Genomic DNA, 72089 nt, shown 5'->3' on the forward strand with positions numbered 1-72089 from the left:
TCAATGAAAGCCACTTGGCTCAATGTGACTGCTCAAGGAAGAAAAATCACACTTTGGTACAATTGTCCAGAGACTTAAATATGATGACATTTCAAATTATTATCCAAGTAGTGAAAGGTTTTCCTTCTCAACTACCCTCCAAGACAGTGTGTTGTAGACAGCCTTCACCATCCATGTGAATTTTCGTACAGGATTCTCCCCTTTAATCTTTTGCCTTTCACCTTGAAATTATGCCATCTTAGTAAGCCTTCAACTAGCGAGAACCGATGATTTCCATCCATCGTACCGAAGTTCTTCTTCGTGTTATATACGTCAACCAGGCACCCTCTCAGTTTTCTCTGCTCCAAAGAAAGCAACATGAGCTAATTTAGGCTCTCTTCATAACTAACACTCTCCATCTCCGCCATCATTCTCTCTAACCTGAGTTTGTGCAACCATATCATTTCTACGGTGTGGTAACCAGGACTGTACACAATTGGCTGCCTGGTGACTCAGTAGCTGGCACTGCTGCATCAAAGCGACGGGGTACCAGGTTCGATTCCAGCCTCAGGTGACTTTCTGTGTCGAGTTTGCACATTCTCCCCGTGTCTGCCTGTGTTTCCTCCAGTTGCTGTGGTTTCCTCACACAATCCAAAGATGTGCAGGTAAGGTGAATTGACAATTCGAAATTATCCATAGTGTTCAGGGATGTGTAGGTGACGCATGAATGTGGATCATTCGTGTAGGGTGTGGATCGGATACCCTTCAAAGTGTGACTGTGGATATGCTGGGTTGAAGGCCTGTTTCTTTTAACTAAATAAGTGGTTAAAGGGTTGTGGAGGCAGACAGGAAAGTGAAGTTGAAGATCAGGCCTAGGTGAGATCAGCTAGCTGATTGTAACAAATGGTGGAAGAGATTTGAGGAGGCTAGCTGACTTGCCTATTCTTGCTCTGTTTCTCATGCCCTTACATCTGCAGCTGTGAAGGTACATCAGTTGATGAAAAATCAACCTGTGTGCTGACTATGTTACTGCTATTTCTTACGATACTGTTGGTGGTGGTACGGATTGGCTTTGTGATCCTGAGCAGAGGTAGAATATGCATCTGCCTTAAATACTGAAATAGCAAGGTGAAAAATTACAAATAAGTATGTCGCTGGAAACGTGACTTTCTGAATAGATGGAGAGCATTCCACCAAATTTTCAATCTCCCAACCAGCAGCGCACATACTCTTTGAAGAAAGTCATAATTTCAGCAGTTTTCTGTCGATATGTCTGACTGGAGCTATGCATTATCACATGTCAAAACTGTTGCTCATCATCAAGTGTATTCAAATGCATTTATTCACTGGGCTGTCGCCTCACTGGCATTGACGAATGGCTACAGTTGACGAAACAGCTTGCTGGAAAATGCAGGATTGTGCCCTGAAAAAAAATAATCTATCAATTCAGCAATGGACCACCCGAATATAAACTTTCTTGGAAGTTCCTATTGCGTTTAGTCTGCCTCAAACAGTCTGCAAACATTTGAACCAGAACTATGCTTCATTATTCACACAGGGTCTCAACAGATTGGACGTTCCTTTTCTCCCCCCAGCTCTTGTTGCTCCTGCTATTTTATCTCAATTTTCTAGCACTTGCACCATTTTGCTTTTCGTCAGATTTGCATTGAGATGGAAATTTTAAAAATGATTTGGACAGATGCTTAGAGAGCAGGTCATGAGACTCATTTGTTCTGATCAGTAAACGATTAATTTCATATTCACTTCTTTGGAGAGTTTCTTGTTAATTCCTTTACTGGAGCCACACTGGGGGGACACGTCGCATGGCACCAGAAATATCATGACCGAAACTGAAAACCAACGCCACCATGTGGCCATGTTTAAAGTACATATGCCATGAATTATCCTTTCAGGAAGTGTACATCTTAATATACTTTGATAAGACTCAGCCTCCTGAAATGTTTGGGTCTGCTGAACACGAAGAGTTTTTAAAAAAATTCTACATTGTACGCGTTTACCAACTATAGTTTGCAGTTTTGAAATGTACGTTATGGAAGTATACCTCTTGCACAATGATCAGGAATGACTCTTCCTCACAGAGCAAAAATATTTGTTTGCTCAGCAGAATTATTCAGCTAAACGCATTGAGCCAAACAGCGGAAGGATAGATAAAAGTTTTAAAGTAAAATGCATTGACAGCATTATCTGAGTAATTGTTTTTCATTGCTCAATCTCTGGACCAGAAGTGGAGACCTGCCTAAATTCTTTTCTATTCTAATTAAGCTTAATTTTCCAATTGCCTATTGTTCAGTGCGTATTTATATCAATTTTGTTGCAGTTCAAACAACTTTGCTGGAGATTTTAGAGCTGATTCTTATCAAAAAATAATTACAGGAAGAGGTGTGATACATCTCTTGCCATCAGCAGGGATTTAAATACAAATTATGAGATGATCAAGAGAACTGAGAAATTTTAAGAGTCGAAATTATTATCTTCCTTGAAATTTATTTTTCATAAGTATGGATGATTTGCTTTCTCAGCAACTCGAATGGACTTGTTCCCAATACTCTCGTAAAAAACATGGATGTGCTTTGCCTGATTTAAAGGAATTAAAGACGATTGATTACTTTCTTCTGCAGCAAAAGAAATCAGAGCTGCCAATTCATTCAGTCGCACGATGACATTTCTTGACATATTGGAATAGGATGCAGGTCCTACACTAGACAGAAGAGAGAACCAACTCTGCATTGTTTACACATTTCCAAGCCAGACCTCATGCTATCGTGCATATAATGTTGGGGAAATACATTCCACTTTACTCATATATACTTTCTGATGTGTAAAACAAACTTTATTTGCAACAGATATTGCCATTTCGATGCGTATAATTAAAATGTGCTTACAATATTACATATAAATCTCTCTACTTGACTCATGATCTGACCAAAGGAGCTTGTAGTTTATTTGCATTTTTGGATGGAATTTATGGAACTATTCATTAAATTGTTACTGTTATTGCTGTCTTATTTTGTCGCACTTGTTCTGTTGCACTGACATAAGTGACGGTACTTAAATGTTTTCTTGAAGGTCATATTGCACAATGCCTGGCAGGTAGTGTTCAGGATGCTATTGATTTAACAGAACCTGTTTCCAATATTCAAAATTGCGCTGGAGACACAGAGTAAGCTGGAAGTAAGCATGAGAACAATAACATTGAATGGAGTTCATGTAATTATGAATGCCACAGAGTATCCAGGTTGACCTCAGTCATCAGCTTGTCTCATAGCATCGCACCCATTCTCCTGTTGCCATGTGTTCTGTTCACATTGATAATGTAATCTATTACGCTACTCTTTCTGTCATTCCCATTCTTGGTGTTGATATGTGATGCTGTTCGTCCATTGATGCTACAGGTGTCACTATATTGATATTTTCTCAAAATATATATGGAAGAGAGTGTCGCATTGTCTATCATGAAGTGCAGTGCAGTTTAGTCATTCGTGCTGATTTGTGTATCTCCTTCACTGCTCGCATCTGAAGGGGCCAGATTAAGGAGAATTGTCTCTCTGGATATTACCTCCTCCTCTCCTTGAATCCTACTACGACCTAATGATCCATTTCTTACCATGCCAGGTTTTGTTTTGATATGTGGCAACTCATCAACAGCAATTGCTGCTTTGTTATAATTTGGTTTCATTACTTTGCCGTTTACTAGACTGGGGGAAACGATGGTTTTATATGAATCAGGTTTACATTCAGCCATGAGAAATGAGAGATATAAAAATGTCATTATTGTAACCGAGGTACAGAAGGCAACTGCAGCAGTACCAGAAGTCACAGTTGGATTTAAGAGGGACTGCACATAATACTGACCGTCTTTGACAACCTGCGCCTGAACAGTATACTGCCAGAAAGGAATGGTTGGAGCCCAGAGGGATAAAGACAGTACCTAAGCAGCTACAATCATCAACTCTGCCATCTAAGCTGCTCTCTTCACTGGGTACATAAATAGAATTGTCACACAGAAGTAGTGGACAAAATGCTTGATAACAAACCTCATGGCAGCGGTGTTACTGACAACATAATCTACAACCAGCCATAAATAACGTACCACTGGACCCAGATGCCAGTATTCATTTAGAATGTAAATGGTGCATAGATTCACAGAGAACACAGCAATGAGCAATTCAGTGCAGGTTACTTTGAAATTAAAGCAGTTGTATTTGTCTGTTTATTTTGAGAAAAACTATGATCAGAATGCTTCCAATAATGGTCACCAAACTTCATGATCCTGTCCTAATCACAATGCAGTGCACTGCAAACGTTTTCCAAGAACATCCTCCCCCAGTACCAGACAAGTCTATTAAATTGCTGAAATATTGATTTGCCTCTGCTGCCATTACTTCACTCTGATGTGTGTTTAGCACTGAGAAGACATAAATGCAGAGAAGAGAAGCCAAGTAATAGGAAACAAAGTATAGATGTGTGGCAGTAACAAAAAAATATTTCCAAATCGAATTTTTACGAGAGAAGGCTTTTAAAAGGTGCTCTTCTAAGTCTTAATATCTTTTCCAGGAAGGATTTGGTTTTGATATGGTATCATCTTGTATATGTGATTCGACAGCGTTCACTACTTGGATCTCACGTTTAGTTGAACGTATTAATGAGTTGTACATAAATATAAGAGAGATATTCAGAGACCTAAGCGGCAACTTTTTCATGAAGGATGTGGTACGTGTATGGAATGAGCTGCCAGAGGATGTGGTGGAGGCTGGTACAATTGCAACATCTGAAAGGCATTTGGATGGGTAGATGAATAGGAAGGGTTTGGAGGGATATGGGCCGGGTGCTGGCAGATGGGACTAGATTGGGTTGGGATATCTGGTCGGCATGGACCGGTTGGACCGAAGGGTCTGTTTCTATGCTGTGCATCTCTATGACTCTGTGACTGGAACATTGACATTTAACAACACTTGATGAACTTTTTTTAATCAGCATGTTGATGTTAATTTTAAAGTCTGTTTATAAAGTTCATTTTCACCTTTACTTCTTATGGTATATGAGTGCCAACTCAAAAGAATTTAACTGGAACCTGGATTAATAATTTACTTGATTAAGCACATTGTCCTGGTCTCCCCCATCCATCCCCATCTGAACGTAGCAATCAATGATGAAACGGCATTGAAACATACATATGTCCACTTTGCACTTTTGTCATCCGAGGTATAAATTAAAAGTGCAGGAAGATGAATCTAGAACTGTATATCTCACTAGTTCTGCAGCAAGTTGCGTAGTATTTCCCATTTTGATCATCTCCTTACAGGAAGTATGTCATGTCAGTAAGGTAAATGCACGGCAAATATGTCAGGGTACTGACAGAACCAAAAGAAAGTTGGTGAATAGAGGCAAGATTAGATGAATTGGGATTTTTCAGTTTGGAAGAGACAGTGATTGCAATGTTTTGATTGAGATGTTGAAAATTCAACATTGAATTAACATCAAGACACAAATCCTTTTGGCACAATTATACAATATCAGAGCACATTTATAAAGTGATTGTTAGAAAGATCACAATGGCTGACTGGTATTCTCTAGTGCATGTCTGAAGACAGAAAAATTGCAAAAATATGATTTAGGAGGAGGAGGAAGCCATTGCGCCAGGCAAAATTGCTCTGCCATTCAATAAGTCCATGGCTGATCCTTGTATCAAGTTTATAAATTCATTGATAAACGTTTACATTTTTCCTTAATTATAATTTATGCATTTTGAAAATACAAAGTATTCAAGTTCTCTAATGCCTCATCAGAAGATGAGTTCCAAATACCCATGTCGCTCGAAGAGAGAACTAAAATCACTTCATGTCTGTATTCAATGAGTGATCCTAATTTTTCAACAAAGATCTTTAGCTAAGGAGTCTTACATAAAACATTGTCTGTGCATCAATCCTGTTAAGAAGCTTCAGGACTTTAATGAAAATGAAAACAAGAAATGATGTAAACGCTCAACAGTTCTGGTCATTTTTGTGAATATTGGAACTGAGACAACGTTTTGAGCCTGAAATATTTTTCTTCAGAACTGAAAATAATTTTAAAAATCTGCTTTTTATACTTTAGACAGAGCGGGGGGTGGGGGGGGGGGGGTGGTGGTGGAGGGACCGCGAGTGCTACAGGATGCAATGTACTGCCTTCCCCCTCGGGACGCATTGGTCCAATGAACTTCCAAGAACTGCCTCATTCATTCATAAGCAATGCTGTACTCCATACTTCAGATGCGGTATGACAAAGCTGCTCCTTGAACAAGGTTACGCAGTCTTTGCCCTTTTTTTTCAGCCATTTTGTGATTGACACTGACTCCGAAAAGTTTTAGGGTTTTAGGGCCAATTTGATAATAATTAACACATACTGCCTCAGGCAGATGCTTTTACTTTTAAAAACGAAATAATTGTACAATGAAAGGGGAATGGCTTCTCCCAGCTCAGAATTTCTGTGGTCTGGTTTAGTTTTAACGGTGTGGAAAAAAACCCTGCTGATCAGAGGTTCAGGCTGGTGCACGTTCTCTCTGTCTTCTTTCGTGTAAGAGCCGGAGTATGATTTTACCTTTTGTGTCAAGAGGTGTTTATGGGGATTGTTTAAAGTATTTGGAACAGCATCATTAAATTGAGATGATCTGTTGGGTTTTCAGATAGCTAAGGTTATTCTGTATTCATTGCTGTGTTTCATTTAGTAATCTTTTAGATAAATTATATTTTGATTAAAATTAACTGGTTTGACCAACTTATTCTTTCCTGGAATATCCACTGCATACCTGCTTAAAACAACTCGTAAAGTTTAGGTGTGCGCTAACGTTTTGAGACAGTTTAAAGACCTGGCCTGTTTCATAACAGATATTACGCCAAGACTTTGTAGAGCGGAAGGTTAATCTCCCAATTTTACATCCCATTCATGTCATCATCAATTGCAACTTTGGTAGCTTCCCCAATTCGTTTTTGGACCTGCAGAGTAACATTGGCCATTCCAACACGAGATACCCAAATGCCACTAAACATCAGAAGTCTGTTGCCAACTTCTCCGCTTTTAGATAATATTCTTCATGTTTTCTTCATGGCAAAATACACAAAGTCAATTTTCCTGATCAGAGGCAGCTTGTCAGAATGGAAATTGTATAGATCCTGCTAAATAATTGGCAAGCATCATGAGCTGGTGCAGTCAGAATAGCAGTGAAGCAGTACTGGAAAAGTGTCGGACCTCAGCACGGCAGGGAAACAGTGTGGAAAATGCGTCGTGCGGTCAGTATGGCATTGAAGCAGCGTGGAAACCACTCTCTGCACTGGGAATCACAGCAAAACAGTCTCAAAATAGTTTCCCATGGTGACTATCGCAGTGAAGGAGTCTCGAGGCAGTTTTCTGCTGTGCTGCTCACATTGATGTATTCTTAAAAGTATGTCAAAAAGTGATACCCTGCAAGGGGAAGCAAATAATTGAGAAAGTAAGGTCGGGTGAGTATTTTTACTGTTTCATTGCTTGCAGGTTGTGAAGTATTTATTTTGAATTTAGTTTGTCAGAACAGTAGTGTGGAGATCTGAAGAAGGAGGACTCGAGAGTAATTGGTACTGTTTGCTTTCCAGGACAAATAAAGGGATAAGTCATGGAAAGTGAGGTCAATACACGAGTATACTCTGTATACGCCATATGGAAATTGGGCATAGTTCAATAGCTGGGTGTCGAAAATTATACAGACCGTATTTTCAGTTGCAGGTCCTCGAAGACCGAGATTCAGAGCTGGGACAGTGTTTGAGGACATTATGGAGCATCGCTGAGTTCTAAAAGTATGTTGGATAGTGCCTTCAGTGAGGTGGCAACTCCGTAAACTAAGACGCCAGGCAGGGTGGGAGGAGAGTCAGGCAGCTCAGGAGTCCCCTGTGGCCGTTCCCTTTCAAAGTCTTGATTTCAGTTTAGTTCAGCAAACTATTTGAGTGCAATGGCTAACGACAAAGGTCTGTGTTACTCTGAGTTGCTCGCTTGTGAGATGATTCTACCATATCATTAATAGGGTGCTTAACCAATAGATTAATTGTGTACTGGTAATGGACTATACTCGAGTAAAAAGTGAAGTCCGCAGATGCTGGGGATCAAAGCTGAAAATGTGTTGCTGGTTAAAGCACAGCAGGTCAGGCAGCATCCAAGGAACAGGAAATTCGACATCAGGATGAAGGGCTCTGGCCTGAAATATCGAATTTCCTGTTTCTTGGATGCTACCTGACCTGCTGTGCTTTAACCAGCAACACATTTTCAGCTAATGGACTATACTGACAATCATGTAATTTGCATTAAATCTTCACCATGGTAGATCGTGGAAAATCAAATCATTTAAATGTTGAACTCACGATGATATCGACGAAATTGCCTTTGATCATTATAAAAGGTATTTGGTTCATGAATATATTTCAAAGAAGGAAATCTGATGTCCTTCGTTCGAGTGCGATCTACTGTGCTGTGTTTAACATCTAAACACCTTCTGAAATTTCATTACAAGTGATTTCATTCAAGAACATTTAGGGTAGGGTAAGAAATGATTACCTTGCCACATGCAGTAAAATAAAATGGATAGTTAGAATATTTGTCATGGGCTACCGGACGTATCAAAAGTGCTTCAGATCCAATTAGCATATTTTAAATGACACATCCTTTGTAAAAGAAAAATAAGCAGCGTGTTTGTGCAGAGCTCACTCCCACACACAAAAAAGTGGTAATGGTCGAGTATCTAATCCTGGCAATTTGATCTTGCCCAAGAAGAAAAATAAATAGCCAGATCTTCATTGACATAATGGCATCAAAACTTTTGCCTCATTATGGGAGGTCAACAAAATCCTCATTTTGCTATATCATCTAAAAGAATTATCCTCAACAGTGTAACTCACTTTTGCGTTGCCCTACCAAATCGGCAGAAATTTCTCTCAACTCAGTTTATACAGCAGTTCATTGCTGCTGTCTCATTCTTACTGGAACAATAGTGCAACAATGCATAAGCATTCACCCTCTTATATTGCACAGTTTTTTTCAGCCCTAACTCCAGGACATACATTATTCTTTCAGAACTTCCCCACAAACAGTGTAACACCCCTGTACTGCTCTTTCTGCTGACGCTCTGACAGTGCAAAATTTCCCCCAATTCTTAAAAGGATGGGCGTAACATGTTCTAACGTGTTGCATTGCGGTTTGCTCACCAACACCAGTTCTTGAGTCAGCAAATGTAAGTTTTGAAACATCTGCTGAAAGATCGGGTAGAGTATAACAAGAAATTATTGGTAGAAAAATTGACAAAATAAATGCATCACTTTTCTTAAATATCGCATTCATAACGAACATGGATAACAAACAGGATTGAATTTATCTGGTTTACCTTAATAACATTGTCTCCACGGTATGACAACATGAGAATGATTATTTTGGGTACTTCCTTTAGTCAGCTGTGAACGAGCTGTGACAAATTTGACATAAATGTTAGTAAAGAGGACTTCACAGGGTTGGTGCACTGTGTGTGCCATTGTATTACGATTGCTTCAGTTGATTTGCGTGTTCTATTCATTTTTTTAACCTTACATCAATCTCGTATTTTGCTAATAAAAGTTGACTGTGTCTGCTATTGCAGAGCGCAGTAAAGAATCAAAGATATTGCTGATTATATGGATTTATGTGCAGGTCAGGCCAGAAATGAACAACTGACTAAATTCTGTAAAATTCTTCAGTGAAACAGGCAGCTTTTTTGTGATAAATGATAATATTTGTTTCAAATTAACTTTTAGATCCAGAATTGCACAAACTTATACGGGATTGCAGGGATTTATTAATGCAAAGAATGTGGGTGCTTTAAGAAAATGCGTGTCAGGATATTTTCTACTATTTGAAAGATAGAAATGCCTCGATGCTTTCTACAACACGATTTATCTTCTTTGTTGTAGATAATTACAATAGACAAATTACTACATTCAGGTGGAGAGGAGCCATTTGACCTCTGAATATCATATGGTTATGGTATGCAGACTTGATATCAGAATTAAATTTGAGTAGACAAAATTGAGGACTGCAGATGCTGGAAACCAGAGTTTAGATTAGAGTGGTGCTGGTAAATCACAGCATGTCAGGCAGCACCCGAGGAGCAGGAAAATCGACGTTTCCCTGGAGGCAGGGAGGTTCCAGAGTAGAGAGATAAATGGGGGTGAGGATGGGGGTTGGGGGCTGGGCAGAATGTAGCAAAGAGTACAATAGGTGAATGGGCATGGGGATTGGGGTGATAGGTTAGAGAAGAGGGTGGAGGAAGTTAGCAAAGAGTACAATGGGTGGGTGGAGGTGGGGATGAAGGCAATAGGTCATAGGGGAGGGTGGAGCAGATTGGTGGGAAGACATATTGGCTGTTAGGACAGGTCATGTGGACAGTGCTGAGCAGGAATATCACCAATAAATTTGAGTGCCTCAGCTGGAATATCATTAACTCTGCAGGCTTTGTTTTTGTTTCATTTGATTTTCAAACTTTTGTATTTATTGCACTGGTTGCAGCTCACCCGTGATTTCTACAGTGTTGTAATAGTTCGGGGCAAGTCTGCAGTGAACGACCATCGACGTTACATTCATGTTTGAGGAGCTGTTGAAAATGTTCTCTTCAGCTTTGATACATGGAACTTTTAAGTATAGAAAAGAAACTTCATTCATTGAATCGAAATCATTTTGTGCATTCAATATTGTTGACTGAAAAAAAAACAATTTGCATGTCTTGCAATGCTAAAAAAACAGCACACACATACAAGAAGACGGCAGACAAGGGCATTAAAGCTCATGTAAAATCTGCTCCATCTATATGAAAAGAAAATATGGTGAAAAGCAGAGATAGCCCTCAAAGTATGTTATCTGAAACCAGGGGATATACCAAAATTTTGCATTCCATCTGTGTATTAACGGTTGAGGAGGAGGTCAACACAACTGGTACTGAAAACACGCTATTTATGAATAGCGGTATAGTTGAAATAAAATTTACATCTGTCAGACCACAGCAATAGAAAACTCAATGGCACTAAAATGTTGCAGATCCCAACATTTTGGATTATTTGACTCAGAGGCATTTAATTATGTCGCTGAGTCCATTTGAGTTGTTAGCCTGAGTTTATAAACGGGTCCTTCCAACTGGAATGCTGTGTTCTCACCAACCTTCGGAAGGATATGGGGTCTTTATCAGGATACAGAGCACATTTACCATAAGACGATCAGAGTTAAGCGAATTAAGATGAAAGGTTATCTTTGGGATAACACAGCTATTCTTGTGAAGAAGTTATGTTTGAGATTAGATTTGATGGAAGTGTAAATGATTATAATATGTCCACTTAAGATATTAATATAGAATGCCTGTTTCCATTAGCTGCTGTTGCAAGGTTTAGGGGACCACCACTTGAAAGCACTGGACAAAGGATGTGGGTAAGTAGGTGGGGGATATTGAAGAGAGGATGATTCTTTTTATGCAGATGAAATGGCCTGGAACTTAATGATTCTGTCTGATACCCGGAGAATCAGAGACACGAATGATTTTAAAAGAATATGCAGTTGAGTGAAATAAACCTGCAGATCTTCAAGAACACAATCTTGCAATATAATTGAGTAGATTTCTCAAATGTCCGCTTATTTGAATGGAACATGAATAACCTTCTTAACGTGCTGCTGAAGGTCTTCAACATTCCAAAAATTCAAAAAAAGTGAGGGACAGAAGTATTTGGTACAAATGTGCTGTCAAGAAACTAATAGCCTAAAACTAAGGTCAGCTTGAATGTAAGTTTAAATTGATCGAATAGGCCAGAAAATATTGTCATAGACAAGTATATTCTCTTTTTTTCTTCTGTGAACAAGCATGTCCTGCATGAACAATGGATTTCCTTCCTGATGTATTGTATTGTAAGTTCGATGGTAGAATGTATAAAAGCGTTTGAAAAACTGGCTTGTACTAGATTAGAAAATACTGAGGTAATGGAATCCAAAGGGCCGGGCAATCACAAAGAAATGCACATGCACTATCGAAAGTTGCTCGCATTACATACCTATGTCAATGACCTTATGACCTTATGTCTATATAGTGATCTGTAAGACATATCGTTCGAAATGGGAGGCCAAGGAGACAGAATTTGATCGATATTAAGAATAAGAAAGATTGTCTCAGTGTGTTTGCTGCAGTGAAGAAAGGGAATAACTTAAGCAGACAAAAAGAATAAAGAAGCATTTTACAGAAATGGCTGGAAAATCTCAGCGCATCTGTCAGCCTCTGTGGAGGGAAATCATCGTAAGATTTTGAGTTCAGTGACCTTCTTACTAACTCATGGGACTTTTCTCATGGTACATTGAAAAGGGGCACAGTTTGAAAATAATAATCACAGAGTGCTATGACACAGAATGAGGGCATTCAATCTATTGTGAATGCCCAAAATCTCAGAGTGAAACTCTATTTAACTAATCACTCAGTGACCTCTTGATAGACTTGATTGAAAATGGCTCCATGTATTTCCGGGTATTGTGTTCGAGGTTCAAGTGCCTGCTTGCGAAACTTTTTTTCTCTCGCTTCCCGTGTGCATCCTTTTGCAAAACGTTTGAAATCAGTAACTTCCTGCACTTAATCCTTTCACGACTGGGAACAACGTGCCGTGGCTACTTTATCCAGCTACTTGGTTATGTTGCAACTTCTACAAAATATGCTCTTGGCCTTTCCTCTCTCCAAGTATTCAAGATAATAAGAATGATGAAAAAGCGAATCTATTTCAGTTGTTTAAGACTCCAGAACTCATTAACATAGACTATAAACTGGAGTCAGAACTTTCAGAGAAAAGCTGCGAAAGTGCTTGTTACGGTAAGTCACTGCGTAGTACGTTTGATGTGGCTACTTACTAAAAAATCTGGCAGACAATCAAATAGTGAAACCATGATTTAAATCTGATTGCACTTGCAGCCAAAGTAAGATCCGTCAAGTTTGCAAGTTTAGCGTCAAAACCCAGCTTCGCTATTAACCAATTCATGATGGAATTTGGCTACAATTCCATGCAAGTTTGTTTGTTTCTACAAATCTCCAAATTTCGATCCTGGTCCAGTATTATTCTTCGAACATCTGCTGCTGAATTTTTCTGGCATTGAAAATTTATACTGATTTTTGTCTTTCAATTTTATGGTGTGATATTATTGAAGATTTTGATATTCATTCATCCAAAATATTGAATACCGTTTCAGAGTTCTTGCTTTTGATTCTGGCATAAATTTGGCTTAGACCCATCATAGCTTATTTTAGACAATTTTATTGCTGCTTCCCTCGTGCGTCACAATTAATCTTTGCTGATGCATTCAGTTCATTCGCAGTTATTAAGTTCTGAATTCCTCAAGATCACAGATTATTGACTGAAGTATGACAGAGTTTGGATGTTGCAAGTAAAAATCATCAATTCATTATTGCAAATTTAACTCTGCTGATTTTTGCCTATTCAGGTACCAGGAAGCGTTTGAAAAAAAATTGCAAAGAGTAAAGCAGCAGATCAGCATTGATTGAAGAGATCTGAGCGACTGATCAACCACTTCCTGTTGCTCTGTTCCCTGTCCTGCCAAGATATTTAAAATGAAAGAAGGAAAGTTTAAGGGAGATGTGTGAAGGAAGTTTTTCATGCAGAGAGTGAGAAGAACCTATAAGAAAATGCCAGATGAGATGATGGAAGGGGGCACGTTGGAGACATTAAGAGGCATCTAGTTGGTTACATGAACAAGGAGGGGTTAGAAGGATATGGACTGAATAAGGAAGGTTTGTTATTTTCGTTTAGTTAGGGCTTGATGATTAGCATAAACAAGGAGGGACGAAGGGGCTGTTCCTGTCTTATATTTCTCTTTGCTAATTTTGCTCTTACGCTAAAAAAAGACTTTGCACTTGTGAACGCAATTTTCTTTCCTCTTTTCCAGCAGGTACTTTCAATTCATTACATTAAAGGTGAAATTTCACTATTTTGGCAAACTCTTTCGAACACTTTTTTCTTTTTAATAGATTCCCACATATTTTGACACGAGGAATAACTCCACAGATGCTGAGAACATGATTAAAAATTATCTGAGTTAAAAAAAAAACATGTTTTGATAACATTGCAATGTTCAGCTAAGCTGTTTATTTTTTGTGCCTGACTAAATCGAGACTTATCTTTGGGAAGAATAAAATTTAAATAAACCATTATAAATTATAAAGCTTAAATTCTTTGATAAAATTGCAAAATATTTACAAAGTGACATTCGTTTTAACAATTGATATAAAGTTCAAGTGTAATTCCAGCATTTTTGATCAGTTTTCCCGTTTCCCAAAAATAGCAAGTTGACCTTTCTGGACGATGAACAATTCCTTTCTGAAAATACTTTGGTTCACAGCATAAATGGCAGTGCTTGTGCAGGAACTCAGAAGCTGCTGCTTGAATCCCACAGCTTTGAAGTTTTCCAAGGAGTTTAACTAAGGATCTGAAATTAAATTAATATTTAAATCGAAAATTTAAGAAATATGCAAATGCCGTTCTGGAGAAAATTGACGTACATTGCAAAAAATAATAAAATGGACCTTCTCCAATTCTTCATTTCAACTTCGTGTTTTTGCCCATTGCTGTTGTAGATCGGCAGCTTCCTTCCGACATGACGAGCCACTAAAATGTACCTGACTGTAAGAATGAACGTAGATTGCTGGTGCCTCTACACAACCCCGTGGTATGTTGTCAATGGTGATATCAGGAATAAAAAAGATGGCCCATGGAATGCTTTTTTATGTGATGATAAACCAAGTATCAGTTTTCTCAGTGCAGTGTTTTATTCTCAGCTTCTGACAGCAAACAGCTACAAAACTACCAAAGGAAAAGGCAACTGTGAACCAAACCAAAATGTCTACATGCTTTCTGATATGCAATATAGACTGTTTTCACAATCAGCATTCACATTTCGATGAATATTTTAATATGTGCTGAAAATATTCCATAGCAAAATCTCTACTTGACTCACATTCTTTCCAAACGAACTTGTAATTTACTTACACTGGTAAATATAACTTATGAAAACGTTGTTTATATTGTGATTTTCCCTAACGTCTTATTTTGTCACACTTATATTCTTTCATTGACATTACAAAGGATTCTTGAACGTTTTCGTAGAAGTCATGTTGCACAATGCGTAGCAGGCAGGGTTTTTAGCCTGGCCTCATCAAATGCGAACAATGAAGGTGCTACTCAAACGAACAGACTTAACTACACTTCACTACTTCAGCGTAAGCAACTTGACTTTCTCTTCAATTGTACTATTGATATAGCACAACCAATATCCAATGTGCCAAGACCAGAAGAATCGCCAGGATGGTCCTAGTTATGTTCTTTTTTCTTAATGCAGCACCTTTCGCGCTTTTATCATATGTTTTGGTCACATTAATAACGTTATCTGTTGTTCTGTTCTCTTTGTCATTCCAATTCCTGATTTGATACCTGATACTGTTCGGACTTTGATACCACAGACATCATTCTTTTCAAATATACTGAAAATATTTAATGAATGTACCTCCTCCTCTATTTGAACCCAACTAACACGTGATATTTCATTACTTATTGTGTCAGATTTCACTTTGAATGGCAACTTATTAGTATTTGCTGTTGTGCTTTTGTTTTCATTACTTTGCCATTCACTAGACTTGGAGAAATACTGCCTTTACGTAATGCAGATTTATTTTTATAATCCTTCATTCGACTTTTGCTTGCTAACTATATGTGCACATACAAAACAGTTAATATGGTAACTGGGGTATCGAAGGCAACTATGACAGTGTCAAAAGTGACAGGTGGATTTGAGAAGAATTGTACATAACACTCACCCTCTTGAACAATCTGTTCCATTGCAATGAAATATCAGAGGTGAATGGCGGGAGCCCAGAGGATAAAAGACCGTACCCAAGCAGCTGCATCCACCATCCCTGCTACCTCAGTTGCTCTATTCGCTTGGTAGGTAATGGGCTTTGTCCCACGAAAGTAGCGGTCAACGCTAATGATAAGGAGGTTCATGGGAGATGTGTTACTGATAACATAATCTACAGCAAGCAATAAATCACATACCACTTGACCCAAGGGCCCGTATCCATTCACAATCTAAATGGTGTATAGATTCATAGAGAACAAAGCAATGATCGAATTGGCAAAGGTTAACCTGAAGATAAAGTATATGTTAGTAGTTCGTAATTGTCTGTTTACTTTCACAGAAACTATGACCAGAAAGTTTCGATCATGATCACCAAACTTCATGATCCTGCCACAATCACAACGCAGACCCCTTAGAACGTTTTGTAATAACACCTTCCTCCATTGCCAGAGAAATCTGCTAGTTTGCTGAGAAATCGATTGGTCCCCGCTGAATTTGGCGTTAGTCTTCTTAAATACGCAATTATCACGTAGAAGGCATGTACAGAGGAGAAAAGCAAAGGCTTAGGAAACAAATTTCAGATATTCTACAGTTTAAAAATAAAACATTTTTACGAATTAAAATTCAGCTACGAACATTTTTTTAAATTGTTCTCATAAGCTTTAAAGATTTCAAGTTTATATAGTGTTATGTTACATGTGTGTTTCCTCAACGTTCAGTATTTGCATCTCACTTTCAGTCATATGTAGTGCTGAGGTGGACCTAAGAGAGATACTCAAGAAACTTTCAGATAAATGGAAAACTGGCATTTTAAGACAAATGATAATAATCCCGTAATCATCATTTTAATTTTAGTTTTATAGATTATATTTAAGAACTTAATTTACGAATTTTCTTTTTGTGTCATAGGAACGCCGACCCAAAGGAAGTTGACCTGACCTCTTGATTACTAATGAAGAGATTTGATCATATCACCCTTGTCTCCCCCCACCTCAATGTGGAAATGAATGTTGAGTAGGAATGAAAGCATGCATATGTGCACTTTGTATTTATTGTCTGAGGTATAAACTACAAGAGCAGGAAGGTTAAGCTGGAATTGTATAGTTCAGTAGTTTTGCCCCACTTTGAGGACCATGTTTATTTCTGATCACCACATTACAGAAATGATGTCATTGCATTAAGGGCAATAAAGTAGATACATAAAAGGTGCACGAGCAGAAACAGAAAAGGCAATGAAAAGATGCAAGCTGATATGCAATGGGATTTCCCTCTTCAGAAAAGAAAAGTGTGTGCAGTGTTTTGATTGAGATGGTGAAAATTTAACTTTGCATTATCAAGGTATCATTTCTTTGTGGAATGATGCATTAAAACATGACATTTAGAATTTAGAGCTTAGAATCCCTATAATGGGGAAACAGGTTCTTATGCCCAGCGCATCCACACCGAGTCTCCAAACAGTAACCCACCCAGACTCACTCCCTCATTTCTCGACATTTCCCCTGACAAATGGACCTAATACTCCGGGCAACTTAGCATAGGCAATTCACTGAACATGGACATCTTTGGATTGTGGGAGGAAAAATAGGGAGAACGTGCAAACAATTGCCTGAGGCTGGGATCTACCCCGGGTCCCTGGTGCTGTGAGGTCACTGAACCACTCTGCCGCCTCATTTATGAAGTAATAGAAATATCACAAAGGCTAATAAGTATTCTCTGGTGCATTTCTTAATGAACTGAAAGATGCTAAAATATGACTTGGGACAAGAGTAGGTTATTCAGCCTATTAAGCCGATTCTGTAATTTATTAATAGAATGGCTAATCCTTTTATAACCTCAGTTCTGGATGCCTGTCTGCCATTGATAAGTTTTCCATCCTTGCTTCACAAGAATAAATGTGCTTTGACATTAAAGGCGTTGAAGTTTTCTGCTCCTACGCCTCATCATGAAATGTGTTTGGGAACGTCACGCCCCTTGCAGAGAAAACTAAAATTACTTCATCTCTGTATTCCATGTGTGATCCATAATTTTTCAACACTGATCTTTAGCTCAGCATTCTTACGTCAAATAAAACAATTCTGTGTACATCTGTCTGTCAGGAACACATAGGAACTTAACTAAAAACAAAATACTGCTGATGCTGTAATTCTGAAACTAAACAAAAACAGAAAGTGCAGGAAAACCTCAACGGTTCTGGCCACAGCTGTGGACATTGAAACAAAGTTATTGTTTTGTGCCCGATATGATTTTTCTTCAGGACTGAATGTAGTTGAAAGTTCTGTTTTCTTCTACTTGTGCCAGGGGTAGAAGAGGTGCAGGTGGGCCACATTGTAAGGGTTCTTACAGCCAAATATAAAACGCGGTTATTCATGATCATCAAGGAAAATGGAGATGCAGAAAGTATGCAAGAAAGGTCTTGCAATGAGTAAATTGGTTCACTGTGTGAAAAGCAAAGTGAAGAAGACACAAGACACATGATTGGGTGCATATGTGAGTTTTTGTGGAAACACAGCAAGAAAAGTTTGCAAAAACAATTACCAATAAGAGAACTAGGCATATGAGAGACAAAGACAGAACAAGTGAAACATCACGCCTGAACAATAGGGAGATCAACTTAGTCAATAGTGATATAGAAAGGGAGATGAAGACTGAGAAACAGAGGAAGCTCAAGCGATATATCTGCGAATAAAGTCCTGCAATTAACATTGCAGTGAAGTCATCTGTGAATACTGTCCTGCAGTCAGCACCACTGGGAAGGAATCAAGGAAAAGCTTCCTGCAGTGTGTATCATCGCAACGTACTCAATGAAGGGTGTTCCGCTGCTAAGCTGTTTCCAAAGGGTACCTCACAGCATTACAGTGAACAATACTGGGAAAAAAAATCTGTAGTCAGTTTCGCTGAAAAGCAGTCACGGAAGTGTGTCCTGCAGTGAGCATCATAGTGAATCAGTCGAGGAACAACTTTCTGCATTGAACATCACACTGTAACAACCGGGGACAACGCCCTGCAGTGAAAGTCACAGCAAAGTGCTCGAAAAAATGTGTGAATAAGTAACGCCATACAAGAAAAAGCAATGTATGGTAGGTTGAGTATTTATGGTATTTTCATCACTTGTAGCTTGCATGATATTTATTCTGAGTTTACAGTTCGTCACAGCAAGAGTGCAGAGATGAAGAGCAAACGATCCCAAGAGTTATTGAAGTTATTTGATTTTAAGGGCAAAGTAAGGTTTTGACCTGAAGAGGCAATAATAGAAGGCCCTGCTCAGCTCCTCCTAATCAATATGGAAAATCAGGCACGGTTCCAGTGATGGGGATTGGACATATGGCCGGAAGTATGTCCAGCTGTAGCTCCTCCTCGCACAACTTTCAGAGCTGGAGCAGCTTTCGAAACAATGTGGCACATTACTGATTTTGAGCATATCGTGGACAGTGCCTGGAGAGAGGTGGTCATTCTGCAGGCTGAAACGCCAGCAGTCTGGGTTGGACATTTGACAGGCAGTACAGACACCCGCTGTGGCTGGTCCGCTGCAAATTCCAAATCTCACAGGCCAGTTCAGCCTTTTAGCCGAATGTAGTGGTCCACAGAAAGACGCTGGAAAATTCTGAGTTGTTTTCTTATGGCGTAATTCTATCATAGTATTGACAGGCCGTCTTACCCCAGTGTAAAATAAAATGGTGAACTGATAATAGATTTGTTTATGAACCTAGGAGTGCCAGACTATAAGGCCATAAGACCATAAGACACAGGAGTGGAAGTCAGGCCATTCGGCCCATCAAGTCCACTCTGCCATTCAATCATGGCTGATGGGCATTTCAACTCCACTTACCTGCATTTTCCCTGTAGCCCTTAATTCCTTCTGACATCAAGAATTTATCAATTTCTGCCTTGAAGACATTCAGCATCCCGGCCTCCACTGCACTCTGCGACAGTGAATTCCACCACTCTCTGGCTGAAGAAATGTCTCTGCATTTCTGTTCTGAATTGACCCCCTCTAATTCTAAGCCTGTGTCCACGGGTCCTAGTCTCCTCGCCGAACGGAAACAATTTCTTAGCTCCAACCCTTTCCAAGCCATGTATTATCTTGTACGTTTCTATTAGATCTCCCCTTAATCTTCTAAACTCCAATGAATACAATCCCAAGATCCTCAGCTGTTCCTCGTATGTTAGACCTACCATTCCAGGGATCATCTGTGTGAATCTCTGCTGGACACGCTCCAGTGCTTCTTGAGGTGTGTGTGCCAAAACTGGACACAGTATTCCAAATGGGGCCGAACCAGAGCTTTATTAAGTCTCAATAGCACAACAACTTTTATATTCCAACCCTCTTGAGATAAATGACAGCATTGCATTCGCTTTCTTAATCACGGACTCAACCAGCATGTTTAGATTAGATTAGATTAGATTAGACTTACAGTGTGGAAACAGGCCCTTCGGCCCAACAAGTCCACACCGACCCGCCGAAGCGAAACCCACCCATACCCCTACATTACCCCTTACCTAACACTACGGGCAATTTAGCATGGCCAATTCACCTGACCCGCACATCTTTGGACTGTGGGAGGAAACCGGAGCACCCGGAGGAAGCCCACGCAGACACGGGGAGAACGTGCAAACTCCACACAGTCAGTCGCCTGAGTCGGGAATTGAACCCGGGTCTTCAGGCGCTGTGAGGCAGCAGTGCTAACCACTGTGCCACCGTGCCGCCCATAATCTTTAGAGAATCCTCGACTAGCACTCCCATATCCCTTTGTACTTTGGCTTTATGAATTTTCTCACCGTTTAGAAAGTAGTCCATGCTTGTATTCTTTTTTCCAAAGTGCAAGACCTCGCATTTGCTCACATTGAATTCCATCAGCCATTTCCTGGACCACTCTCCCAAACTGTCTAGATCCTTCTGCAGCCTCCCCGCTTCCTCAGTACTACCTGCTTGTCCACCTAACTTCGTATCATTGGCAAACCTCGCTAGAATGCTCCCATCCCTTCATCCAGATCATTAATATACAACGTGAACAGCTTCAGCCCCAACACTGAACCCTGCAGGACACCACTTGTCACTGGCTGCCATTCCGAAAAAAAACCCTTTTATCCCAACTCTCTGCCTTCTGTCAGACAGCCAACCCTCAATCCATACCAGCAGTTCACATCGAACACCATGAGCCCTCACCTTGCTCAGCAACCTCTCGTGTGGCACCTTATCAAATTCCTTTTTGAAGTCTAGATAGACCACATCCACTGGGTTTCCCTGGTCTAACCTACTTGTCACCTCTTCAAAGAATTCCAACAGGTTTGTCACGCACGACCTCCGCTTACTAAATCCATGATTTGGAGATGCCGGTGTTGGACTGGGGTGTACAAAGTTAAAAATCACACAACACCAGGTTGTACTCCAACAGGTTTAATTGGAAGCACACTAGCTTTCGGAGCGACACTCCTTCGTCAGGTGATTGTGGAGGGCTCGAACGTAACCCAGAATTTATAGCAAAAATTTGCAGTATGATGTAACAGAAATTATACATTGAAAGTTTTCAGTTACATCACACTGCAATTCTTTGCTATAAATTCTGTGTTACGATCAAGCCCTCCACAATCACCTGACGAAGGCACGTCGCTCCGAAAGCTAGTGTGCTTCCAATTAATCCTGCTGGACTATAACCTGTTGTTGTGTGATTTTTAACTTACTACATCCATGTTGACTTGTTCTAATCCGACCCTGCTCTTCCAAGAATTTAGAAACCTCATCCTTACTGATGGATTCTAGAGTTTTACCAACAACCGAGGTTAGGCTAGTTGGCCTATAATTTTTCATCTTTTGTCTTGATCCTTTCTTGAACATGGGTGTTACAACAGCGCTCTTCCAATCATCCGCGACTTTCCCTGACTCCAGTGAGTTTTGAAAGATCTCAACCAATGCCTCCGCTATTCCCTCAGCCACCTCCCTCAGAACTCTAGGATGTAGCCCATCGGGGCCAGGAGATTTATCAATTTTAAGACCTTTCAGCTTTTCTAGCACTTTCTCTTTTGTAATGGAAACCATACTCAACTCAGCCCCCTGACTTCCTTTAATTGTTGGGATATTACTCTTGTCTTCCACTGTGAAGACTGATGCAAAATACTTATTAAGTTCTCTAGCTATTTCCTTATCTCCCATCACTAGACTTGCAGCATCAGTTTGAAGTGGCCCAATCTCTACTTTTGCCTGTCGTTTGCTTCTTATGTATTGAAAGAAACTTTTACTATCATTTCTAATATTACTGGCTAGCCTACCTTCATATTTGATCCTCTCCTTCCTTATTTCTCTCTTTGTTATCCTCTGTTTGTTTTTGTAGTCTTCCCTATTTTCTGATTTCCCTGTGCTCTGGGCCACTTTATAGGATCTCTCTTTTTCTTTAATACGTTTCCTGACGTCTTTTTTCAGCCACGGCTATCTAATCCCTCCCCGGATAATCTTTCTTTTCTTGGGGATGAACATCTGTACAGTGTCCTCAATTATACCCACAAACTCCTGCCAGTTTTGCTCTACTGTCTTTTCCACTAGGCTCTGCTTCCAGTCTATTTTCGTCAGTTCCTCTCTCATGCCCTCATAATTACCTTTATTTAACTGTAACTCCATTATATCCGATTTTGCCTTCTCTCTTTCAAACTGCAGACTGAACTCTACCATATTATGATCGCTGCTTCCTAAGTGTTCCCTACTTTAAGATTTTTTAAAAAGTCTGGTTCATTACATAGCACTAGGTCCAGGATAACCTGCTCCCTTGTGGGCTCCATGACAAGCTGTTCCAAAAAGCCATCCTGTAAGCATTCCATGAATTCCCTTTCTTTGGATCCACTGGAAACATTACTTACCATTACTTACCACCTGCATATTGAAGTCTCCCATGATCACCATGACCTTGCCTTTCTGACATGTCCTCTCTATTTCCCGGTACATGTTGCACCCCTGGTCCTGACCACTTTTAGGAAGTCTGTACTTAACTCCCATACAGTGTAGAAACAGGCCCTTTGTCCCAACAAGTCTACACTGACCCTTCGAAAATTAAAGAGGGCACATTTGGCAAATTACCAAGCTTTAGCAATTTACCAATTTGGTGTGTGTGCCAAAAGAGAGTTTGGCTGAGTCTCTCTTTGCTGAAAATGTGTTGCTGGAAAAGCGCAGCAGGTCAGGCAGCATTGGGGTCTCACCACTGAGGAAAATCAACTTGACACTTTTGAATGAAGAATCTTGCAAATATTTCATGGAATATTAGGGCTAACCCCTGAGTGGAAATGTGGATATTAGTGGAACCTTCTCCCATTACTTTTTTCATTGTTTTCCACCGTTCATGACTGGATGTGGTTAGGCTTAGTGATGCATTACTTGTGGATGGACATGGGTCTGCACATTACATCTTGCTTACTCTTCATTTTGCTTAAAGTCTTCCTGTTTTGTAGTTTCATTTGGTGGACACTTTTTAGTGAGGAATACCTGATTCGATTTCTGAGATGCAATTGCAAATTTTTCTATGTAACAAAGTTGATCCCATTGCTTGATCCCCTGTTCAGGTTAGAATGTTGTTATATTGGCACATGAGTTACAGATCATAGTAAAGTACATTAATGATGATTATCCATGGGGCCTTATGGACACCCAGTTGTGCGCTGCCTGATTAGTTCACGTGCTGTTGTATCACCACGAGTGGACCCTCATAGTGATACTATCCCTTACAAAAGAATCTGTTGCAAGTATATTGGTGATATCAAGTCAAAATGTGTTCTCTCACTTGTTGAATAAAACACGTGCAAATGTCAGAATCCTGTCCTTCGATCTTGTCCAGATAGATTCATGTCATTGTTTAAAAACCAACGATTTTGCTGAATCCCAGAATAGGTTATGTTTTGATGTGAATTTTAGTGCACGCTCCAAATGCATTTTAACATGACAGAAGTGATTCCTTTGTGGATGCAGAGATTAGGGTGCTTGTGAATTTCTAATCAGTGGAACGAAGCCTTATTTGCTTCATCTGGTTCTGTGACACTTCATTGATTCGTTGACAATTTTCAAGACTTTCAGGGTAATTTCATCTCGACGAGCAGTCACACTGTGAATTGGGAAGGACTTACCCATTTAAGATTGTGACACTGATTGGAATAGTGGCTGAAAGGTATATTTCCGTGGGACTGATTATTTAAGGTTGTTCCTTAACTGGGCTGCAAGCCAGCTGTCACCATTTTGACGTAAATGCTTGCGGGAAGACGTTGCAGGGTCGGAGGACTATGCACGCCATTGTATTGAAGGTTTCTCGGTCAATTTCTGTAGTCTCTGTGATTTCATTCCTTTTATTGGACTTTAAGTGCTCTGCTGCAACTAGGTGACTTTGTCAGCTACTGTCCAAGGCAATTATAGATTACCGATATTGCTGTGTGCCTAGATGACATGTAAGGCCAACTAAAAATGAACTGAGAAATAGTCAGTTTATTTTTCACGATAATTAACAATGAGTGCAGTTAAGTTTTTTTTTATTTCCAGATTTATACAAACCTAAATGATTATGCATACGTGTCTCTTCATGGGTCATTAAGGTATGGATTGTAAGCTCGTCAGGAAAATATATTCCAGGAGGATTTCTCCTGTCGGAGAGAGGGGAATGCATCGATGGTTTCTGTAGCAAGATTTATCATCTTTCTGGAAGACAATTATGATCGTCATATTCCTGACATCAGCTGGAGAGGAACTCAAATGCCTCCGCAATCCATGTGGTAATGGAATAGATTTTTGCTATCAGGTATAACTTCTGAATACTTCACATGGCATATCATGAGTTCAGCAGCTTGTGTTTTTCGTATTCTTATCGCAGTTTCACAGTTCGTCCTCTGGTGGCAGTTCCTCCACGGTTTCCACTGCATCATACTAGGCTAAAGTCTGAGAGCACTCGCATTGACAATATATTTTTTTTGAAAGTCTGCTGAGAATCTTCTTTCTATCTTTGATCCATGACATTTCTATCCTTAAGAAAAGAAGTTCCATTCTTCCATTCAATTTTGTCCAATTGATTTGGTTGCAGACACGTGTAATGACCGCATAACCTCTTTACATGTCTTCATGGTGAGCCTGCTGCTGGATATAATAAATGCCACACAAAAGCAAATTACAAGAAAGATTGCAACGTGTAATAAAGTCAATATATACTGTTTCAATTATGTTAAGAGGAAGTATGGCCATGAACAGCGAGCGCCTCCATAATATTTCACATGAAAATAGGACATATGCCAACGTATTGCATTACATAAATGTATTTACCGAAGAGAAGTCAGCCAGCATACCAGACGTCCAAAAGGTTGTTACTAAATAGTGATAGAAATAAATAAAAAACAAATTAAATCAGTCAGACCACAGTAATGGAAAAATGAATGGCACAAAAGTGTGATGGGTTCCCCATGAATGGATTGTTTCAATCCGTGATTTCTGCATATATAGCTGAGTCTATTTCAACTGCAATAACACTAATTTTTTTTTTCAGTGTTAACTCAGTTCATAAAATGTCCCTTCAAGCTGAAATTTTCTGCTCAATTCGCCTCAACAACTTTCAGAAGGATTTTGAGGTCTTTCGAGAATAGAGTAGACTTACTGGAATAAATTCAGGTCCAGGGGAATTATGAAAAAAAAGCATCTTTGGAAAACTACTATTATTCTTGCGGAGAAACAGAGTTTGAGGAGACATTTTATGGAAGTGTGCAAGCTTACAATATTTTCAGAAATGATAAATACGGATTGGCTGCTTCCATTGTATGATAGTGCATGAACCCGGGGAACATCATTTGCAAGTACTGTTTAAGTAATGTCAGTTTTGTGATTGGGTGGTAATGAAGCAAGGAAGATTTTTTTTAAGTGGAGAGGCAACAAACTGAAACTAATTGTCTGACTCTGGTACCTTTTGAAATCAGAGATATTAATAATTTCAAAGGGACATTCATTTCGGTGAAATTATCTGCAGGTCTACAAGAACACAGCAATATAACTGATTAGACGTCTCCAAAGTATACACATGCGCATCCTAATTCCACATCATGGATGGCCTTCTTCACATGCTGCTATAGGTCTGTAGCATTGCATTCATTCAAAAAGACGACAGAGGGAAATAGAATAATTGGTCCAACGTATGCTGCCAGGAAACTAACAGTCTACAATTACATATAGCTTGAATACACATCTCAGTTTCCGTTGATCAGAAAGCTAGAAGGCAACTTATATCAGTAGAATGGGATTGAAATTTGCAACAATAATGTTTTTTTATTGTCTGCGTATAAATGTTTCCTGTCTGAGCTATGTTCTTTCTTCCTTGTGTACTGTTCTACGAGGTCAATTGGTGGAACAAAAAGAAGTGCTTTGGAAATTGGCGTGTATGAGATGAGATCATTGAGAGAATGGGATTGAATTAGTGGTACAATGACCAGGAAAAGTGCAAGCACCATTGAAAGTTTTTCCCGTAAACAGCTACGGTAGGGCTTATGATCTCATGTGTGTGCAGTGATATATAAGCTGAATAGTTCTCAATGCGAAACCAAGAGTACACAATTTAGTGGGTATCAAGTATGAGAAAAGCTGACGTGAAATGTTTGTTATGGGGAAGGAAGAGAAAAGCAAAGTAAATGAAGAACAGCAAAGAAGCAAAGGAGACAAACAGAAAATGTAGGAAAAGTCTCAGTAGGAGATAAATCAGAGTTACAATTTTGGGTACAGTGAACTTTATCAGAAATAACGGGAGTGAGATAATTTTCTTGCAGAAGATGAGTTTGGTGAAGGGTGGAGTATAAATGGGAGGTGGAGATAAAGCCCAAAGAGAGGTGAAAACATTTAGACAGACACTCTACTCAATGCAGTCTACTGTATTCACTACTCATGTTATTGTCTCCTCACACTGGGGAAAGGGCGCGTTGACTGGTTGATTACTTTGCAGAACACCTACGTTTTATCCCCTCAAACATGTCCTGAGCTTCCAGTTGCCTGTCAGTTCAACATATAACCGTATTACCGAGCCAGTTGTGCTGCAGAAAGCTCAGTGCAATCTGGAAAAACAGTACATTATTTTCTTCTTGGGAACTCTGCAGCCTTTCGGACTCAATATTGAGTTCAGGAACTTTATGGCTCATGTCACGTCGTCCCATGTCCTGACCGCAGACTCCACATACCAGACTTTGTCATCACGTGGGCTGCTAATACACTCCACATTGTGAGTTGCTTGTCATCACCATTATTAACCATTCATTTCTCAGGCTGACCTTTACACTGTCCTTTTTCTGTACAACTTAATAAATCACTAAACTCATTAACTATGATTTCAGTCCACAGATGCCGCAAGACCCATCGAATATTTGCAAGAATTTCTTTTTCCGATTTCCAACATCCACCGTTCTTTTATTGATTTTTGTTTGTTTCCACAAGTAGGGAAACGGGTTACTCTGCAAGGTAATAACAATATGCTCTGCAGAAAGTGTATGGGTCAGTTGCTCTTAAATTGCTGAAATTTATCTTAGTGCCTTCATCAGAAAAAAAGCTTCGACATCAATGAACTTTATTGTAGAACTATACATCGCTATCAGTAAAAGAGTTAAATGCTTGAAAATGTGTTAAGACATAGCTTTAATAACGTTTAGCTAGATATCTATGGATAACCAGGTGCATGAAATTCCAGAAATCATTTGATAAGATGCCTCATAAGTGGCCGTTGGCTGCTCTTAAGACTCCTGCAATTGGCAAAACATTTGGCATAAAAATGCCATTTGACAGATATATGGAAGCAGCAATTACGTGAAATTAAACGATGTGATATGTAGTATCACGACAATTTACTGTGCTAATTAATTACCTGGGCGGTGGGATTGAAAAATAATCTCAAGGTATAAAGTTTTAAAAACATCTGCAAATTGTTAGGTGTGTCGATCTCCATTGAAAGATCTACTAAAGCTGTTTGTGAAATGTACAAAACCATAAAAGAAGTGAACTTCAATGCTGGTAACTATTTTTAAAAAAGAGGATTAAACAGAGCATATTGTAATTCTAATTTTTCTCAGAATAATGGAGGTTCTCAGACTGGTGGCATCCAAATATATAAATTATCAAGATGTGAAGTAAAGGTAAAGATGATAATCAAAGCATTCAGATGGAAAACTGCCTCATATCTGAAGCTGTGGAATACAATAATGCTCCTGTATAAATTGTTGGCCAGAAGACACTTGCAGTACCATGGGAATTTATGTGCACGATACATTATCTTAAATGTATTGACCTTGCAGTTAGGGATGCCTCTATTTTCTAGATTAGCAACTGAGCTCCGGGGTTCACGTTATTAAAAGAGATTAATAAGATCGTGCGTATTATATGGAGTTGAGAATGCAAATGTTAATGTTTTGCAAGTCACAAGGGAGATTTAATGGAAGTGCACATGTTTGCAACATCCATACATGGAAAATGCAGCTTGGTACTTTCAATTTTCCCATGGTACATGGAATGGCGAACCCAGTTTTAAATTAATAATCACAGTGTGGTATGACACGGACTGAGAGCATTCAATCATTGTGTTTCTCCAAGCTCTCAGAGTGAACATCTATTTAAATAATCAACCACTTGACTTACTTAGTTGAATCTCTCTCCATGCAATTCCAGGTAGTGCGTTCCAGGTGCATATGTCAATTTGCATGACTTTTATTTCTCGCTTCCCATTTGCATCCTTTGCAAATCATTCAAAAATCAATAACTGTCTGTTACTAATACATTAACAAGTGGGACAACTTGCTCTCTCGCTACTTTAGCCAGCTCCTTGATTGTTTTGAAATTCCTATTACATCTCCTATTGGCCTTTTCTCTATTCAAGCATACAGGATAATAAGGATGAAAGAGTGAATTTTTTTTCTGCTGTTTGGGACTCCAGAACTCATGATCATCGACGAAAATCTGGAGCCAGAGCTTACAAAGGGAAGCTGTGAAATGGTTTATTGTGGCAAATCACTGCATGTGACCTTTAACTTGGCTACTTAATGAGAAATCATGGAAGAATCCTAAAAGTGTAGGAAAAGGTTATTTGGTCCAACAAGCCCATATCGACCCTTTGGAGAGTAACCCACCAAGACCCTACCCTACATTCACGCCTGACTAAAGACCCGAAACAACACATCCATGAACACAATGGGCAATTTAGCATGGTCAATACATCTAACTTATACATCCTCAGATTGTGGGAGGGAACCGGATCACCCAGTGGAAACCAATACACGCACGGGGAGAATGTGCAAACTCCACACAAGCAATCACCCACTACCAGAATCGAACTCTGGTGCTGTAAGGCAGCAGTGTTAACCAATGAGCCCCGCATCATAGGCAATCAATTACTGACTACTTTGATTGAAACCTGATTAGCTTCAATTCCAAGCGAAGGCGTCTGTTTCTGCTAGTGTCCAGAGTTCGATTCTTACGCAGAAGTTTTCTTCTAATTTCTCATCCTGATTTTATCTGGCATTGGAATTTTATACAGAATATCCTCTTTCAGTTTTATGGTGTGATATTATTGACGATTTTCACATTCATTCATTCAACGTATTGAATACTGTCTTGGAGTCCTTGAGTCTGCCGCATGCTTCCTCATCACAAGTAGCTCATCTGTCCCTTGTAGAAATCAGGGTTAGTTGTCTGTTTAGAAACACAGCTTTCTGATGATTACTTCCTTAAATTCTTCTCCAGGGCTAGTATTTGTCGTAGTGCTTTAAAGCAGCCAGTTGTTCAGCAGACGTCAAAACTGCTTTGTTCATGCAGCTTCGATTCTTACTTATCCCAGACACAGATGATGGATTTCGATTCAAACATAAGTTTGTCTTTGTCCCTTAATAGTGTATTGTAAGCAAAGTTATTGCTGCTTCTTTCATGCGTCACCGTTTACCTTTGTTGATTAATTCAGTTTATGAACAGTTATTAAATTCTGAATCTGCAGGGTCACATATTCCTCAGTAAAATCTGACAGACGTTTGGAAGTGGCAAATAATACTTGCGAATTGATTATTGCAAATTTAACTTAACTAATTTTAGCCAATACAGGAATCATGAAGAATTTGCAAAATTTACTTGCAAAACGTTAAGCAGCAAATCAAGCTATATGATCAAATGCAAGGAACTGATCAACCTCTTGCGGCTGCTTTATCGCCTGTTCAACCGCTGTATACACGTTGAAAGAGGGAATGTTTAAGAGAGAAGTGTGAGGGAAGTTTTTCACGCATAGAGTGCTGGGAGGCTGGAATGCAAGTCAGAAGGAATGGTGGAAGCAGACACGTTGGCGACATTTAAGAGGCATCTGTTTTCTTACAAGTAGAGGGACGGAATGGAAGGATATGGACCAAATCAGCAAGAAAGTCGTTTTTGGTTTAGTTGATGATTGGCAAAGACTTGGAGGGACAAATGACCTCTTACTGTACGGTACTTCTCTTTTATTCTTTGTGGTCTTTTACGCTCCATCAAACTAACTTTACTCTCCTGGACTTAGTTTCCTTTCCGCTTTTCTAGCATATACTTTCAGTTCCCCACTTGAAATGTTAAGAGACATTTACTGTAGCATGTAACTTGATAAAACTGTGAAATTTCACTACTTTGGCAGAGCCCTTCGCACACTTTATTTTGCAAGGTATGATTGAATAATTGGATTATAAAAGCTTTCCAGATATGTGAAAGTGCAACTATCTCCACGTTCTGATCTGCATCAGAAATTCCAGCTGCTAGAATACCTTTTACATGGAAGCACAATATTATTGGTTGGTTCCAAAATATTTTGTTCCGAAAAAATAACTCCACGGATGCCGAGAACTTGATTGTCTAATACCTGACTGAAGGAACATTGTTAGCAAATACTAACACGTTCAGCACAGAACTTTTGGTTCGTGACGGGAAATTGATATTTTTCTTCTGAAAAAAAATGAAATTTAAGTAATCCATTATAAATCACACAGCTGAAATCTTTTAATAAAATTACAGAATAATTATTAAATGACATTGGTTTGTACAACAGAGAGAGGAAGTTGATTTTAAATTCCAGCATTTTTTCTCAGTTATTCCTTCTATCAATCGAAATAAAGTGACATTTCAAGACAGTGAACAGTTCCTTTCTGAACCTACTTTGCGTCACAGCATAAATGACGGTATTTGTGCAGGAGCTCAGAAGCTGCAGCATGATGCCCACACTTTTGAAAATATCCAATGTGTTGAAAATGAATCTGAGTTTAAAATAGCTTTTAATTCTATAATGTATGAATTCTGCAACTGTTGTTATCCACAGGAGGAGAAAACTAATGGATATTCCAAAAAGTAATACAATGGACCTTCTCCGCTTCTTCATTTCAAGGTCCTCCGTTTTTTGCCCATTGCTGTTTTGGATACGCAGCTTTTTTCGGGCTTGACTGGCCACGAAAATACACTTGACTGTAATAATGTTAAAGGTTAAAATCAAAACAAATGGCAGAATCGGGGTTAATAGCTGTTCGAACAAAGAAAATGCTATTCCAGCAAATTGAAAATAGATAGCTGGTGACTCGACACAGCCCCGTGGTATGTCGTCAATTGTTCCAGTTGGAATATACAAGAAAACCCATGATATGTTTTTTATGCAAAATAAAACATTCATTGTGATAATAACTCGAGTAGCAGTTTTCTCAGTGCAATATTTTGGTTTCAGCTTCTGACAGCAAATGGCTACAAAATGATCAAAAGTAAAGGCAACTGTGAACCAGACAGAAATGTCTATGGCAGTTGGAGATAGGAATAGAATAAGTCTGCAGACAGAAGTGTAAATCGGGAAGAAGTTCAAGAAATATAGTGCAATAATCCTGTGTAAAATCACATTACAAAAGATCACCATGAGATCTGCTGTTGCCATAGCCAGTAAGTACTTAGTGATACCTTTAGATAAACCACATTGTCCTTTCGATAGAATGAGAATTGCTAACAGGTTAACTATGGGGGAAAAGAACAAGCAAAAGTTAAGCAGCAAATAATTAATGGCAAAGTTAACTGTGTTAATGTAAGATTTAACATTCATCACTTGCATTAATCTATCTTCTTCTGAAGACTGTTTTGAGAGTTTCTCAATTATGTCACATATGAATCTAAAGTCGGTCATAATATAATGCACCAGTTATTATTTGATGGCACCAAGGATATTAGTTTTATAAATAAAAGGAGCACTAACAAATGATGCAATGAAGGAGTTCAAAATTAAAAATTGCAGAACACCAGCTTATAATCCAAAAGGTTTCATTGGAAACAATAACTTTTGGACTGCCACTCCTTCATCAGGTTGTTGTTTCATCAGATCCACACCCACCCGATGAAGAAGCGGAGCTCCAAATGCTAGTGCTTCCAATTACACGGGTTGAACTAGAACCGAGTGTAGTGTGAGTTTAACTTTGTACACACTAGTCCCACACCAGCATCTCCAAGTCAAAGATGGACATTGCTATGTGAAAGCCTGGCAAGTGAGAGATCAACGCAACTGATTTAGCAGGCAAAAGGCATAAGCAACCATACAATTGAAGAATGTGATAGATACACAAGAAATACCTCACCAGGTACTCCCGCTACTACGAGGAGAGCGTAGTATATGGCCTCAAGCTGAGCTGTTTGTGTCCAAAACATTTTAAAGTTGTCCTCCGCTATTGAAGTTGTTCAAGGTGAACGATCCATCAGAAGTGCTGAGGTTTTGTTTAAATATAAGGCAAAATTAGTAGCTGATTTATTTTGCTTCTGAATGGTGTAATGATGTTCAATGCCTAAGGTTGTTTATCTTTGAACACAGATGGTTCTTACAGCATCTGGAGTTTCTTTGATGAAGTCATTAGGCAATTTAAAAAGTTCATCTGCAGCTTTGGGAGAAACAGGAGCAATTTATAAGAATAACATATTATCTTGCCAAGAGAAGTTTACTTCAAAACGAACAGACGATACCTGAACGTAGATGATCAATGAGGCATTTTCATTTGAATTCTAAAAACCTCCTTTATAATTCCAGTCTGTGTTTTTTTGAAGAACCTCGTACACGTTTCTTTCATTTTTAATTCTTGGTCATTCTTAGTAATTCTCCATCCTTGGTTAACAATTTCCAACATTTCTCATTTCAAATTACTTTCACTCAGTCCATCTGAACCTCTTTCCCTGTAAGACACAAAGAGAAAGCATTTGCAATATTCAAGGATATGAGAAATTAGGAATTATGAGTTTATGGGCGCATACCATGAGAGATTGTGGTTGTGTTGTAAACTCCAGGTCTTTTGAAAGAATTCAGCAATGACTGTCTCACAAAGATGTTTTCCTGCCATTGAGTCAGTTTGTATCAAACCGATTTGGAAGCAATGTCATCCACTGTTTCACTTCCAAGGGAAGGATATTCTTCCTCAAATACGCATATGTGTGTTCTCTGCACACTCAACAAAACTTTGTACAATGAATGCAAGGCTTTTTTTTATTCCAAACTGCATGCAGTAAGAAAAGGCGACTGGCTATTTACATTCTCAATTTCATTCATGGATCAGTTGGAAACCCTTTGTGTTTCTTCGCAGAGTACATCTGCACTGTACTGAACAATTAAAAGCCTGACTTATTTTAGCAAATATTGTATTTTTTTTCGTTGTCCTATAGAAGTGATCTTTCTGACAGTTCACACACTATGTATTATCTATCACTTTGTGGTGCTGTCACGTGTACTGTTCCCTCGTCTTTGGGACTCCATGTATCCATGCATGGCATTGTCACAGTGCCTTGCATCTTCAGAGAATTTGAGAAACTAATATCATTAAATGCAAGAAAGCTTATTCTAAATGAATGTGTTTCAGCATTAAACCTTCTGTCATCCCAGTCACTTCACTACTAATATATGTCCCAAATGAGTCGGCATATTCCCAATGCCTTCATGTACACTCATACAGTTCTTTGCTATTTATTCTACCACAACTGAAGCCACATAGAACACATATGCATGATTGGTCTTGATTTCATGGCTGGATATTTAGAATGAAGTCATTCGCCGATTGGTAGATGCCAGTGCTTGAAGGAACCCACTCTGTAATGAGCATGGCAGAGAATCAGACTTCTGTTTTTCCACCTGCATCAATGTACCAGAAGTAGTTGCAAGTTGAGAACCAATATGTCCAGTGTGGCGACATTATCCACTGAACTATCATCCATGCCATACTCAAGGAGTTAGATCCCAAAAAAGTTCCAAGAAGTATGATAAGCATGGTTTTCATTCAAGAAAGCCATGTTGACAATGTTTCTTTTGATCTACGACTATTTGAAGTTATATGTATTGAACAAATATTCTGTTCAGTGGGTTTTCTTTCTGCAGTGAATGTTTTCATGTTTTGCCATTTTTAAATTTAATTTGCCAAATCTCAATTAATATATAAATGTTTCTTTTGAATTGTCGTAATTTTATCTATGCTGCCTAAGTTATCATTTCATTTCATCAACAAATGTGTTTTGCACACTTTCCATTTTATAGATTTCATCTTACTTGCCAACATTTTGATATGATATTTTCATATAATACTTCACGTGTTTTTTTAAGAGTATGGACACGAGTACAATTGAATTCGGCTTGAAAGATCTCTGTGGTTGGTAATAAAACAATTGAATCAAAACAATCAAAGCCATTCATTTATAAATGAATCCGTGCTTTTTTTCCGATTTAATCGATGATGTCTCAATACTGCTGTCAAGTATACATCGGGTTCTTCTTTAGAATGGCAGAATCTTTGATTGATATGGTTCAACAAAAGTCCCTTTGGCTCAATGAGTCTGCAGCACAAATAAGAACAAACATCTGGACGATCGATAAATCAACTGCTCATCCAAATACCTTTTAAACTTTTCTCACCTCAAATATATTCTCAGGCAATGTATTGCCGACTCCCATTGATATAGCAATGAATTTTCTTTCATCAAATCTCCTCCACGCCTTGTGCAATTTGCCTGTAATCTACACTGCCTTGCTATCCATCCTTCAACAAGGAGAACAGCTGCAATACCTGTCAATGCACCTCATAGTGTTGAATACATCAATTTGATCCTCTCACAGCTTCTTTTGCTCAAACGAAAGCTGCATGAGCAAATCTAGACCCTCTTCATAGCTAAATTACTCCATCTGTGGTGACATCATGGTTAGCCTAGGCTGCGCGCTTCCAGTGCAATCATATGCTATCCAGTGCATCATGATCCGAATTGCATACCGAACTTCAACTGTCACCTAACCACAGTTCTGTACAACTGAAGCTTTAGCTCCTTGCTCTTATGAATCATTAAGCTTTTGCAGCACTGCTTCTCCTTCCACTAGACGAAGAAGCAGTGCCTGAAATTAGTGGTTTTAAATAAACCTGGTGGACCACACCCCTGAATCGCATGACTTCTGAAATTGTCCACCTCCTTCCACCAATGGCAACTCCACATTATAAATTTATACTGTGAAGAGAAATGTCTCGTATGTCTTCTTAACTGCCCAATTGACCATTCCTGCGACTTTCTGCTTGCTCCCTCATTTATTGGGGATATCCTTGCCACTTCTCTGAACAATGTTGTAAAAGTTTCAAATATCATGACCGTTAGCACAATGCAATCACCTTGAGGCAGTTCTACACACACTTGTTAAACCTTTAGTTACCAATTGGAGTCCTTTCGATAGTGTCACATTGAGTAAATTTAAGCAGAGTTCATACTTCTTGTCTGCCCTTTGTCACAATGCTTCCCTCATTCATTGTCTCAACTGCGATATTTTCACTATAGTTTAAACATAATTTACTGAACAGGATGGCTTCATTTGGTGGCCAGTTTTTATCATGGGTATACTACTGTCTCTGAGTCTGTCCCATGCATAGATGTGAATAAAGGATCTCATCCGGTGTTGTCTGAAACATTATGAGGAAAGCTATTCGACCAGCTGCGTTCTCTTTTGGATAAGATGTCAAACGGGGAAGCTGACTGTGGCTTTAGAAGACGTGGCATGTCCCACGAGCATAGTTTCTGAGATGAGAGTTGTGAATATCGTTGCAGTCTTGAGGCCAAATTTTAAGCCTCAACCATCAACGAAATAATATCTAACTTTTTGAGACACGCCTGTGGACAAAACCGTTGTTTTGTTTGCTTTTCTTCAGTACAGCAAATCTTTGGCACCAATGTCATTTAAAATAGATTGCAATATATTGAGGTAACAACAAGAACTTCATGAATGTAAGTTTGCTTCCGATTCACTATCATAAGCTGCCCAGGTCTTCTTTATTGTTTTGAATTTATGTTCTCAGAGAGAAAACTAATTCTAGTTAATGGATCTTCAAATGTTGGTGGCATAAAAAAAATCAATAATAACCCCATTGATGCAAATTAATGAATTGATCTTAATGGCTGTTTTGAATTAAATTTGAATTCCATCCAAAATACAATCCCTTCATTTGTTGCTCGTTTCTTCCAACTTGACTGAAACTGTGTTGCCATATACAGTAGGCAACATTTTCAATATTGAAGTTTGCTCCAACCAAACATATGAAAAAGCTCTAATACATCGTACCAAACAGCATAACCAATCAAAATTCTGGAACAGGCAAAACACCAATCATAGCCAACACACCAATCATGAGCACATGCTTGTAAAAAAAAATCCGAAGTGAGATGTGAATCTGTGAGTGGACATTTGCTGAATGACCCTGATTTTTGCAAAGTAAAAGCAAATCTTGCTCTGAATGCATTTTGGCAGGCTTCACACACTTACACCTACTTGTAGCTATATATACTGTTACCTGTGCCCTTTTTTATTGCAGGCAACATGGAATTGGGTTTCCTCTAATTTAACGAAATAGGTGAGAGATATTGACTTAACGTTTCCTCAGCCTTTTCGATGCAACACACTGTCAAATGCTGTGTTGATGCCTAAAGTTAATCATTGTCACGAGTAGGAAAAGTAAATATTGCTGTGACTGTCACTTATAGAAATAGTTGAGGTATCAGAATTTTGGACGTTAAGAACTGGGGAGAGGTGTAGCACAAGAAGATTTCGAACAGATATATAGATGCAGACGGAGCTGGTAACGTGGAAGGAATAACAGGACTGAACCAGTATCTTCTTGGTGACTTCCTCAAAAAAATCTGAATGTACGTTGTAAGGCAAAAATTCCCTCCCGCGAAAACATTCTGACTGTTACCAATTATTCGTTGCCCCTCAAAACAATTTTGCCAGGAGTGGAGTGTTTCATATATAAGGAGAGGCTTGAAAGACTGAATGTCTTTTTTACTGCAGTATACGATGTTGAGGGGGAACCTTACAGAGGTGAATCAAATCATGATGGGTATGGATAAAGTAAGTGATAGTTGTCTTTCAATTCGTTTGGGGTATTTCACGAATGGAGGCATATTTTTAAGGTAAGAAGAGAAGGATTTAAATAAAGCAGATACGAGGGAAAACTTTTTTACACAGAGAGTGGTTCGTGAGTGGAATCAATTTCCAGAAGAAGTACTGAATGCAGGTACAGTTATCACGTTTAAAAAAAAAACTTTTAGATAAGTGCATGAATAAGAAATGTTTGGAGAGATAAGGATCATGCACAGGTCAGTGAGACGAGTTGAGTTTGTGTCTATATTCGGCATGGACTCATTGGACTGAAGGGTCTGTTTCCATGTTGCCTAACAGCCTGCCTTGATGAGTATCGGCTTGATGAGAAATACTTGTCTTGTCTGTTTTTGCAGGATGTACCCACTTTATAGTCCGATTCAAAACAATTTCCTATAGTAGCAGTACGGCATTGTTTGCCGTCATCCCTCCTCCACGAACCCTTTCACCTTTACTAAATTCATTCAACTATTTTCTGCCCTTCTTTATTTCTAACTGCCCTATTCACCCGTCTACACAATATTTATTTCAGTACAATCCTCACAAAATAATTTCTTTCCCCCTTTTTCCAGTGTATAAAGCACTGCATGCAGGTGACAGATGGCTGATTTCAAGTATTCTCATTGATGATTCCTCAACAACTGATCGTGATCAGAAATTCAGGTCTTGACTGAATTGGAAAAGTGATTGCTCATCCCTCAAGATTTCCAAGTTTCAAATACAAAGATTAAGAACACATTAAATGTAATTTCAACACCAGATCAAGTGCTGAAACCAAAGTGGAAAGAGAAATAATAATTGAGATTTTTTGTTCAGACCTTGGAAAGACATGAATTCGCACACATTTTCCCCTTTGCTTAAGTATCTCGAGTTTTGAATCTCGATGCCCTCAGCTCGATCTTAGTGTCAAACATTGTTTTATGAAGACATATTGAGCAGTTTTCATCAAATAACTCCGTAGTTTAGAGGAATGATCAGAGATCTAAATGAGGTATAGAAGAGGCTAAAGGCGATTGACAAACTTGAATCTTTCCCCCCTTTTGGGACAATACAGAATTAGAGAATAAACGGTGATAGATTTCAGACAGAGTTGAGGAGGAATTACTTCTCTCAAAGGGACATAAATCTGTGGAAGTCACCATCCCCGAAGGCTGCGATGGCACTGAGTTAATTTAAGGAAGAAGCAGACTTTATTTAGTAATGGGTTAAAGGGCCTTGGCTTGCAGGCAGGAAAATGGAGTTCAGGCCAAATTGAGATCAACTATGATTGTACCAAATGATGGAACAAACTTGAAGAGCTAAAATGCCTACTTCAGCTCCTAGTCTTCATGCTCTTACATCTGTAGTTGTCGTGGGACATGCAGTTGATGAGAAAGCTGTTATGCAGTTCTCTGTGTTACGGAAGTTACGCACAGTGCTGTTGGTCATGCTAGTTTTGTGATTCTGAGCAAAGGTCGAATACGCAGCTGGCTTGGATATCGAAGTGAAAGGATGAAAATTGTAAGAAATGAGTGTCTCGCTGGAAAGGCACGACATTCCGTATACACAAAATGCATTCCATTGAGTTTCCAATCCCCTATAAAGCAGTGTTGTCTATGAATGTATATGACTTTATGCACTTTGACAAAAGAAAACAGTAGCCTTTCATCAATTTTACGAAAGAGCACTTGCCACATTAGCAATGATGAGAGCCGACAGCAGTGAAAGCCAGACGCCGACCAGTGTCCAAGTATCAAGTGCCTGCATCGTGAATTCTCAGTTGAGTCAGCATTTTTGATAATAGTTTGGAAAGAATCGTACTCAGCACTTTTGTGTTCCACTTTACATTGCGGTGAAGTTTTTGTATCTACATTATAGAAAACTGTGTTTTGCAATTCAAAACTAGAAAAGTAGCACACCCCTTGTGCAATAATCAGCGGCCATCCCGAAAAATAGATCGAAAGTGTTTCTATCCTCAAATGACTCATGCAGTAAAATGCATTCAGTCAAAGAGCAGCACGCATGGGAAAATGTTCTAGTACAAATAATTTTGAGGAATTGTTTAAAGCTGATACATATAAGGAATTCATTAGAGGAAGAAGTTTGTTATATTGTCACCAAAAGAGATTTGAATACAAATTATGAGACAATCAGTGGAACTGAATACTGTTTCGAATACAAATTATCCTTTTCCTTCAAATTCATTTCTCAGAAGAATATGAATTGCAGCTGCTCAATTGGACTGGTTAAAAATGCTCTCATCAGAATCACGATGTGCTTTTTATCTGATTTGGCTGAATTCGGGAAGATTCATTACCTTTTCCAGTGACAGAAAACGGATCTGCCAGTATATTCAGTTGAAATACGTCACATTTATTTATACTAGAGATAGAGTATAGGATCTGCTCCAGAGAGAAGGGAAATTGAACTGTGCAATGTTACACAAGCTAAACCTCAAAGCTAATGGAGATATACAGCAAAAGCTGGCCCTCATCAAACACAATAGAAGTTCAGTTGAATGCTTCACTTTATTAAAGAGGGTTGCAAAGTGAACATTCTTCAACAAAATTTCTTACACGTCGTTTCAGTTTAATCATGTATACTTTCTAATATATAAAAATAGATATTTTAACAATAGATATTACCAGTTCGTTGAATACAATTGTTGCATATTGAATGTAAAAATCTGTACTTGACTCACAATCTTTCCAAATGGGCTTGCAATTTACTTTCATTGTTGAATGGAAGTTACGGAGATGTCTGTTATATTTGATTCTTACTGAGATCCTATGTTGTCACTTTTTTTTGCTTGCACTAACACAGGGGCAGATGCTTGGACATTTTCATGAAGGTCATAATGCAAAATGAGAAGTGGTCTGTGTTATGGGAGTATTGATAAAACAGAACCAGTATCCAATGTTCCAAACAGTGCTGTGGACATTTCTTGAGCAGAAAGTATCCTTGAGAACTTTGACGTTGTCTGAAGTCCTTGGAGTTATAAAGGCCAGGAGAATTGCCAGGGTGGTCCGAGTTAACTATTTTTACTGGTAAAAGAGCACCATTTGACGGCTTGGCATGTGTGTTCTGGTCACATTCATAATGTTGTCTATTATTCTGCTCTCTCACCATTTCCATTCTTGATATTCGTACCGGATATTTTTCATATTTTGATGTCACTGTCAACATTATTTTGAAGATTGCTGAAAATATTTATTGAAGAGCGTGTCAAGTTGCCTAACCTGAAATAGTAGAATGCAATTAAACATTCGTGTTCATTTGTGCAGCATCTTCATTGTTCGCATTTGATGAAGCGAGGTTGAGACAGCCAGACTGTTTAGAGAGCAACGCCTTTTCTCCTTGAGTGAAGCGGCGAGGAGAGATGATGGAGCAAAGGCTGCTGGGTAAGTCAGTTTTTCCCACTTAAAAATAGCCTGACCTCGAGAGTTGGGCCTCCATTTCGAACAGAGAAGCGAGGAGAGTGGGCGGAGAGAAACGAAAGCTGCCGGGTAAGTCAAATTTTCCCACTTCAAAATGGACTCACCTCTTCTAACCGTACTAAGGTAAATTTTCAAGTTTTCCCTTTTTTTTCTATTTTCAGATTGGCGGGTTTATCGCTGATAGGGCAGTTGCATGTTCCTCATGCAGAATGTGGCAGATGAGACACATGGCGCATGTCTCTGCCGACCATAGCTGCGGGAAGTGCACCCAACTTCAAGTCCTTGAAAACCATATTGTAGAATGGAAGGTTTAAAAAAAAAGATTAGAGAAAGAAATTGTGAATAGTGCTTAGTTAATTATTCGCTGAAATACTTTAAGAATTAAAGTTGTTAATTTTACTTTATATTGTTCTTGCCCACGAAAATGTTTACAGATTACTGCACTGGGTAAATCTTTTCTGTGTTGCTGATTTTAAAATAAACAAGAGAGTTTACCCCGTGTCATAACATTGAATGGCATTGCCAAATTATCTCAACAGACTTTAAGTCCAGTCGTTGAATAGTGTTTATTAAAATACTTTTGTGCTCTGCAAGAAAACAAAACGCGGAAGTGTAGGACATTTTCAGGCGTTTGACTTATTCTTCTAAGTTCATGCATTACCGGGCTAGTTCAAGTAGTGGACTGAGAAACCCAATAATTTGAGCAAGTTCAGATAAAGACTATATGTAGCAATGTGAACACCATCTCACTGCCATCATTCCAGATAACTTCTCAGCCAGGTCCAACTGTTAAGAGAGACCAACAAAGGTCTAGGAGAGACAGAGATCTGTACAAAATGTTGAGTGTTTAATTTTGATGTTGTGAATTTCAAATTTCTGGCAGTGACATATTGATGAGCAACACTTATAAGTTTTCTGTTGATATAATTCGGTTATTTTATGAGAGGTATTGAATACCACATGATAAGATCACTGTTTCTTTTTCTTCTCAAAGCTAAACAAAAAACATTGCGACATTTAGGATAGCAGACATTTTAGTTGAATCTCTTTCTTTGAAATGTATATTGAAAATGTTTGTTGCTGTATTTTTAATGGTTCTGTTTATGTGTGCTTCATTTCAGAGAGAATATGTAGTAGTGATTAAATCTCTGTCATCTAACTGCTAATTGGCGTTTAAACATATTTGGAAGGAAAAATACAGTAAGAAATTGCAAACAGAATTATCAATGAGGCACTTAGCGACATGAGAGAAAAATACCCGAACAAGGGGGAGTTAGCATAAGACGATAACAGAATAAAAAGTGCGTTGAATACTGAGAAACACAGCAAGGTCAAACTATCTTTCTGAGAAGGTTGTCCTGCTGTCAGCATTGCAGGTTAATAGACTGTGAAGTGCCCTGCTGTCAGCATCACTGATAGTGAGGACAGAGTTTCCTACGGTCTGCATCTCAGCAACTTAGCCAAGAAAGGGAGTCCCGTGGTCAGCAGGCTGTAAAGTCGTCTCCAATGTGTGACCCACACCATCACCAGTCGGGAAACAGTATCTGCAATCAGCTTTGCATAAACCGCCAGCGATGTGTATCCCGCTGTCAGCATGACAGTGAATCATTCAGAAAACAGTTTCAGGCATTGAGATTCACAGCAAAATGGTCTGGGAACAATTTCCTACAGTAAACATCACAGCAAAACAGTCTAAAAATGTGTGAGAAAGTAATGTCATGCAAATGGGAGGAAGGAATTGGTAATGTACAGTAAGGTGCGTTTATATGCTATTCTCATCGCTTGAGGTTTTTAAGATATTTATTTTGAGCTTTCAGTTTGTCAGAACAACCGTGCAGTAATGTGGAGAAGAAGGCACTCGAGGTTTTAACTTTATTTGGTTTTAAGGACAAAGTAAAATTTTGACTGAGAGGGGTAAGTCATGGAAGGCCCTGACGGGCTTCTTCTTCTCCATGTGGCAAATTAGGAATAGTTCCACTCTGGGCATCGAAAGGTGTACCAAAAATATCTGAACGTGCAACCCTTCCTCGCACGAGTTTCAGAGCTGAAACAGCCATTGAGGAAAATGAGGCATATCACTAATTCTGAGAGTGTGGTGAATAATGCCTGCAGAGAGGTTGTCACTATGCATGCTAAAACGCCTGCATTCAGGGTAAGACCTTTGCAAATTCCTGATCTCACGGGACAGTTCAGCCTCCCATTCGTATGTAATGGCCAACAGCAAGATTCTGAAGTATTCTGAGTGTTTCATAGTATTTACAGATTGTCTGACCTAAAAAATACAAACCAAAACAAAAGGTGCACTGATAATGGTCGAAACTAGGAATCAAGGAGTGCTAGATTAACAATTTAGGAATATGCATTCAAACGTCATCCTGGCAGATGAGGGAACATCAATTTATTTCAATATTAGTCTCATAACCCTGTAACTGCCATCGATTATTCTAAAAGTGACTTGTTTCGCGATGTTCTTTAGGAATGGAATCTGTAACCTGGACCTCGACTGCAATCTCCAGCACTTTTTTTAACATCTAACTACAATCTGAAAGTGCCTGCAAATTGATTTCATACAAGAACACTTACAGTGTGTTAGCAAGTTACTACTTCGCAATGTGCCATTAAAATGGATGAACTTTTAGCATCTAAAAGTACTCCAGAGACAATTAACTGCATTTTAAATATCATATCTGTTAAAACAAAACGGAAGCAGCTAATTTTCATAAAGCAAGTGTCTGCAAGAATTTCTGTGACAATGCCATTTTTTTTGGTGGGGTGGTGGGGGCGGGGGGGGGGGGTGGTTGAATTATCATTGTATAGTAGAACACAAGCCAGATCTTCATCGAAATAGTAGTGTGGAAAGTTTTACCTCACCAACGGAGGGCAACTATATCGCGATTTTGGCATCTCATTAAAAAGAGATATTTTCAACAATGCAGCAATCCATTTGCATTGCCCTTTCAACAGCACACAATCTTCTCTTCGTTTTCCACCCAAAAGTTCAATGCTGCCTCATTCCTAACCCTAACTAGGACATATAGACTGATCTTCTACTATAGCAGAGCTTCTTCCAGCACTAATCTCAGCCAGTACTGCCAGTGATTTTGTCATTACTGCCCCACAAACAGTGCCTCAGAAAAGTCCTTCACTGATCTTTCTGCTGGTCTCCAGCAATGCAACCACCATCAAATCGTAATGAGATGGAGAACAATTTGTTCTATGATGTTGCATTGCAGTTTTATAACATGCATCAGTTTTTCAGGATGAAACAGCAACATTTGAAACAATTGCTGAAAGACTTGCTACGGTATAACAGGAAAGTCAACAAAATAATTTTTTTGGCATCTAACCGAAAAGAGGTATCGTCACAAGTGCAGCAATCCTTGTGCATTGCTGTTCCAATATCGCAGAAGTTTCTCTGAGTCCCCCTACCCTCAGTCCTCTCACTCTTACTCCGTGGGGTGGCACACTCGCTTATTGGTTAGAACTGCTGCCCCACAGCACCAGGGACACAAGGTTGATTCCCACCTCGGGTGACTGACTGTGTAGGGTTTGCACATTCTACCTGTGGTTGCGTGGGTTTCCTCTGGATGCCCCGGTTTCCTCCCACAATCCAAAATTATGCAGGTTACGTGAATCTGTCATGCTCAATTGCCCATAGTGTTAAGCACATTAGTCAGGGGTAAACGTGGAGTTGGGGAATGGGTCTGAGTGGGTTTCTCTTTGGAGAGTTGGTGTGGAACCGAAGAGGCTGTTTCCATACTGTTAGTAGTCTAATGTAATACTGTGGCACTACAAATGCCCTGATCCTTCATAATTCAGAGCTAATTCAAGCACTAATCCCGGACAATTCATTTTTTTTTAAAACTACTGCTGCACAAACCGTTCAGAACTCTTTTTACTGCTGATTCTGCTGACGCTTTGACAATGCAACCAGCCCTCAATTCTGATCGAAATGGGCAAAAATATGTTCTGCAATGTTGCATTGCGTTTTTCTAACCTGCACCAGCACTTCAGGAAGAATCAACAACCTTTCAAACAATTACTGAAAGGCTGAGTAGAGTATAAGAAGCACTATGAACATGAGAACTGACAAACAAATGCATCACTCTATTCAAATGTGCCACATATAACGAGCATGAATATCAAAGTTTATTGAACTTACTTGGTGTATCTTCAAATACCGCTTTACCTTTTTGCCTTTCATGGCCTCGTCTTCCATCCAACTTAAGAGAGACTGATCCCATTTCAGTGGCTATTTATCATGGAGATAGTGGGTAACTGTTGCTCAGCATCCAACCATGGACTTCTGTTGCTGATGTCCATGAGTTTAAATGAATCTGTATTACTAGCCTCTCACAGTTTGACTTAGTTTATTTTGCTTTTGCTCATTATTCTAAAAATAATACATTGTTTTCTAATCATATGGTTAGGTTTAATCAGGCAAGCTCTTGCACTTTTACCCGTCCTTACTGATATTAAAATTGTGAAAATTTATTAAGGCTGACTACTGTGTCGCTGTTAGCATCGAATATTCTTTGTTAACAAAACTGCAGGCTAGTAATATATTAGAAATAGTAGTTTCTGAATATAAAATTCTTGGAACAATAATTTTAGAATATCCTTTCAAACTGAAAATCATCCAATTTACCAATGACCTCTGCTTCATAACCAGGCACTGCGGATGTTAATCAGATTGGCTTCTCATTAATATTGTTAATCAGTCGATCATGTCATACTCTATTAAAGTAATGTATCGTTTTAACGTGATTAAAACGTTTATTACACCAATTACAGCACAGCAAAACATGTCGAAATGCTGAGAGTTGGTGGATGATGTTAACAGAGTTTTGGCTGAACATGCTGCTTTTAAAGAAAATTGTTAGTTTCAAAGTCCGAAGTTTGGTTTCTCTTCATTGCACGTGGCAGTATGTGCTATAATATCTTGCCTCCACATTTCGCCTTACTCTGGTTGTTTTACCCATGGGTATTTTAATATTAAGCGAATTACCTCGTAATGTTTTGGCGGAGGCATTTGTTTGGTCATGGGGTAAATTCTCTGCACTATTTTTTAGCCATTGATCGGCAGGTTGGAGATTCTTCTCTGGCCACTGTCCGAATTGGGACATTGGTCCACTCGGCCAAGGGGGTAAAATGTAAATCTGACTGGAAATCTGAATTTGTTTGAAGAAAAATGCACATTGTGCAAAGGAAGTAAATGCCAGAAGTGGGTGATCATTAATGCATCTCATTCCTTGACACGCGGTTTCAGACACTTCAAGTGAGATCTCAGCCCAGAAAACAATATCAGCGCAGCCTTTCAATGGTGAAGATCATTAATCATGATTGATGTGTGCATTGTCTTCGTCGGATTGACTTCTTCAGCGATTGAAATCAATACGTCGGATGACATTATGCAACGTCACCAAATTCTGGGCCTTTTTTCCTATTGTCTCTAACGAGGCACTTAAAACCCGAAAGTAATACTAATTTATATTTGAGGCTGCGCTATCTGTTGGCGATATTAACTACCATTCAACAGCAAAATAGTCACAGCGTTACTTAAGACAAAATAGGGCACGCATGGTTTGTGAAGGTTTGTCCCTCAGGTTGACAACTCATCTATCCTGGGACAGATTAAGCAAAGACATGCAAGAGAATTCCTAGAGGTCTGGCACTCCAACCACAACGCCATAAACAAACACATAGATCTAGATGCCATCTTTCAACCCCACAAAAACGAACAGGAAATGACATCACCACAAACCCCAGGAACCCCATCCAGGAGAAAGATATAAATAGAAAGCAGGAGACAACTGCATGATTCATTACTTGTGTCTGTGCATTGCATCTTGCTCATTCTTCATTTTGACTGATGTCTTCCCGTTTTGTAGTTTAATTAGGTGGACACTCTTTTGTGAGGAATATCTGGTCAGATTCCTCAGATGCAGTTGTAAATTTCTCATTGAACCAAGGTTAAATCCATGGCTTGATTCCCTGTTCACATTAGAATGTTGTTATATGGGCACATTAGTTACTGATTATGGCAAAGTACCTCACAGCCAATGCAAATTATCCACAGAGACTTATGGACACCCAGTTATGAAGTGCCTGATCAGTTCAAAATCTATCCAATTTAGCGTGCAGATATGTCGTCACGAGTAGACCTTCATACTGATACTGTCACTTGCAGAAGCATCTGTCGCTTGTGTTGATGATTTCAAGTCAGAATGCGTTCTCACTTATGTTGAATAAATCAACACTTGGAATTGATTGAATCCAGTCCAGGTCATATCTAAATCGATTCATATCATTTTTTTCAAAACCACCTCTTTTGTTGGATCCCAGATAAACTTATGTTTTGATGTGGATTTTAGTACATGCTCCAACAAGGAGCGCAGAGATTGGAGTGATCGTGAAATTCAAGACAGGGAATCCTTGTTTATTGCTTCTGGATCTGTGATATTTAATTGATTCGTGGGAAATTTTCAGGACTCTCCAAGTAATTACATCTCGACATGCAGTCACACTTTGGTCAGGATTTACTCAATTATGATAACGACACTGCTTGGAACAGTGGCTGCAAGTTATAATATCGTAAGAAGCATTATTTAAGGTTGTTGTTCCTCAACACATCTGAAGGTCAGCTGTCAATATTTTGAAAGAAATGATCATAAGAGGATAATGCAAGGCCAGAGGACTGTGCACGCCATTGTATTTAGGGTTTCACGGTTAATTTCTGTGGCCTGTGTGATTTCATTCCTTTTATTAGACTTACAGTGCTTTGTTGCAACTTGGTGACTTTGCTAGCTTCTGCAGAAGGCAGTTATGAATTAAAAATATTCCTTGTGCTTGGATTCACATGTAAGGCCAACCAGAATGAACAATCGACATCAGTGAAACAGATAGGTTTTTATTTCCTGACAATTGAAGATAATTGCAATTAAATTATCTTTTAGTTCCAGATTTACACAAACTTAAAGTATTATACATACCGTGTCTCTTGATGGTTTTATTAAGGCATGAAATGTAAACACGACAGGAAAATTAAAGGCCTGGACGTTTTCGCCTGTGGCAGAGAGGGAAATGTCTCGATGGCTTCCTTTGCAATATTTACCATCTTTCTGGAAGATAATTGCGATAGTCAAATTCCTGACGTCAGTTGTGGAGGATCCCATTTCACCAGAAGGTTATGGGACAGATTTTTGATATCAGATACAATTTCTGAATAGTTGTGCTCGAATATTATCAGTTCAGCGATTTGTGTTTTTCATTTTTTTCTTGCAGTTTCACAGTTCTTCCCCTCGTAGCAGTTCCTCCATGGTTTCCACTGCATTATACTGAGGTAGAGCATGAGAGCACCAGCATCCACAAAGTATTCATGCTTTAAAATTGTTGAAAATCTTCTTTCTGTCTTAGATCCATGAGATTTTCATCCTTAATAATAGAAGGTCCTTTCTTATAGTGGAGAACATTTTGTCCATTTGACATTCGTTGACAGAGAAAGACAACGAGTGCAGAAGATCTTTATATGTCTTTATGGAGAACTCGCCGCTGGATATAATAAATGCCACAAAAAAGCAAAGTACAAGCAAGATTGCTGCGTGCATTGAAGTCAGTGTGTAATGTGTGCATGGATTATGTAAGAAGAAAGTATGGTCATGAGCAGTGAGCGCCTTTAAAACATTTCACATGAAAACAGGACATATGCTAAAGCATTGCATTCTATCAGCATATTTAGTTGAGAAATAAATCAGTTCATCAGACATCCAATAGATTTTGGACTAAATAGTGGTGGAGATTAAATAAAATTTACATCAGTCAAACCATAGTAATGAAAAAATAAATGGCACAAAAGAATGATTGGTCCCCATGACTGGATCTTTTCTGTCCATGGTCTTTAAATCTGTATTGGAGTCTATTTGATTTGCTATAACTTTAATGTTTCAGTGATAACTGAGTGCATAAAAGTGCCTCTAAGCTCAAATGCTCTGTTCAATTCTCTTCAACATCCTTCAGAAAGATATTGAGGATTTAAGGAAATACCAACCAGAATAAATTCAGGTACAGGGGAATTATGACAGAAAAGGTATCTTTCGGAAACCAGTATTATTCTTGTACCACCAGTATTGAGAGAAACAGTGTTTGAGGGGAAATTCGATGAAAGTGTACACGCCTATAATATTCAGAAATGATGAATACGGATTGGCAGCTTCCATGAAATGATAGTACATAAACAAGGGCAACACCACTTGAAAATACTGTTTAAGTAATGACGGTTTGTGAGTGGGAGATATTGAAGCAAGAAAGTTTTTTTTTAATGCAGTGAAACAATGACTTGAAACTATCTGCCTATGCCTGGTGCCTGGTCGAATAATAATTATTTCTAACGGATATTCCTTTGTGGGAAATAAACTCGCAAGTCTACAAGAACACAACCCAGCAACATGACTGATTAGATGTCTTCAAAGTACATGCATGTGAATCGAATTCCATATTATGAACGGCCTTTTTCAATGCTTCCATAGGTCTGCAGCATTCCATTCATTGAAAAAGATGACAGGGAAATATAATAATTGGAACAATGTATGCTGCCCGAAAACTAACAGTCTACAATTGAGTAAGGCTTGAATACACATCTAAGTCTGAACTGATCAAAATGTTAGAAGACAGCTTATGTCAGGTAAAAGGGATTGAAATTTGTAGAAATCATGTCTTTTTTGTCTGGCTACAAACGCGTCCGATCTGAGTTACTTTCTTTCTTCGATTTGTATTGTTCTCCGAGATCAACTGGTGGACTAAATAGAAGTACTATGAAAACTGTTTTGTACTCGATGAGACCATTCAGAGAATGGAATCGAATGTACAAGCACCAAGCAATGCACAAGCACCATTGGAAGCTTTTCTTTCAGATAAACAGCTCTGGTGGCCTGTTATAAATACAATATCAAGAGGACATAATTTAATGGGGATCAAGTATAAGAACAGTTGACTTGATGTATTTGTTATGGGGAAGAAAAAGAAAAGAGAAGAAGATAAAGAAGAGTAAAGAAGTAAAGGAGAGAAGGAGAAAATGTTGGAAAAGTCTCAGCAGGTGTGGCAATATCCGTGAAGAAAAATCAGAGTCAACATTTCGGGTCCAGAGAACCTTTTTCAAAAATAAGAATATTTAGAACAATTTCCTTGCAGAAGATGAAGTGGGGGAAGGGGAGAGGATAACTGGGAGGTGGGAATAAAACCCAAAGAGGGAATAAAACGTTTGGACAGAAACTCCACTCAATGCACTCTGCTGTATTCAATGCTCACATTATGGTCTCCTCACACTGGGGAAAGAATGTGTTGGCTGTGTGAATATTTTGCAGAACACTTTTGCTGTATCTGCAAAAAAGGAGATCTTGAGCTTCCAGTTGCATCTAACTCCAACACATAACCGTGTTACCCAGCCAACACGATCTGGAAGAAGACTACCTGATTTTCTTCTTGGCAACTCTGCAGTCTTCCGGATTAAATACTGATTTGAAGAACATTATGACATGTGTCACGTACTCGCGTGCTCTGAACCGAGGCCTTGTCATCACATGGACTAGGCCTTGTCATCACATGGACTGCTAACACACAGACGTCATTGTCAGCTGCAAATCGTCGCCATTATTAGCTATTAATTTCCCAAACTGTTCTTTACACCGTCATTTTTTCTGTACAACTTAAAAAGAGAAACTGAACCCATTAACTCTGATTTCTGTCCACAGCTGCCTCAGGACCTGACATTGTTTGCAAGAATTTCTGTCTCCGTTTCTAATTTCCAGCGACTACAGTTCTTTCTTTTTTTTCGTTTACACAAGAAGGGAAACCGATTATTCTGCAAGCCAATATCAATATGCTCTGCAGGAAATGGATGGCTTCCTTGTTCTTAAATTGCTGTTGAAATTGCTGCTGCTGCAATAGCTGAACAATTTATAGTGATAATTAATGACGTTGGTTACTAGGATTGAAAGATAATAGCTAGATATAAATGTAACAAAAACATCAGCAATATTATAAGGAGTGTAGGACTACATTGAAATATATATGAATACAATTTGTGAAATGGACATTACTGTTAAAAAGAACTTCAATGTAGGTAAATACAGAGTGCGGCACGTTTTATAAAATGAATGTTAAATAGACTACATTCTAAATTTTCACAAAGCTTACAATAGTAGAGGTCTCAGACTGGTGGCACAAAATTATATAAATTATCAAAGTATCTTGAAAAGTCAATCATGATAATCAAAGCAGTATAATGGAAAACTGGCTCATATCTGAATGCCTGATATACAATAATGCAGCAGTATGAATTCTATGGAATTAATTATATTGGCCAGAATTTGAGATGTGTTCAAGAAGGAAACGAAAGTGTGCTGCTGATGATCCAAATAAACTGTTTTTTCTGCAAACCTCTACGCAATAGTTAACAATTGCAACTAGCTAGAAACAAAATTTATGTCCTCTGCTGGTCCATTGAAATGTACAATGAAAGCCTGGTGCACTTTGCAGCATTGATCCCAAAACATTTTGGGGAAGGAAAATGAGGAGATCCATTGTCAGACTCAATTTCCTGTGAAACCTGACAAAGAATTGAATATTATTAGTATGATTTCTTTTTCCTTTTCAGACCCTGAAAGTGTATTAGAAAGACTTGTTATTATAAAGTTGCTTCTATTCTGCTAAACATATATGCAGCATACACAGATGATGGCATCTATTTTACTGTGACACATGCTTTATGCTGACAAATACCACTGTCTAAATCTGTTTGAACCTAACCACCATATACTGGCATTTTGCACAAATATCCTGAAGTGCCAATAATCATGTTCACAAAAACAGCATGAATGCAATTTACAGGACCTGCAGCATTAGTCAATTGGCATATCATTTTCTGCATGTCAAAATATATTTCTTTCGAAATCCATTATCTGCGTTGGCTAACTCTTTGTGGTATAATCATACACCCTTGTCATAATAGGCTTCCTACACGCTTCCAAATTAAATTACAGTGGGATGCGTAACTCCAGCATATCCCAGATTCATTTTCAATGATCAACATTTGTTTGTCCCAATGCAGACAATTAACTTTATTAATATCACCTCGTGACTGTGAATGTAATAATTATTTGGCATTCAAATTCTTCTGTCCCGCTGTGGCTGCTTTTGTAATTCTCCAAAATTGCAAGGTACAGACTTTTTTTTCCAAGTCAACGATAACGTCTCCAATGTCTTCACTTGATCTTATTGCTAAATGATAGATTTCTACAATTTCAAAATCACTGGAATTGTAGCACTGCTGTGTGTAATAAAACCCCCGACAGTGCCCTACCTTTAGATTAGCTAAGGGAATCGATTCTTGTTTGATTACCTCAACTCCGAACGCATGATCAGTCAAGAATTTTGGAGGTTCGGTTGGCATAAAATGTCCCGCAGACAGATAATATTGTTACGATCTTTAAATACAATGTGATTAAAATCAATTTGTACATAGATGTCAACTTCGGAGCAAGTGCAACTTGAACCGAAGCATTTGAGTTCGGAGATAGAACTCAGGGTCATTCAGCGATCATTCTTAATAGTCCTCGATATCACCAGCTGCTCATGTAATGCCATAATAAAGATAAAGTCATGGCTCCAATTCTGCTCTCACATCAATTACTGAAGCTATAATTCAAAGTCACTCCACCCCGAGATTAGGCGCAATTTAAAAAAAATCTGTTTTCTTATCCTAATTCCCACAGAAGCAACTCACACAAACTTATTGATTGGGCAATATGAAACCTTTGACACCCCACAAACTAACTAAGGAATCCCTGATAGTCTTCTGGTCAAAGGATCTCCAAACGACATGCAGAAGAGACCAAATCTTGGGCAAATGGTTGATCCGAATTGAATCTGATTGGTTTTGTGAACAGACCATCTGCATGACCAAAAGAGGGTTAAATTGCATATCATTTCCATATCAGATCTATCACTGGTCCCACGAGGTAACGGGTGTAATGTTGACTATCTCCATTCCTGATCCACTCCACCCTCCACATTCTTAAGTAAATATTGCAATCCTTCATATTTGACAAAATTTATTCTGCAGTATATGACAGCCTGTGGTAAGACGAGGTTTGCAAAAAAAAAGTACTCCGGAGAAATGAAACAATAAAGTATTATAAGCAGGCAGATATGAATTAAGTTGGTAAATGCAGTTTTTGTTCCCACAGCGGTAGAATGCAAAATTGAAAAAAAAGAGAAAAAAGAAGTAGAGGAAAAGAAAGCACACCCGCCATTCTGCACAGTAATTGTCTTCAGCTGAAGCAATTTTCTCCTTTAGCATCACAACATAACAATTCCAAAAACTTACAAGCAAGCTCCACCTAGTTTCCTCCAGTAAATATGGCACTCAGTCATCTACCAAATATGCGAAATTCCACCTTTGCACAAATCATTTCCATCCCTCTCAAATGTCTCTTTTAACCTCTTCTGGCTGAAGTCACAACATGGCTCAGTGAGGTGCATACATCCCAGTAAGTTTGTTCCTCCTCTGCCGAATAATGTTTTGATCAGTGACAGCGTGTGCTTACTTGATAAACTGGGATGCTGTCTATGATTTAGGATGCGAAACAAAATTCCATACTCAGAAGATGCGTTGTTCAGAGCCTGAAAAAGACACCAAATTGCACATATTTTGACCTCGCTTTACAGACCCTGCGTTGGGAATCTCAATAGCTTCAATTGGATCTCACTGTCAAACGTTATCTTTTTAATAAATATTAAACAGTCTTATCCAAATATCTCTGGAGTTTTGAAAAATGAGCGGAGATTGAACTTAGGATATGGGATGCTAAATGGGATTGATAAATGAGACGGTTGATTCCCTTGTGCAGCGATATAGAATTAGATCGAGTGTGCTAGATTTCAAATAGAGATGAGGAGAAATTATTTCTCTCAAAGACGTCACCACCCCCAGAGTGCAGTGGTGGTTGGGACGCAGTAGATTAAATGAATTGATAGATTTTACTTAGTAATGGGTGAAATAGCAAAGGGGAGCGTGTGGGAAAGTGGAGTTGAGTTCAAAAATGAATCATCAATGACTGTATCAAATGGTAGAACAGACTCGAGGAGCTGAAATGGTTATTCCAACTCAAGTCTTCTTGCTCTTACATCTGCAGCTGTGGTGAGATATGCAGATGATGAGAAAGAAGCTTAAGTGGCTCACTATGTTACTGCAGGCCCTCACGAAATTGTTGTTGGTGGTCCGGATTGGTTCTGTGATGCTGAGCAGAGGTAGAACATGCATCTGCCTCAGATGCCGAAATAGTAAGATAAAAATTGGCACTGGGAGTATGGCGCTTGAAAGAAGTGACATTCTGAATTATAAAATACATTCCATCAAGTTTCCAATTCCTCTAAAACAGCATACGTACTCTCTGGTGACAGGCAGTTCTTGAGCAGCTTTCTCTGAATATAAGTGACTGGAGCTATGCACGGTGACATATCAAAACTTTGCTTGTCACCAATTAAATTGGACGTCACTCGTCTTAGTGGCAAGTTTGATTTTGCACAGCTAAGGAAACAGCCAGCTGCGAAAGGCAGGTTTATGTCATGAAAAGTCAAATCATCAAATTAAGCAATGGACCAAAGAGAAACAAATTTTCCTGAGATTTTCTATTACACTAATTTTGCCTCGAACAGAATGGGAATGTTTGCACAAAATACTATGCTTGTCCCTTAACTTTATGTGTCGCAACTGTGGCGCGCATTTTCCCCCTGACTTCTTGCTTTTCCTCGCGTTGTATCTCCAAATTCCAGCATTTGCACTATTTTGTTTTTGTTCTGAATTCTCATCAGATGCAGAGTTTGAAAAGAAGGTTACCACATGCTTGGAAAGCGGTTCGCGGCAATATTTTGCTCCTATTTGTAAATGTGTGAATCCATATTCATTTGTTTGGAGAGTCAATGTTAATTAGTTTAATTCAGCCTCAATTGGACGATACTACATACCAAAGGGAATATCACTGGTCATGGCGGAATTTGAAAAACGAACACCAATATGCATCCAACTATTAAGTACGTGCAATGTGAATTCTAGTTTAAGTAACTGCATTGTTGATAATAGGTTGATTAGTATCAGATCCCAGTTATATGGGGGTCTGCTTATTGAACTGTGAAGTTTTCGTACCTACATTGCAGGTGCTGGATAATTGTGTTTTGCAGTTGGAAAACATAAGAAAAATGCATATCATGTATAAAGATCAGGAGCTAATCTTAGAAAAAGAACGAAAGTGTTTCCATCCTCAGCTGACTTATGCAGTCGAACATATTAAGTCACGGAGCAGACATTATGGGAAATAAAATTCTTAAACAATATGTAGTGACATTATTTTTCGTTATAATTTACACACAAAACTTTGGAATGCAAATGAAAATGCGGCTACATTCTTGTTCATTCTAATGAAGCCTATTGTTTTATAATTGCATCATGTAAAGTGAGAATTGAACTCAAGATTGCTACAGTCTATATAACTTGGAGAATGTGTTCAATGCAGATGCACACAAAAGATTTGTTAGAGGAAACGTTTACTTCATTGTCATCAGCAGGGATTTGAATACAAAGTCTGATAGAGTCAGGACGACAGAGTGATGTTTAGAATAGAAACAATTCATATCCTTAACTATGAATTATTTGCAACTTCAGCAGATCAAATCGACTTGTTACATATGCTGTCATTTGCATCATGATGTGCTTTGCCTGATTTGACGGAATGAAAGGAACATTCATGACTATTCCACTGAAAGAAACAGATCTGTCAATATGTTCGGTTGCAAAATGGTTTTGCCTCCGATATCCTTGATATTTTCATATCAAGGATAGATAGAGCTCAGGCGTTGCACCAAACAGAAGAGAGATCGAACTCTGCAATGTTAACATCATACCAATCCATAAGAAAGACATCAAAGTGAATGGAGATATTTCGCCTTTATGCAACCACTGGGGGTGAATGTTTTGTATTATTAACGAATTCATTTGAAAAGTAAAAGTTCTTCAACATAAAAATCAGACACTACATGAATTGATGTTTATAACGTTGTACAAAGGCATTTGAGTTTCCTCACACATGTGCTTCAATATTCGGTACAGAACCTTTTTTTTCAAAGGAGACATTACCATTTCGATTGATATAATTCAAATATGCTGACATTATGATGTATAAGCATGTTAACTTGTTCATGACCTTTCCAAATGAGCTTGACGTTTCCTATTTTGGTGGAATGTAACTTAAAGACGTGTTCGCTATATTGTGATTATTACTGATGTCTTATTTTGTTGCAGTTACATTCTTGCACTGACACAGGAGAAGATGTTTGAACGTTTTCTTGAAGGTCATATTGCACAATGCGTAGCAGGCAGGATTTATTGTACTATTGATATAACAGAGCCAGTATCCGATGCTCCAAAGTATGCTGGGGACACAGATTAAGCAGAAGGTATCCATGAGAACCATGATATGGTACGGAGTCCATGTAATTATGAAGGCCAGGAGAATAGCCAGAATGGTCCTAGTTACCTTCTTTTCTCGTAATACCGCACCATTTGCCCTCTTAACATGTGTTCTGGTCACATTTATAATGTTATTTGTTGTTCTGTTGTCATCCCTATTCCTGATGTTGACCTCCAGCAAATCGTCAAGAGTATTTGCTGTTTTGGTGCGGTTTGGTATCATTAATTTGCCATTCACTACACTTGAAGTAACAGTTGCCTTACATAATTCAGAATGATTTCTATCATCCTTCATTCGACTCTTGCTGGCACGAGATATGTACACATACAAAATCGTCATTATGGTAACTGGGACATAAAAGGAAACTATAGCAGTTCCAAAAGTGACAGGTGGATTTGAGAAGAATTGTACATAACACTCACCCTCTTGGACAATCCGCTCCCCTACAATGAACTGCCAAAAGAGAATGGCAGGAGCCCACAGGAAAAAAGACAACACCCAAGCCGCTGCAACCATCATCCCAACCATCTTAGTTGTTCGTTTCATTGGGTAGATAAGGGGCTTTGTCACACAAAAGTAGCGGTCAAAGCTTATGATAAGGAGGTTCATAACAGAGGCGTTACTGACAACGTAGTCTACAGTAAGCCATAAATCTCATACCACTGGACCCAGAGGCCAATATCCATTTACAGTATAAATAGTGTAAAGATTCATAGAGAATGCCCCGATGATCAAATCAGCACAGGCTAAACTGAAAATAAAGTAGTTGTTAGTAGTTTGTAATTGTCTGTTTATTTTGATAGAAATAATGACCAGAATGTTTCCAATGATTGTCACCAGACTTAATGCTCCTGTCGCAATCACAATGCAAACCATTTCAGCCGTTTTGTAAGGGCACCATCCTGCACTTGCAAAGAAGTCCGTTGAGTTGCTGAGAGATTGAATTTCTTCTGTTGCATTTGCCATAAGTCTCGGCTGATTTGTACTTAGCACTAATAAGGCATAAATACATAGGATAAAAGCAAAGCATTAGGAAAAAAAATTGTTCATTTTGCAAAAAAGCATCTTTTCGAATTAAAAAGAAGACCTTTTAAAAAGTGCTGTCATAAACTTTGCAGATTTTGTGTTCTTGTAGTATTATGTTAAATGGGCGTTTCGATACGTTCAATTTTGAAACTTACTTTCAGTTGTATGTCATTTGAATTGGACATATGACAGACATTCAATATGTTGGCAGATGATTGGCAAACTGGCATTCTAAAACAAATGATGACAGCTTAGTGATCAGCATTTTGAGCTTAACATTATGGTCGATATTTAAGAAGTTATTTTTCGCATTTTTGCTATCAAAAACCAGTCCGAAGGAAGTTGACCTGGGCCTTCGATTATTCATGAACTGATTTGTCCACATCCCTCTGTACTCCCCATACCGGAATATGACAATGAATATTAAAAGGTAATTAAATCATGCATATATGTACTTTGCATTCATCACCTGTGGTGTAAACTGCAAGAGCAGGAACGTTAAGCTGAAACTGCATGACCCATTAGTTCTTACACAATTTGAGGAGCATTTTCATGTCTATACTTTACAGAACCAATATCATTGCATGAATAACAATATAGAGCATATATATAAAGATGTGCTAGTTGTGATGCAGAAAAGGCGTTGAAAAGATGTAAGCTAAGTTGAGGTGAAATATCCCTCTTTGGAAAGGAAATGTGAATGCAGACTTTTGATGGAGATGTTGAAAATTTGACTTTGGTTGTGGTTCTGTTCGCCGAGCTGGAATTTGTGTTGCAGACGTTTCGTCCCCTGACTAGGTGACATACTCAGTGCTTGGGAGCCTCCTGCGAAGCGCTTCTGTGATCTTTCCTCCACCATTTGTCGTGGTTTGAATCTGCCGCTTCCGGTTGTCAGTCCCAGCTGTCCATTGCAGTGGCCGGTATATTGGGTCCAGATCAATGTGCTTATTGATTGAATCTGTGGATGAGTGCCATGCCTCTAGAAATTCCCTGGCTGTTCTCTATTTGGCTTGTCCTATAATAGTAGTGTTGTCCCAGTCGAATTCATGTTGCTTTTCATCTGCGTGTGTGGCTACTAAGGATAGCTGGTTGTGTCGTTTCGTGACTCGTTACATGGATGCGGATCGTTAGCTGTCTTCCTGTTTGTCCTATGTCGTGCTTTGTGCAGTCCTTGCATGGGATTTTGTACACAACATTGGTTTTGCTCATGCTGGGTATCGGGTCCTTCGTACTGGTGAGTTGTTGTCGGAGAGTGGCTGTTGGTTTGTGTGATGATATGAGTCCTAGTGGTCGCAGTAGTCTGGCTGTCAGTTCGGAAATGCTCTTCATTTGTGGTAGTGAGGCTAGTCCTTTGGATTGTGGCATGTCCTCGTTCCGTTGTCTTTCCCTGAGGCATCTGTTGATGAAATTGCACGGGTATCCGTTTTTGGCGAATACATTGTATAGGTGTTCTTCTTCCTCTTTTTGCAGTTATTGTATACTGCAGTGTGTTGTGGCTCTTTTGAATAGTGTCTTGCACAAGAACTGCAAAAAGAGGAAGAAGAACACCTATACAATGTATTCACCAAAAAGCGGATACGTGCAATTTCATCAATAGGTGTCTAAGGAAAAGAAAATGGAACGAGGACATGCCACAACCCAAAGGAATAGACTCACTACCATACATCAAGAGCATTTCCGAACTGAAAGCCAGTCTACTGCGACCACGAGGACTCATAACAGCACACAAACTAACAGCCACTCTCAGACAACAACTCACCAATATGAAGGACCCGACACCCAACATGAGCAAAACCAATGTAGTGTACAAAATCCCATGCAAGGACTGCACAAACACTACATAGGATAAACAGGAAGACAGCTAATGATCCGTATCCATGAACACCAACTAGCCACGAACCGACACGACCAGCTATCCTTAGAAGCCACACACGTAGATGACAAGCAAAATGAATTCGACTGGGACAACACTACTATTATACGACAAGCCAAACAGTGAACAGCCAGGGAATTCCTAGAGGCATGGCACTCATCCACAGATTCAATCAATAAGCACATTGATCTGGACGCAATATACCGGCCACTGCAAAGGACAGCTGGAACCGACAACCGCAAGCAGATTCAAACCACGACAAATGGCGGAGGAAAGATCACAGAAGCACTTCGCAGGAGGCTCCCAAGCACTGAGGATATCACCTAGACAGGGGACGAAACGTCTGCAACACAAATTCCCAGCTCGGCGAACAGAACCACAACAACGAGCACCCGAGCTACAAATCTCCTCACGAACTTTGAATTTGACTTTGGATAATCTAGGCGTAATTTCTTTGCAGAATAGCACGTTACCAGTAGGGATTAATAAAGTGAACGTTCCAGTTATTACAGTGGCTGACTGCAATTCTCTGGTTCATTTCTGAAGGCACAGAAAGATGTGAAAATATGAATTAGCTGTAGGAATAGGGGATTTGGCCTAAAAAGCCTGTTCTGCCATTCAATAATAGCATGGCTGGTCCTTTGTGCACGCCTGCCTGCCATTGATGTAATTTTGCGTCCATGTTTCACAAAAATGCGTGTGCTTTCAAATTAAAAGTTTCAAAGTTCTCTCCTCCCTCCCTCGTCAGGAAGTGAGGTTTTAACGTGTGTGTGTGTGTGTGTATGTGTGTGCGTGCGCGCGCGCGTGCATGTGTGAGAGAGTATGTGCATGTATGTGTCTCCCTTATTTCAGGTATTGATCTAGTGACCCTTCTCCGAACTGACTCCAATACATTTGGATCATTCTTTAAGAAGTCGAGCAACGCTGTGCACAGCATGTTGGATACAGTTATAGCAATGCCGTGCAGAATGAAGCTTAATCTTTGTGTGCCACTCGCTCCCGCAACAATTATAAATTTGCAGTACCTTCCCAAATTACTTCTTGTAACTGCAGACTGATATTGGCGATAAAAGCATGAAACATTATGAACCTAATGCACATCAGACGTCTGCTGCAAATTCTCCCCATGCAGATAACATTCTTCCATGTTTTTCTTTTTGCATAGAAAAGAGCCAATTTATTTTTTTCCCGAACAAAGAGAACATGTCAGCATGAACTTTATAAAATGTTCTGCCAGTTAAGTGTCAATCATTATTAACTGATGTATAATGCATGGCAAATCCTCTGGTAAGCATAGTTCATTTGCCAGCGAAACATCACAATTTTTATTCAGTGAAAGTGATAGTTCGTCTAAAATGAGTTATGGTGCAATATATACTGGTGAGTGAAATTAAAAAAAAAGAGCTTCGATGCAATTTTCATTTTTACAGCAGTATTTGAATTCAGTACTATCAAAGAATACACTTCATCGTTAATTTCTGGTGTTGAAATGAATGAAGACTTGTTGAGTGACGTTGAAATGTTGTCTCAAAAGATGGTAAGTCCGTTAGTTGAAGTGTTCCTATTCAATTAACTTTATACTCAGCGAAAATTTAGCTGGTAATGGTAGAATATTTTCAGCCATTTGACTGATGCCCTAAACTTCATGCATCACAACTATGAGCTCAAGCAGAGGTCAGAGAAAGGCAGTAATTTCAGTTAGTTGAGAAAGAGGAACACATGCATCATTTTAAGATCAGTTCACAGACATCATATCTGATAACTTCTCGTTCTAATAAATTTTTGTAGCTAAAATAAAACGACTGGGTGAAAGACAACTCTCAAAGGAAGAGTATTCGATTTTGATGTTTCAAAATTCAAATAGTTGGCAGTGGCCTATTAATGAAACTTTAACAAAATATACTTTTCCGATTGTTATGATTATAAATATTTTATGAAAGAGGTGCTGAATACCATACGAGGATAAGATTTCTGTTGCTGTTTCTTTTCAAAGCTAAAAAAATGGCAATGCAAGTTTTACAAAAACAGAAATTTCATCTGAAGCTTCTCCTTTGAAAATTATGCTAGAGATGTTTTTGCTGTTTTTTAATGCCTCACTTTATGTGTATTCAAGGTTCTGATGGAAAACACAATATTTATCAAGTCTCTGCAATCTAACTGCTAATCTGCCATTTATGAAATGTTTTAAACAAAAATGCAGCAAGATGAAGTTGCAAAATCAATTACAGATAAGGATGTTTGGCACATGAGAGGAAAAGGGCTGAACAATGTGTTGCTGGAAAAGCGCAGTAGGTCAGGCAGCATCCAAGGAGCAGATGAATTTCCTGAAGGAGGGCTTATGCCCGAAACGTCGATTCTCCTGATCCTTGGATGCTGCCCGACCTGCTGCGCTTTTCCAGCAACATATTTTCAGCTCTGATCTCCAGCATCTGCAGTCCTCACTTTCTCCTACATGAGAGGGAAAGGATAAAGTGAGGTGTGCGTATGCTGGAGATTCTGAATCGAAAATTGTTGTGCTGTAAAAGCACAGCAAGTTAGGTCGCATCTAAGGGGCAGAAGAGTAGACGTTTCAGGAACTTCATTATGAATGTCTTCATTAAACAATATTTACAGTCGGGTAACAAATTATTACCTACCCACATGCCATGAAAAATCGATAATTAGAGCATTCAACATGGGCTATCGGATATTCAAAAATGTGCAAAAGCAAATGAACAAATTTTCAAAGGCAATGTTGAAAAAGAAGTAAAACAACATATTTTCACAAAGCAGATGCCCAAAATAAGTTCTGTGACAATGCCAAGAAATCCTTTTTTTGAAAAATTGATTATTCCCCAATAGAACATAAGCCAGGTGTACAGCAACAGAATGGCATATAAAAGTTTGCCCCATGAAGGGAGGTCGACAAGATCATCATTTTGACATCTCAGTGCAGCAATCCTTTTGCATTCCTCTTGCAACAGGGCAGAACATTATTTTAATCCTTCCACCCAACGCTTCAATGCTGCCTGCCATATTAATGCATCATCCTATAAGCACTGACCCTCTGATATTGCAGGCATTTTTTTACCCAGCACTGATTCCCTAAGGTACGTTATTTTGTCATACTGCCCCACCAACTGTACAGTGCTCTTTTACTTCTTTTTCCTCCGACAATACAATCCACGCTCAATTTTTAATGAGATGTGGAAACATCTATTCGACTGTGTTGCATTTTGGTAATTTACACCATTTATTCATTAAGCAACATCAACGTTTGAAACAAATGCTTAAAGACTGAATAGAGTATACCCAGACGTTATTGGAAAGAGAAGTGACAACGAAAATTTATCACTTTTCTCAAATATCCCCTGCATAACGAGAATGGATGTCAAATTTCTGTGAAGTTTCTCGTTTTGTGTTTAGAGTCTGCTTTACCTTTTTACCTTTTATGTCTTCCTCCTCCACCCTCCCTGTATCAGACACCACTTTCAGTTGCTATTGCCATGGCGCTGGAGGGCAGCTGTTGCTCAGCATATCTTGCTGACATCCATGAATTTAAATTAGTCTATTATTTAACGTTTGACTGTTTCACATAGTTTATTTTGATTTCGCTCATTTTCCCAAAAAAGAGTACATTGTTTTTATATTCATTTCTATTTCGTTGATTCAGCCAAGTGGTTGCACATTTTACCTGTCAATACCAGATTTTACAAGCTTGCTTTTTAAAAGATTGACTACTGCATCTCCATTAGCATCGAATTTTCCTTGTTGAGAAGACCGCAGGTCAGTAAAACATCCAGAAAGTATAGTTTCTGAATTAATAATTCTTGCAGTCATAATTATAGACGTTCCTTCCAAACTGCAAATAACCCAATTTACTACTGGAACTGGGCTTTGTTAATCATACAGCATCCTGATCAATTTTGATAACTAGTCGATCATGTTGTGCTTTCTCAAAATAATGTCACGTTTTCACATGTTCAAGGACGTCTAATAGTGCAATTACTCCTTAGTAAAACTGAGCAGTAAGGGTTAATGAATGGCGTTGATAGAGAAAATGCTGAGAATGTTCCTTGTTAAAATCAATATTATCTTCATATTGCAAGTGCTTCTTCTTCGCATAACCATTCTCGCCCGTATCTTTATGTCAGGTATAGACAGGAGAGATTGAGCCAATCCTGAGAAAACTATAAAAGCAGCCAGCTCATGCTTAAGAGAAGGAAGAAGATCTGAATGTTGGACAAATAACACATTGGACAAGGAAACATCCCCATTCAAGGTAAGAGTGACCTCATGGAATATTATTTGTGGGGCTGACTGACAGAGTCACTCGTAGGTATGCTAAAACATAATATTTAATGATATTGAAGCAAGGATTGGAAACGGCACAATTGAAAATGAATGGAACAGTTCACCTGACTTATGAAAGACATTTTATACTTATTGTAACATTACACCATGTGTAAGGTGAAACATTGGTGTGAAATCGAAATGGTAGGAAGTGAGCTGCAGGACTGAAACTGGTTTATAAAACGATTTCAATATTTTTCCTTGATTTACGAGGTCCTATCAGGTATCTAATGCTGGAAGTACTCCGTGTATCGGTTGCAATATAACTTCAGATTTTTATTTGCGCTGGAGATTCAGAAACTAAATTTTTAATCTTGACAAGGACCCATCAAAACATATGGCGGCTATGGGCAAATGCTATTAATTGGATTCAGAAGGAATGAACTACTGAGTGAAAATTAAGTCACGTCAATTTGAAACATTATCATTCACAGAAGGAATTAAGCCTGTGTGAAGATCAAAATATCTGCATTTGCAGAATTACAATTGTGCAATAATTAATACAAAAAAGTATGTGGATGTGCAGACTCACCAAGATAATCAATAACTGCAGAGAGTATACAGTGAACACTTTTCACATGAACGACGATACAATTTGTCTTCCAGTTGTTCATTCCTGTCTTTGTAGTGGAGCTGTTTCGCCCTGTTTCACTAAGACATAAAGCGCACTGAAATCGACTTCTTCTTAATAAAAGAGGAAAAGCCTCTCGTGACACAGTTTAATTCTACACAGACTGGTGTTGTCGTCACTGGGGAACAAAATAACAGGTGTCGTGAACGTGGGCCAAATCAACCATTTGATTAAAATGCATTTACTAAATCTAGCTGTTCCCAGAGTCAGTATTGTGGATGCACCTACTACAGAAGGTCCAAAACTTGACCTACTCTTGGAAAACAATGCAGGTTAGGTGACTGACGTTTCGGAGGTGGCGCACTTTCGAACCAACGATTATAATTCTATTAGTTTTAAAATAGCAATAGATAAGGATAAACCAGATCGAATAGTTGAAGCTCTAAATTGGAGGAAGGCTAATTTTGACGGTATTAGGCAGGATATTTCAACAGTTGATTGGGGGCAAATGTTCACAGGTAAAAGGTATTTGGAAATGGGAATCCTTCAGAAATCAGATAATGTGAATCCAGAGCCAATAATTCCTGTTCACCTGAAAGGACAAGCTGATTGGTGTATGGAATGCTGGATGACTAGAGAAATTGAAGGCTTGTTTAAGAAAAAGAAGGAAGCTTATGCCAGGTATAGATTATTATTCCTGATGTAGGGCATTTGCCCGAAACATCGATTTTAGTGCTCCTTGGATGTTGCCTGAACTGCTGTGTTTTTCCAGCACCACTGTAAATCTAAACTAGGGTTTCCAGCATCGGCAGTTAGTGTTTTTACCTTATGTCAGGTATAGACAGGAGAGATTGAGTCAATCCTGAGAAAACTATAAAAGCAGCAAGTGCATGCTTAAGAGGGAAATCAGGATGGCGAAAAAGCAGTCATGAGTTAGCTTTCGCAAATAGTGTTAAGGTGAACCCAATGACTTTTCACAAATAGATTAAGGACAAAAGCTTAACTTGGAGCGAATACCAAGAGCAAGGCAACCTTTTTGTGAAGCTTCACGTGGTGGGGTAGATATTAATCGAGTATGTTGCATTCGTATTTACTGTGGAGAAGAACATGAAAGATACAGAATGTGAGGAAATAGATGGTGGCATTTGAAAAATGCCTATTTTACAGAGGAGGACTGCTGGATGTCTTGAAATGTACAAAGGTAGATAATTTACCAGGAACTGTTCAGGTGTATCTCAGAACTCTGTGGGATGCTAGCAAAGTGGTTGCTGGGCCCCTTGCCAAGATATTTGTAGCATCGATAGTCACAGGTGAGATGCCAGAAGACTGGTGGTTGGCTAAGGTGCTACCATTACTTAGAAAGGTGATGAGGACAAGCCCCGAATCTGTAGATTGGTAAGCTGGCAGTCGGTGATGGCCAAGTAGATGGAAGGGATCATGAGGATCAGGATTTGCACATATTTGGAAATATGGTTTTGTGCGTGTGAAATTATGTCTCACAAACTTGACTACGTTTTTTGTAGAAGTAACAAACAGGATTCATGAGGGAAGAATGGTAGACGTGATCTATATCGGCTTCAGTAAGGTGTTCGACAAGGGTCCCAATGGGAGACTGGTTAGCAAGGCTAGATTTCGTGGAACAAGGGGAGAACTAGCCATTTCAATACAGAAGTGGCTTGAAGGTAGACGACAGTGGGTGGTGGTGGAGGGTTGCTTTACAAACTGGAGGCCTGCGATCAGTGGAGTGCCACAGATGGAGTGCCATCAGTGTATGGTGCAGGATCCATTACTTTTTGTCATTTTATATAAATGATTTGGATATGAACGTAATAGGTATAATTAGTAAATTTGCAGATGCCACCGGAATTGGAAAGTATGGACAGTGAACAAGGTTACCTCAGGTTGCAACAGGATGTTGATCAAATCGGCCAATGGGCTGAGGAGTGGTAGATGGAGTTTAATTCAGATAAATGTGATGTGCTGCATTTTAGAAACCAAATCTTAGCAGAATGTATACACTTAATGGTGAGTTCCGAGGGTGTGTTGCTGTACAAAGAGACTTTGGAGTGCAGGCTCATAGCTCTTTGAAACGAGAGTCACGGGCAGATACCACAGTGAAGAAGGCATTTGGTATGCTTTCTATTGTTCAGATAATTGAGGAAAGGATTTGAGAGTTAATGTTGTGGCTGTACAGGACGTTGGTTAGACCACTTTTGCAATATTGCCTGCAATTCTGGTCTCCTTCCGATTGGAAGGGTGTTAAAAAAGTTGAAAGGGTTCAGAAAAGATTTACAACGATGCTGCCAGAGTTGGATGATTTGAGCTATAGAGAGAGACTGAATAGACTGGGGCTGTTTTGCCTAGAGTGTCAAGGCTGGAGGGTGACCACATTGAAGTTTAGAAAGTCAGGAGGGTCATGGATAGCATAAGTAGAGAAAGTCTTGTTTACTCGGATAGGGGAGTCCAGAACTAGAGGCCATATGTCTATGGTGAAAGGGTGATTGTGTTTGAATTGTGTGGAATTCACAACCACGAACTACAGTTAACTTACTGGGTTAAACACAATCTGTTTCGAAATGTCTCACTCATTTTCTTTATTTCACAACTTTGGTGCTCGACATTGCGTTTAAGATCAAGGTAAAAACAATGACTGCAGATGCTGGAAAACAGATTCTGGATAAGCTGTACTGGAAGAGCATAGCAGTTCAGGCAGCATCCAATTATTTCACTGTTTTCGTTGATTTAAAAGCACAGAGAATCTTGCAGAAATGAATGAAACACCGACTTTTTTTTCCGTAAATGGTTCTTCTGAGCCAGCGAATTTTTCTATTTCTGCTCATGGCCCCAAACATCTATCCAAATAGACAGCGTCCAGAATTTATGCCTCTCTGTGACATCAACCTATACATCTCGATCAATGCTGCAATATTCACACTAATTTCCTAGTTTTCCTGGTACTGAAGGCCTAGATTTCTTGCTGAAGTATGTATTCGTGTCAGTTCACTGTCCAGAGGTCTTCATGTATACAGCCAATGTCGATCATGCGAATGAGATTTTACAGATGGGTTTCGCTTAGCAACTGCCACTTTTTGACATGACCTTCTTAGTCGGCAATGTTCTTCTGTCATGACTACTCAAGGATTTCACACGGCACTAAATCTGACAATTGTTCAGTAGTTTTTCCTCTCATTGTATATTGTCCTTGTCTCACCGCTGGAAAGGTGAACACTGAGAGTTGTTGGTGTTTAGAGTTGTGATTCTCAAGTCAGCTTACTGTTAATGCACACTTTGAGACTCAGCTTGCATATAACATTTTTGGTCTTGCAGTGTACATTATAATTGCAGCATTCCCCGCCAAAAAAATGTTCTAATGCCGAAATAGCTCATGTTAACGACAACGAGTTGAATCATTCTGTTATTATGGATGGATGGCAGCATGGCAATGTCGACGATCATGACAACAGCAACTCTGAGATTGATAGTCAGAGTCGTTACAGTCCTGATTACTCTATATGATTGCATCACTAGGCTTTTTTTTGTCGTAGAATGTGAGTTTGACTCATTGAAATGTGGGATTGATGCAGCTTGAGTTTGGGACTAAGGGAAACAAGGTCGAACGTCTTCCTGAATTCAGAGCAGGGGGCTAGGAAAGGACTGCTTGACAGTCTTGTCAGCATTCCTGGGGAGTCAAGTTGTGGGTATGAACAAAGAAATGGAGTAGGCCACTTTACGAAATGTTTGAGGCTATGGAGCCAAGGCAACGATTTTAAATGATGTAGCCACAGAGAAGACACCCCAATTGTAGAGAGGGAGATTGGAAAACTTGCCTTGAATTCCGAGGTTGGACAGAAAATTTTAAAATGAAGAGAAGTGCAGGCCGAGAAATCCCAGTAACAGATGAACCAGCGGCAGTCCTGTGCTGGACTTGGGAGACGAATCAGGAAGTTATAATAATCAATGAGCGAGTAAGTCCCCAAAAGGAGCAAGTGGTGACCTTTGTGGCAGCAAGATTAAGAGAAACAGCAAAAGTGATGATGTCCCAGAAAATGGAACGTAACCCAACATGTTTCAATACAGTCAAAATGTGAGCTTACTGAGAAACATGATTTTAATAAGTGGTGCATATCCAAAGTACAAGATCCATGTTGGTACACCAACACAGGAAGAAAGAAAAATATGATTCTGCAAACAGATCTTAGGGAATTGAAAAACAGTTTGTCAGCGGTAATAGTATTCACATCAGAGAGCCTTGCTTATAGGAATAGAAAATTGGAATAGATAACTGCAGAGATTGTTTGGGGAGGAAGTTTTTAGATTTCAGAGGTATTCATATCGCTGCTGGCTGAAGTGAGACCAGAAATCAGAGGGAATACATCTGAATAAAAGTAGGACCACATGGTGACGTTTGCTAAGGTCTTGAGGTGGATTTAAACTAAATTGACAGCACAAAATAGAACAAGTCTATCGGAAACATGTAGGCTTGCTCTTTTTAAAAGTTATACTGTTAGTCAATCGGTTTGGATGGTTGACAAATACAGGCTAGATAAGAAAAAACAGTATGTAGGAACCATTCTCTTCATGTCTATTCAATATTACCCCTTCTTATCTCTGTATCATCTTTGATCAAGAAAAATTGAAACATCCTGGAGAGTATAAACTTCTTTTTAAAAAACGCTAGTATACGTCAGAAACTTCCGTAAGTTTCTGCAATCCATATTTTTTTTTCTGTAACGTTCAACAATCTTGAAAATCATTTCACTATCTGCAACACGCTGCAGCCTCTAAACTCCATCCTCTTTATGCAACGTTGCACAATTCTTTAATTCTGTACATGCATTCAGCCTCAGCACTTCATAAAAATGCTTCATCTTCTGACAGCATTCTGTATTGCTGTAAAGTAACATGTGTCCTCATTGCTGTAGTTTCCTCCAATGCCTTTCCATATAAGACCATACGACGCAGAAGCAGAAACTTCAGAGCATCGAGTCTGCTCTGCCATTCAATTATAGCTGATAAAGTTTCTCATCCCCATTCATCCCAAACTCTCCTTCTGACAACTCCCATAACTTCTTGCCTCTGTCCATCCTTGTAACCTCTGGTATTTGGTGTAATGCTTCAGCTGTCCAAGACTCCATATTTTTGTGATATCATTCAGCTATATTCACTGCCCTGTCTCTGAGCATCCATGACAACCTTCATTCTAGCACTCATTGTCACCTTCTAAAACCACGTCATTCCTCAATGTTCATGTTAAATATTCATTGTAGGTTCGCTTGCTCAGCTGGTGAGTTTTCTCTCAGATGTTTCGTCACCATGTTAGGTATCATCATCAGTGATGCTCTGTTGAAGCTTTTGTGTTCTGTCTAGATTGCCATTTATATGTCTTGGGAGGTTATGGTCGGGGATATCAGTCCAGTCCTGTTTTTGGAAGACTGATAAGTGGGATCCAAATCTCTCTGTTCAATGATGGAATTCTGCTTTGAATGACAGGCCCTCAAAAATTCCCACGTGTGTCCTTGTTTTGCCTATCCCAGCATGGATGTATTGTTCCAATCGAATTTGTGTCACTGTATACGTGTATGTTTGGATACCAGTGATAGTTAGTCATGCCTCTTGGTGTCTAGTCAGTGCTCACGAACTTCTTGCTGCATCACAAGGTCACTCTCTTGGAAAGAAGAACAGATAGTGCATTCGCGTGAGAGTGATTTTCCTCATATCGAGTCACTATTTAATTCACAGTGATATTAAAGAATGCTCATGAAGCTGAAATAAGTCAAAATCAGGGCCAGTACTCCACTTTTTCAGAGTAAACTCCAAATGAAGAAAGAATGTAGCTTCTCTTGTGGGAAAGAAAGAATGTCAGTACAAGATTATCACACAAGAGTGCACAGGCACATAATCTAATGTCATCTGTATTATGCTGCTTCATCATTGATCTACTAGCAACCATAAAGTCAGAATTTGGAAATTTTCCTGATGATCACGCAGTGTTCATTACAATTCCCAAATCCTCACAACGGGTAGTGACATGCAGGAAGATTTAGATAACATTTCAGCATAGGCTTATAAGTGACAAGCAACATTTCTCTGTCACGAAATGAACATTTAGAACAGAAGTGAGACATGACATCTCTCCTTGCCATCGAATTAAATTACCTCAGCTAAATATCCTGTCATTTGCTTTCTGGGGTTTAAGAATAGTCAGCATCGCTGAATCATCCATATGTTACTGTAGCTGTATGAACTCGCTTTGTACCTTTTAGGTGCCCGTGTATAAGTCATAAATCATGAACTCAATGGATACTTTCATTTTGCTTGATGCATGGTCTGCGAAGTGTATTTCTGGAGCTTGAAACCAAACGAGAATATGTAAACAACCTGCTTCATATGCACTATCTGAGCAGCTCACAGTCTTGGTTAGCAACATGCAGCAATTCACTAAAATTACATCAATGCACGTTCAAAATCTGTGAATTCTAAATCGTAGAAAGACCGGGGCAACAGCCATATTAAAAGAACACGACGTGCAAGTTCCATTGTAAGTCAGACACCATGCACTCCTCGAACGGAATACCCATCAGTTCATTTCATTGGAAAAGAAGATCTGGAGCTGACAAAAATGCAGTAACACAGTCACGACACCGACTGCAATGTTCTCCCTCCGAAAAGCCACTTTAGGGCTAGTAGGCAGTGTGGCGTTGTCAGAGGGGCATCTCTCCAAATTACTGATAATAATAATTTTTGCATCTTTTGACTAGGACTACTTTATCAGTTTGAAAATTGTACAATGACTCCGTTTTAAGTTTCTGAAGAAGGCTAATTTACCCATCGTGTGTACACTACCTATCCAATGAGCATTATGACTTTGCACTGTACGTCTTCACATTCTGAATACCTTTACCCGTTATTTATGTTCAAGTAGCTATCTCAGGCCCTTTTAAATGTCTCATATGAACATATTCCCTCACATTTCCAGATAAACATGCCAGGCCCTAACCACTTATTGTGTGAAAATGTTTCTTTTCTGACGTCAAATTTGCCAACCTTTCAATTTCTTTATATGTCTTTTCTTGTTCTCCATCATTTATGAAGTGAGTGCTGTTTCTCCCTATTTACTCTCCAGACATCTCATGATATTGTAAACTTCTATCACATCTGGTATAAGCCATCTCATCCCCAAGAGCACAATTCCAACTTTTCTTGTTTATTTTTAAATATGTACTCTTTCACTCCAGGATTATTCTGTTTTGAATTTGTTTTGAACGCATTCAACATTATTGGTTCGAGACAAAAGTTCTTGCAATGTTTGGTGTGGGAGTATCTATGATTTTGAAACACCATTTTAGCTTCAGAATTGGTATGTAATTAAAAGTATTTTTTTCCTTTGGGGGTGATTTTATTAGTTTTCAGAGTTATGTTTCTTTCTGGTACAGTATTCGTGAGAGTAATTGTAAAGTTTCATAACCTCTTGACGCTAATCCTCCCCGAGTGTTACTTAACGTAATAGACAAATGTAACAAAGTTTTCCACAGGCTTAAATGCAATAGAATGGTTCTTGGAAAATTGGGAATCTTATTGCTAAATGCAAATTTAGTGTACTGCTCTTTAAAACATTATGAAACATACAAGTAGATCTGATGGTGGTTCAATGATCAATGGAATATCGGGGAAAATCTGGATTATAGTTCGATGTATTTCCTAACTGTGTTCAAAAAACGTGTAAGCCAGAAAACTTTTACTTCTACCAACCTAACCTCAGAGGAATGCAAGTGAAACTTGAAGTTTTTGTATTTTGATGCTTAACTTCGTATCTGCCCTCAACTAAGGTTACTGTTCGATTTTTGCACACCACAGACCTCTCCATTTCTTTTATATGGAATAGCTAACATTTCGCTTTCCCTGTATGATTTCGATGCCTTTTGAAATCTAATTCTCACGTGAAACTCTCTTTTTCCTTCGCAGAATAAAAATAAAATTCATTTCCAACTCAAACCTGAAACTTTACCTTGATTTATTTTTATTAATTCACAAACCTAAAATGGTTATTGACGTTATATTTCATGA

At 38.9% G+C, this 72089-nt stretch overlaps 2 pseudogenes; both read right to left on the reverse strand.

The window, feature by feature from the left end:
- Nucleotides 1–15758: 15758 nt before the first annotated feature.
- On the reverse strand, nt 15759–27051 carry LOC132832580 (muscarinic acetylcholine receptor M4-like; annotated as a pseudogene).
- Nucleotides 27052–56040: 28989 nt separating this feature from the next.
- Nucleotides 56041–57189, reverse strand: LOC132832581 (muscarinic acetylcholine receptor M2-like; annotated as a pseudogene).
- Nucleotides 57190–72089: the final 14900 nt, after the last annotated feature.

Source organism: Hemiscyllium ocellatum, chromosome 35, assembly GCF_020745735.1.
Source record: "Hemiscyllium ocellatum isolate sHemOce1 chromosome 35, sHemOce1.pat.X.cur, whole genome shotgun sequence".
Lineage (NCBI taxonomy): Eukaryota > Metazoa > Chordata > Chondrichthyes > Orectolobiformes > Hemiscylliidae > Hemiscyllium > Hemiscyllium ocellatum.